This window comes from Drosophila takahashii, chromosome 2R (assembly GCF_030179915.1).
Source record: "Drosophila takahashii strain IR98-3 E-12201 chromosome 2R, DtakHiC1v2, whole genome shotgun sequence".
NCBI lineage: Eukaryota > Metazoa > Arthropoda > Insecta > Diptera > Drosophilidae > Drosophila > Drosophila takahashii.
The window spans coordinates 4,029,783-4,101,871 of NC_091679.1; the positions used below are offsets into that span (position 1 = coordinate 4,029,783).

A 72,089-nucleotide genomic window follows, 5' to 3' on the forward strand; every position below is an offset into this window, starting at 1 on the left:
AAACTGAGTAGGCGTCTAGCGGGACCGGCTGGGACAGAGCAAGGGACAGGAGACTGCGGCTGGCAGAACGAAGGCCTTGCAAGCGTGGTGCCTGTCTGAGAACGGTGACGCTTTCCTGAGCCTAACAACCCAACTCCACGCCCTCGTCTACGAGTGGCAGCGAAAGTTCAGGGCATCCGAATTAAGCGGGGGAGAAGTTACTGGTGTGTGACAGGTGGCCGTTGCTTAGACTTAGAAAATAGGGTGTAACGAGGGGAGGGTAAAAGGATATGTTAGAGGTTTAAGTGGTTTACAAGAACGTACATGTGATCGAAGGGTGAGAAGTTACTGGGGTGTGACGGGTTTCCGTTAGTAGATTTAGAAAATGGGGTGAAACGAGGGGGAAGAAAGTGTGACGGGTGTCCGTTAATAGATTTAGAAAATGGGGTGAAACGAGGGGGAAGAAAGTGTGGTGTGGTGTCCATTTAATAACCATAACCTCTAAAAAAATAGGGGAATAGGGGATCCCTTTTGCTTGCCACTGAGAAACAACCACCCACCCCGAACAAACGAATACTCAAAACAGCTGAAAACAAACACGCACCGAAAACAAAGAATATGCAAATTTTAATTTAGGTAATGAAGGTAATGAATCAGGCTTATCTTATACACTAAGGACCGGTTTCTCGAGTCCCTGTCAAAGTCCCTGATAGCTATCTGTTCGAAAAACTTAAATACCAGATAAACTGTTCGTAAAAGAAAATCCGCTTTCTCGACTACTTTAATTTATCTGAACGAGAAACAATTACAGAGTACAGTTAACGCACAGAATTGTGCTGTGAAGCGCAAAAAAGGGCTTGCTTCGATTATTTCATCAGCTGTTTGGATATAATTCAAAGGAAAAGTCAGCTCTGATTTCGTTTCTTCTTCATAGTTGGCTTTGGGAAATCAGCTGTCATTCTATCGAGCCGAAAACGCTTAGGGCTAGTACTCAACCCAACAAAAAGTCGTCCAAAACAAAAACTTCATATGAAACAAAATTTTTTGACGTTGTTTTTCATATGAAGTTTTTTGTTTTGGACGACTTTTTGTTGGGTTGAGTACTAAGCCTTAACAGGGACTCCGAGTCCCTGTCAAAGTTAGCTCTCACATTGGTGCTCGAGAAAGCCAAAATGCCTCAACAGGGACTTTATCTGTTCGAGAAATGTTAGCCGGCACTCGAGAAACCGGCCCTAAATATGATGACATTAGTTCTAAGGCTCCGCCTCGATGATTTTTATAGAAAAAGCAGGCACACGAACCTTCCCCGAATCCATTATTATAAAATGTAAAATTATCGCCGTATAATATGGCGATAATAATATCGTCTTCTCCTTTATCCATAAACATATTCCTTGTATCAATGAGATATTTTAAATCTTCTTCAAAAATTTCCTCACCAAATCGGGATGTGAAATTATTGATTTGGCTTATTAATCCACTTTGTCTGTTATCCGTTGTATTATAAGTTAAATATAAAAAAGTAAAAAGGAATGAGAACTTATTATAACTTATATTTATTATTATTACAGTTAGAAACATGAATCACCCCTCCTCCTCTTCGTCTTCAAATAAACTTAAATTGTCGATGGCACTATCCAAATGAGTTAAGTTCAGCCGGGGTGATTCATGTTTCTAAATGCATAAGTTCTCATTCCTTTTTACTTTTTTATATTTAACATTTACTTAATACATTAATTTAAATACTGTTTATTTTAATTTTGAATTTTTATTTAATCTGAATGCTGTGAATGAATATAAGTTTTTAATTTTGATTTTTGGTTTTTGAATAAAATACTATTATTTATTTTTTTAATTCAAACCACTTTATTCTGACAGAAAATATTTTTATTCCCATTCTGGCAAAGCGACAAGTAGAAAAAGAACGGTGCAAAAGAAAGTTGCCGAAAATAAAAAACAAACACAAGCGAGAGCCGTAGCACATGAAAAAACTAGCATGTGCTCTGCTATCATCTCGCTACCAAAATTTTGCTACCGTCACTGCTACACAGAGCACAGGACTTCGTTTTTTTCTACCGCTATTGCTACAGTTTGTCAAGTGACAAAACTGCGAGCGGAGCAGAGCATAAACTTTCTCGTTATTCTGCTATGGCTCTGCTACGGCTCTAGTCAAAAACAGAGCGATAGCAATAGCAAAACGAAATACTACGAGAGTAGCGTAGCTTTTCAAACGCTGTTATAACGGAACTATATTGAAATCTGTTGTTCAACTGGGTAACATACAACCCCGCTCCAAACTTATATTAAAAAAAATTAAAGAATAAATTGGTCAAATCCGTTTCTATATCGTCCCTTATCAACATTGTCATCCTTAATGGACGTTGATGCACTATGGTCAGTACAAACAAGTGGCCCTTACGACACGCGCGGAGCCCTACACCGTTTTGGGCGAGTAAAAAATCGCGGACAAAGAAAAAGACAATTTCACAATAGACAATTAAAAATACATGCAGGTCAAAATACGAATAGTGAAGATACATAAAATAAAACTAATTATTTGCTAAGTAGGATAATATTATTGCTTTAAAGATAGGCAGTGTGTCGGTAGTAGATATTAGGTGGTATAGTCTATTATAGTCATTCCAGTCATACAGTACTCTTAAAGGTTCATGCTTTGCATAATTAGAGATACTGTTCAGATTCACGATCTGGCCACACGGTGCCAATACCGGCAGAGAATTTAGGCAAAGGGAGCTTTCGCTACTGCTGGAGAGTGAGGAAAAGAGGAGTCGGAGTTCGGAACTGCACCGCGACGCTAACGGAGCTGCGTTCTTCTTGTTGATTGCCTGTTATATATAAACCACTTGAAGCCCACAAATAAATAGTGAAATTACATCATATAAATTTCCAAAGTGTTTTTGTACGACTAAAGGAACCCCTTAATTCTATGACCCCGAGCTGCCGGCAGGAGGGGACACAACTAAACATGGTGGCCCATGAGGGGAAAGTCTACAAGCATTTGTGAACAATTTGTGAACAATTTAAAATATATATAAAAACATCACTACGAAGGTTATCAGAAGGGCGCGGCGCAAGCTCCGTTAGTGCGTGCAGTGCAACTCCAAGCGGTTCGACGAACCCAGACAAAACACACCGGATTATTGTTAAGCGCCGCTTTACATAATCGCTTATCTGCGCCCAGGCGGGACGTACCGTTTGTTTTCTCCGCTTTGGCTTTGTACTGGAATTTTTGGGTAAGGAAAAGAAAAGAGTTTTGCGTGCGTGATAAGTGTCATAGCTGAGCTGAATTACACTGTTCAACATGGATCGGGAAAAAGAAACTTCGCTGTCCTTAGATCAGTTTATTAACCTCCAAGTTGACAGGCACAACGCCTTGAAGACCATTTTGCAAAATTATAGAAAGGACGCGGCAAGTAGAAAAACGAAGGTATATTTCGAAAGGCGTTTTCATCAAATAAAGGAATTGCGAAGTGCATAGACGGCTATGAGGCATCGGCGTATGTCACCAAGCATCTACATTCCGAGTTTGAGGAGCGGTTCATGGACGCCTACTGTCTTTTCGCCGAGGATCAAGAGAAGTTTGTGCCAGCGGAGTCTCAGACCGCGATTGTGGCCGCAGCGGTCGGACCGACGGCTGAGGTTCGCATGACGATGCCACAAATGACAGTTCCCAAATTCTCAGGTGCGGCCGTGGACTGGCCAGGTTATTTTGATGCATTCAACAGCCTTGTATACAACAATCCGTCGCTCACCGAGATGCAAAAGCTGCATTTCCTTAAGGAATCGCTCCCGGTCGGACGCGATAACGACGTGCGCCAAATGCAGCTTACCGACTCAAACTTCCCAGTAGCTTGGTCCCTGATGCTAAAACGCTACAACAACCCGCGCCTGGTTTTCGCTCATCACATGAGCGCTGTTTTTTTGCTGCCGAAATTGCAGAAGGAGTCGTCGGAAGCGCTTCGGACTATGCTCAGCACCGTCAACGTGTGTCTCGCCGCCTTCAAGCGCGTCAAGGCCTTAGAAGGGGAGGCACATCATTGGCTGGCGTATCACGCTGCTTCCAGGCTCCCAAAGGAAACACTCAGCGCATGGGAGCATCATCAAGGTAGTACGACGACCGTCCCGTCCTATGCTGATCTGGAGTCGTTTTTGAATGATCGGCTGGTGGTCATGGATGCGATCGAAAACCGAAGCTCGTCGACCGACCTCAGTCCTGGGCTCGGGTCTTCAGATGCCATGCGCCGGGTTCGAGTGCACAACGCACGCGATGAGTCCGGACGCCCCGGCTTAAGGTGCCATCATTGCGACGGCGGTCACGTTCTGCGCCGTTGTCCGGCGTTTCTAGCTATGGAAGCGTGGAGGCGCAAGGAGGTTGTAGGCAGGGCGAAGCTGTGCAGCAACTGCCTCAGCAAGGCTCATGCGCTTCCCCGCTGCACCAGCAACAAAGGGTGTCAGGTTTGCGGTCAGCGTCATCATACGCTGTTGCACTTGCCGAGTGCATCTCAGCCCGCCATCGCTCCGCAGGCCCCCCCTGCCCAGACGTCGACGCTGCAGTCGCGATCTTCGATGGCTAATAATGGTGACCAGCCTCATCAGGAAGCCGGCTCCGAATATCGATGCTATACGTCCTCATCGCCCTATAATCGAGTGGGCAATATTCTTTTGGCTACAGCACGCATCATGGTGCAGAATCCAGACAACGGGCTCCAAGCAGTCATCACGGCGCTCATCGATCAGGGCTCCGAGGCGACCATCGTATCCGAGCATGTGGTACAGTCCCTTCATCTCAGGCGGGCAATGGCGAGGGCGTCCATTGTCGGAGTAGGCCAAGGGGTTGGGTCCAGGAGCAAACACATGGTTAACTTCAAGGTTCTAAGCACTAATAATTGTTTTTCCTTAGACGTCTCTTCGGCATACGTGTTGGACACGGTCACCTCGTTGCTGCCCTGCACAAGCTTCTCGCCGCAACGATGGACCCACATTCATGGACTTCCGCTGGCGGATCCAGAGTACTACCGTTCGAAGAGGATTGACCTTATCTTGGGAGCAGACCTTATCGCGCAGATCATGCTGTCCGGAATGCGAATAGGAAGATCTACGGAGCCAATTGCTCAACAGACTCAGCTGGGATGGATTCTCTCAGGACAAGCCGCCGACGCGACCAACTCCACCAGGATCCGTTGCCATCACGTAGCCTCCGAGGCGGAGTCGCTTCTGAAGGGCTTTCTCGAGATCGAGACCGTACCAGAGCGGACGGCTCGTACGGAGGAGGATCGGTGGTGCGAATCGTTCTTCCAAAGAACGCATTGCGAACGTAGTGCGCCTCCCGTTTAAAAGGTATCTGGATCACGACATCGGGTTGGGACGATCTCACCAAGGAGCCCTTAACCGGTTTCTCCAGCTCGAGCGGCGACTTTCGGCACGCCCAGTGCAAGGGAGACAGAACGCTGAGGAGATTGAGGAGTATTTAACCTTGGGACAAATCACAGCCGCGGAAGGATCCGAGAGCAGCTTATGTGTACGCACTCCAGCCGGATTGCATCATGCGTCTTGTGTGTTACCCCACCATGCCGTCTACAAGGCAGAAGGTTCTGTCACGAAGCAGAGGATAGTGTTTGACGCCTCCGCGAAAACCAGCAACGGAAGATCCCTGAATGATGTTCTAGTCACCGGTCCACCTCTCCAAAACGACATGTCAGCAGTGCTCCTCAATTGGCGAAAGTATCGCTATGTTTTTGCAGCCGACATTCAAAAAATGTATCGCTGCATTGACGTTCACCCAGAGGACACGCAATATCAGCGGATTTTATGGCGGGCGGCGGATGGAAACATCAAGACATACGCGTTGTCGACTCTGACGTTCGGGACGGCATCCGCACCATACACAGCCATTAGAGTCATACACCAGTTGGCGCAGGACGAGAAGGATTCTTTCCCCAGGGCCGCCGAGGTCTTAATTGGGGAGATATATGTGGACGACATATTATCCGGAGGTCACACTATGGAGGATGCGGAGGAGAAGCGGGTGCAGGTCGTGGGAGCTATAAAATCCGCTCGGATGGAATTGCGCAAATGGTCGAGTAACGACCCACGACTACTAGGCTCTGTTCCGCAGGAGCATCGATGTTGCCAGACGCCTTTAAATTGGGATACAAGGGATCCCGTAAAGGCGTTGGGGATGTATTGGCTCCCAGACTCCGACTGCTTCAAGTTTAAAATTAATTTTAACTTTCCCGATTGCACGACGAAAAGGACCTTGCTGGCCGCTATCGCGCGTCTCTTCGATCCGTTAGGTCTGATAGCTCCAGTGATCATAACTGGAAAGCTCATTTTAAAGGAGGTCACTTCGGTCAAGGTGGCGAACAGCGAGGGAGTGCAGGTCTCGTTGGAATGGGACTCACCGCTGCCAGCAGCGATTCTGGAGCGTTGGCGAGCGTTTCGCTCCGACCTCCCAGGAATCGAGGACATCGCCGTCAGTCGGTGGACTGAGTACGATCCGGCCTCCGTGTCCAGTGTGCAGCTGCATGCGTTCTGTGACGGGTCGTCGTCGTCGTATGCTGCCGCTGTTTACCTGCGAGTCGAGCACGTTAACGGGACCGTCGGCACGACCTTGCTTGCGGCCAAGACAAAGGTCACGCCAGTCAAGCCGTTAACCATACCCAGGACGGAATTAAGCGGAGCGGTACTGGCAGTCAAGCTTGTCACGTGGTTATCCACATCGCACAGTGGTGGAAATGACTGATTTAGCAGCGATTAATTCAAATTTCAACTTAATTATTGGCGCCAAAAATGTTTTGTAATCGATAACTAATGTATCCGATAGGCCAAAAAAACTTTTCATTTCGCTTTCCTCTCGATATTCGCACAGCTGTAAAGCTTCAAACACAACATTTGTGTTTCATCAGCTGTCGCTAACCGCTCTCCCGCCAATTTTGTCCACTGGCTAAAATTGGCAAATAATTCGATTTTATCCATTGCAATTCAACTTTTTGCAATTAATATGGAAAAAGGTATGTAATTAACTACAAAATAAGTGTTTGTGACCTGTGATTGTGTTCGTCCCAAAATTGTATGAGGTGTAGTGCACGTGGGAGATATAATGTTTACTAACAAACTAAACTTTCGTAGACCAGAACTTTTGAGGATCGACTGGGATCGATTTCAATGTTTTTTATAAAAATTAGTCAATGTTTTGCGCTGTGAAAATGTCCAACATTAGCTGCATATTTCCGCATATTACCTTTAAATATTTTTTTTTAGCCTCATTGTCAGTGTCTAAGCGCGAGCTATTCTCAGTATGGCACATGGAAAATGATGCTTCCAACAAATGTTTGGCTGTACAGACATACGTGTACAACAATATAATAGACAGAAATTTATATAATGATAGTGACTGCGCCAAAATAAATGAGAAAATAAAAAGTTTTACCAAAAAATTGGCATTGAAATGGCAAAAGAACCATCGTATACGTAAAAATTTTGAGGTAAGCAACAAAGAATGGTTAAATGATGACCTTATATTAGTGGACCTAAGATCAAGTGCTGGACGACCCGAACTTACTTTTACTAACAGCCAGGAGAAAACAAAAAAAAAAAAAGTTTCGGACATCGTCAAAGAAATTCCGTGCGAAGAGCTCGTATCTGCGGCTAGTACAAGTTTGTATAATTCTGGCAAGCGAAGTGCAGCTAAGATGATTACGTTATTAATCTCTGATGAAAGCTTACCCAAAAAAATGATATTAGCTACTCAATCAGCTGATAACCAACCGATTAAGTACACAGCAGCGGAAGCCTTAGCTTTATATATTGACGGTGGTTACACAAAGAAGGCATATGTAGACCTGCAGAGTGGTACCAAAAAGCGGAATGCAAATATATTTCCGACGTACGATGTTCTACTGTCTGAAAAAAAAATGTGCTATCCTAGTGGTCTAAGCGTCACTGATCATTCATTCGAGGTACCCTTACAAAGCTTGGTTGATCACACAGTTGCCAGATTATATACCGCACATGCCAAAGATTTTCCAGGTGCAGAGAATAACAATATTCCTACGATAACTGCAATATACAAATGGGGCTGTGATGGGAGTAGTGGCCATGCAACATATCGTCAAAATTTTAACGACACAAATGCTTGTATGATCGATCAACATATGTTTTCGGTGTGCTTGGTACCACTACAAATAATTTCTGGATCAACAATACTCTGGAAAAATATGAAACCTTCATCCACACGTTATTGCAGGCCAGTAAAATTGCTTTGTCTTAAGGAAACATCAGATTTGATACGTGATGAAGTGGACAAATTTAAAAGTCAAATAGCCGAAATACAGCCAACGAGACTGGAAAAATATGAAGTACATCATAAGTTTCATATGACCATGATAGATGGAAAAGTTTTCAGTGTTCTGGCAGAATCATCATCCCTAGTGTGTGGAATATGTGAAACAACCCCAAAAAAAATGAACGATATTATTGATATACAACATTTGCCAAGCAAAGAAAATTTGTATGACTATGGTTTATCAAGTCTACACGCTTGGATTCGTTTTCTTGATTGCATTCTACATATTAGCTATAGAATTATTCTTAAAAAATGGCAAGTTCGCAGTGCGGAAAAAGCAGCTGTTGATGTTAGAAAAAAGGAGATACAAGATAATTTGCGAAAGGAAATGGGCATATTGGTTGATGTTCCTAAGCCTGGTTCTGGTAATACTAATAATGGCAACACAGCTAGAAGATTTTTCCAAGAACCAAAAAAGGCTGCCAAAATTACAGGAGTAAGCTCTGTATTAATTTATCGATTCAGCGTAATCTTACGCACCTTAGCATGTGGATATGAAATTGATACGGAAGCCTTTCGACATTATGCATTGCAAACCGCAATAATATTTGTGGACTTGTATCCATGGTTTTACATGCCTACATCTGTCCATAAAATTTTAATGCATGGTGCAGAAATAATACAACATTTTGCCCTTCCGATAGGTATGATGTCAGAAGAAACTCTCGAGGCCAGAAATAAAGATTTGCGAAAATATCGTTTACATCATACTCGAAAAAATTCGCGAAAAATCACTATGGAAGACTTGGCCAATACACTTTTTATTTCATCGGATCCATTTATTACCATGCTATCAAAAGGCTCAGTTTCACCTTCCAAACGCAATGAAATAGTAGACAATAATGTTATCAGTCTTCTTTTAAATAAAGATGTAGAGGAAGACTTATCTTATGATTCCTTATCAGATACCGATTAGAGCAGTTAAATATTAAAAACAAAAAAAAATTAAAAAATAAAAAAAATTATTAAAAATTTTTTGTATATTAATTTTGATTTGTGGATCCAATCTCTACCAAAAAAAATTTTCCGTACAAAAATATCATCATTTTTGCAGAAGATATTAATAAATCGCTGCTAAATCAGTCATTTCCACCACTGTGCATCGGTTCAAATTGGCAGAGTTCCGGTAGAGACCTTCTTTTGGACGGACGCCACTATCGTCTTGCACTGGCTGACTGGAGATGTACAAAGATGGAAGACCTTTGTGGCCAATCGAGTCGGATTCATCCTGGACCATTCTGACCCAAGTCAATGGCGGCACGTGGGTACCGAAGAAAACCCAGCGGACTGCGCGACCAGAGGATTGACACCTAAGGAATTGCAGAACTTTACCCTGTGGTGGAGAGGGCCACGCTGGTTGTCGCTCGAGCGAGAGTCTTGGCCGAAGCAGTTTCCCAGCGTGATTTTGCCGACCGAGCCAGCGTTGGAAGCGAAAACGGATAAGCTCCGGATGCACCACGCCTCTCCAGTCTCTTCATTTATCGTCCGTTTTTCCACGTATAGTCGAGCCGTTCGAGTGGTCGCCTACCTAAAGCGTTTTGTGTTCAACGCTTCGCACAAACCGAGCCGACGCGCAGGATCCTTGAGCATATCCGAGCTCGACGACGCCATGTTTTGCATCGTACGGATGGTTCAGAAGGAATCGTTCGCGGCGGACCTTCGATCTGTCAAATGCTCAAAGCCGCTCCCTTCCCAGAGCAAACTGTTGCGTCTGTCCCCTATTCTGGTGGAGGATATTTTACGGGTAAGAGGTCGTCTTAGGTTCTCTGCGTTGCCGCCGGACAGGCGCCACCCTATTATTTTACCCAGTACCCATCATTTCACCGATCTGGTTATTAACCATTCTCATCGAGCAACGCTTCACGGAGGTGCGCAGCTGACCTTAGCTCATACGCGCCAGCGATTCTGGATTATCACCGGAAAACGATCCGTACAGCGAGTGATACGGAAATGCGTCCGGTGTTTTCGCGCCAACCCAACCATCTCGTCGCAGCTCATGGGAGACCTGCCTCTCCACCGGGTGAACCCGCCGCAGAGGCCTTTCGTCGCTACAGGAGTCGATTATACCGGAGCCATTGAGCTCAGAGCGGCGCGGATTCGGGGATCGAGCACCTACAAAGGCTACATTGCGGTGTTCATCTGTCTCGCAACGAAAGCAGTTCATTTGGAGCTGGTAACCGGGCTCACCACGGAGCACTTCTTGCTGGCATTCGACCGGTTTACGGGGCGTCGAGGGATGGTCCAGCATCTTTATAGCGATAACGGCACCAACTTTGTGGGAGCAGACCGTCAACTTAAAAGTTTGGTGAAGCAATTCCGCGAGGACTATGAGACACTTATCGCTCCGAAATGGTCCCAGCTACGAGTCACTTGGCATTTTAGTCCGCCTCAATCGCCTAACTTTGGTGGACTTTGGGAGGCCAACGTCAAGTCAGTCAAGCACCATCTCAAGCGCGTGATCGCGGATCGAAGGCTTACCTACGAGGAGATGACCACGGTGTTAGTCAGCATAGAAGCGTGCCTTAATTCAAGGCCGCTGTGCCCGCTCACAGCGGACGCGGATGATTTGGATGTACTCACTCCGGCCCATTTCTTAATCGGCGACTCTATGTTTGCGCCCCCAGAATACCGACCAGCCTCTTCCAAGTTTAGAGAACAGTTCCTGCTTCAGCAATCAATGCTGCGTCATTTTTGGGACGGCTGGAGTAGGGACTGGCTTAGCCATTTGCAGCAGCGTCCAAAATGGTCCCAAAGCTCGGAAAACTTAAAGTTGGACGAGCTTGTACTCGTCAAGGACGATAGATTCCCCCCCGCGCAGTGGCTGCTCGGAAGGATTATCGAGCTTCAGCCGGGACAGGATGGCTTGGTTCGCGTGGTGACGCTAAAAACCCAAGAAAACCCACAGCTGAAGCGTTCGGTATCGAAAATCTGTCGTTTGCCGATACAAGAATAGCTTCTCTCAAATCAGTTCTAGTCGTTCGCGCTTACGCACACAAATCTCTTGTTCTTTTCCTCCCAGATTCTAGGTACAGCTCAGGACACTCAGGATACTTTTAATGCTATGGTCTAGCATTGGCGGGCGGCATGTTCAGATTCACGATCTGGCCACACGGTGCCAATACCGGCAGAGAATTTAGGCAAAGGGAGCTTTCGCTACTGCTGGAGAGTGAGGAAAAGAGGAGTCGGAGTTCGGAACTGCACCGCGACGCTAACGGAGCTGCGTTCTTCTTGTTGATTGCCTGTTATATATAAACCACTTGAAGCCCACAAATAAATAGTGAAATTACATCATATAAATTTCCAAAGTGTTTTTGTACGACTAAAGGAACCCCTTAATTCTATGACCCCGAGCTGCCGGCAGGAGGGGACACAACTAAACAGATACAATGATTTAAAACAGCGGTCGGCAGCGCCCTATTAAGTGAGCATAGGGGTTTGTTCTGCCGACGCGCTGCTCGCACATGTATAACGTAGAACAGCGGTCTGCACACACACATCGATGAGCTGCCCAGTGAAAATTACTCACACAAATATAAAACAAAATTGTTTAATCCGCTGCCGAGTTAGAGGCAGCCAAAGGTGATATTTGCCCTTGCGCAAATGTCAGTGGTTGTTGTGTGTTGTTGTTGCGCCGCCGCTGCCCCTGTGCAGATGGCGGAGCTCGATCCAAAATTAAAAACAACGGAGTAGACGATATTTCCTTCACGAAGTTCTGTCTGAGACTATATTTTTCTTTGCTTATACATTCGGTTGGGCTATGCTTACAGGAAAGCTTATGATGTACCGTTTTCATTGTGGATCATAATGCTTTACAGTAGAGCGTAATATTCTAGCATACAATTTTAACTAAAATAAAGAGGCAAGCGTGAACAAAAATGTCAACGTATGTGTGTGCCGACCGCTGATTTAAAACTAGAGGAATATAGTTTGTTGTGAATTTATTAGGCACATTGAAATGTAGGCGACCCAGTAACTCGGGGCTCTTCTCATCTCCTCATCATTCCTGATAAACTTAATACCAAGCATAGTTCATAGTTCACTTATGATGGTAAATTAATTAAAAAGTAGTCTACTTGAGTGGGATGGCAGTATTAGGCTTGTATCCCAGTTAAGTCCCCGTAAGGCAAATATTAAAAAGTTTTTTTGCACAGACTCAATGCGGTCTATGTTCACCCCATATTAGGGACTCCAAACTGGAGCGCAGTACTCAAGAATTGGTCGGACTAATGAAATAAACAAGGTCTTTGTGACATAGCGTTAATCGAATTCCTTCGACCACCTTTTGATAAATGCAAGCACGCCCCTGGCTTTATTTACCGTGATAGTAATGTGATCAGAAAATGTAAGTTTAGGATCCATATAGACTCCAAGGTCGTCAGCATGCGTTATTCTATCTAACACAACCGCTCAAAGTATAAGTTGAGTAGTGAGGTCTGATTCAAAAAAAGGTCATTAGTTTGAAAACTAATAAATAGTTTGCTGATCAGTTTTTTGCATTATAAAAATAAAATGAATTTCAAGGAAAATTTCGACTGTAAAATTCAGCTTAATGGGATTTCTGTAAGGTCTACCGATATTTTAAAATTTAACATTTACTTAAGAAAAAGACGCAAAAGAAAAGATTTGCGATATAATCGATTTTTTAACCGCGCACTTAAAGTGCGACAGCAGGACATACATACAGCATCACATACATACAAACATATGGGGAGGCCGTGACGTCACATCAGGTTAGCCAAATTTGAAAATATTGGGGACTTGGTTAAGGATGCTGAATCTCCAAAAAATTTAAATGCAGTTATTTGCGGGTATGCCATAAGATTATGAACATCACATTTGTAAACCATTTTAGCAACATTTATAACAGAGAAATGGCAAAAGAAAGAATTAAAAAAAATCTAACTTTGGGGCACTTTGAGGTTGTTTTTATACCCGTTACTCGTAGAAAAAAAGAGTATATTAGATTCGTGCAAAAGTATGTAACAGGTAGAAGGAAGCGTTTCCGACCCTCTAAACTATATATATTCTTGATCAGATCACTAGCCGAGTCGATCTAGGCATGTCCGTCTGTCCGTCTGTCTGTCCGCCTGTCTGTCTGTATGAACGCTGAGATCTCGGAAACTACAAAAGCAAGAAGGTTGAGATTTCGCACACATATTCTTGGGCTTCCTACGCAGCGCAAGTTTTTTTAAGCCGAGTGCCACGCCCCTCTTACGCCCACAATCGTCCACTAACGATTTTAAAATGTGTCTGGCGCCCACACCTTTAAAGATTTCCGAGAAGTATAAATGCAATTTTGCTGTGCATATTTATACCTATCAAAATGTAGAAGACATTTTTCAAATCGGACCATTCATTAAAAATTTATACGCAATCAAAAAAAAGTCTTCTCCCTCGCACTCCCTTTAGCCAAGTGACGGGTATTAGATAGTCGAGACACGAACCCGACTATAGCGTTCCCTCTTGTTTGTTCTACAAAGAACCCCTTACGCGGCTCCTAATTATTTTAGTAATTACTGTGATTTTTTTAGATTTTTATGTCAATCCGTTCTGGGTGGAATTTGCTACTGACCGTATTTTAGGGGTAGACTTATATAATAGCTTAGATTAGAGAGGTGATAAGGAGGGCAGGTGGAAGGGGATTCCGTGAATCAAATTGTTTATACATTTCCATTTGTTTAAACAATATGAGGCACGTGTAAAAAAGGGTAAGAGAATCAATTGATTTAAATATTTAATGTTCTTTTAATATTATCAATGCGATTTGAATTTTAGTTCACAAAAATCGGTAACAAAATGTCTTATGTAAGTATGTTGTGGAAATGTAAATGAAATATTCTTTTAGCAAAAGGATATCAGTATTATCTTGAATTTGAATTTGATCGAATCTCAATTCCTTAGTCAGCTGCAATGCACACACACAAACGTACACACGCATATATGTATATAATGGCTGTGTGTGTAAAATACGAATTTTTTTAATATATTTATTTTGTGCGTGTAAATAGCAGAGCAAATCATTGTTTGTATTTGTTTTTTACAAATCCAAAGTTTGTCGATAACTCAACATTTGAAAACTAATAAATAGTTTGCTGATCGGGCTTTTGCATTTTAAAAAACAAAAGCAATTTTAAGGAAAATTTCGACTGTAAAATTCAGCTTAATGGGATTTCTGTAAGGTCTACCGATATTTTAAAATTTAAGGTTTACTTAAAAAAAGATTTGCGATGTAATCGATTTTTTAACAGCGAATTTTAAACGTATTATTAGTGTGTTAGTTGCGTTTTAAAACTGTTGGCTGTGGTATTTTCATTTTCTCCTTGCGCGGTCACACTTAAAGTTTGACAGCAGGACATACATACAAACATATGGGGAGCCCGTGACGTCACATCAGGTTAGCCAAATTTGAAAATATTGGGGACTTGATTAAGGATGCTGAATCTCCAAAATGAATTTAAATGCAGTTATTTGCGGGTATGCCATAAGATTATGAACATCACATTTTTAAACCATTTTAGGGGCTGTCCATATATTACGTTTATTTATTTGTTTATTGAATGATTACGTTTGATCACCGTGATTACGTAATATATGGACAGCCCCTTAACAACATTTATAACAGAGAAATGGCAAAAGAAAGAATTAAAAAAAAAACAAATCGAATTTTAGGACACTTTGAGATTGTTTTTTGGGGTGCGTGTCATAACGCCCGCAACTTCAAAAAAAATTTTAAAATGCATTTTGAGTTAATGAGAATACCGATAAAAGAATTACTTTTTGTTGTATAGCGCATTCGAATCAATGAGATTACCGAGAAGAGAGTACCTTTTGTTATGATACCTCTCATGCTTTTTTATATTTTAGTCAGTTAAACATTTCAGGAGTTATGTTCCGGTTCTGATTCAGAAGATGAAGATGTGGAAAATACTTTCCAGTTCAGCCAAATGGCTGATGTGCTAAAATGTATTATTTGCATTGATAGGCCGCGGGACGTAGTTTTTCTACCATGTAGGCATTTCAAAATATGCTTTGAGTGCTTCAAAAATCTGGAACAGCGTTCAAAAAACTCTCTATTGCTCTGCCCGTACTGCAGACAGATAGCTGAAAATAAAAATCTAAATATTCACATAATTTACTAAAGTAATAGTTAAATATATTTTCCCGGAGGGCGTTATGACACATTCCTGTGTTTCATAAGGCCCTCAAAACAAGTGACATAGCGCCTGCGGGCGTTATGACTCTTTTGAGTGTGTCATAAGGCCCACGGGCCCTATGACACTTTTGAGTGTGTCATAACTCCCGAGGGCGTTATGACACCGGGCGTTATGACATGCAAGAAGTGAAAAGAAGTGTAAGGAAGTGAAACTTCTTTAGGCGAGTTATGCATTTTCGTGGACGGAGTAAAACCAATTCATGACTGTTACGAAAATCTTCTTCTTCCCTATCACAGCTGATAAACGTTATCTTTGTACTCTTCTTTCTTCTCTTCGCTCTGAGCGCGCAGAGCGCTCATATTTTATGTGTAACTGAGTATATTCCGCCTTAGCCGAACTATATTTAGCAAAGTCTGTCTGCAAGCCAGATATTTTAAACCGTTTAAACAGTCTAGTTTTTTTATTATTCAGATAAGATAGTTGCCGGGTTTATGGAGAACTGTAAGAATTCTTCTTGGAGGCAAAAGTGACATGTACATCAAATAGACGGCAAAAGACTTCATAAAAGTACCCAACCGCATCGTCCACCGGAAGGTCAACTAGATAGGACCAGCTTACTGTTGATAAAGATTCAACTAGTTTGACGTAATCAGTCCTTCTAAAACATAAACTGGGCTGTACATTTATAACAGTTTTAGGGCTGTTCAAAAATCCATTAATACAGAGCTGAAGGGTAGGATGATAACAATCTTCAGGTAAAGATAGTGGCGGAATACGACTAACCTCAGCATCGCTACTATCAAAAACAAAGATTAAGTCAAGAAGACGGAAAATATGATTGGGAATCCTGTTAAATTGCTGCAAAGATAGTTCAACAAGACAATCAATAAAGTCATGTTGCATCCTAGGAATCATTGCCAATGAGTAGTTACTTTCCAGCCAAGATATATTGGGAAGATTAAAGTCACCAAGCACAATAAGTTGGTCAGTTTCAGCAAGCAACAAGGAGATAGAATATATGGCGGACAGGTGCAATAGATACACGTTAAATTCAGAACCAGGGGGATAGGAGGAAGTTAGAAAAATATTAGTTTTTGGGAAAGATATTTTTACGGAAATAAATTCAATACAAGATGATTCAGAAATATTAACAAGCTCAGAAGTTAAATTGGATGTGACTCCAATAAGAACGCCTCCATCTCTACGGGTCAGACGATCCTTCCGATAAACAAAAAAGTTATTAGAGAAAATCTCACTGTCGTGTACGGATTGGTTAAGCCAGGTCTTGTAAATACGACAACATTTGCTTCGAAAATTGAACTATTTCTTACTAAGAAGTCCCTGAACATTGTGTTAGTGAATTAGGAAATATAGTTTTTAGAATTTAAAGCAGAGCATATCGTCAACGAAGAAGCCATGGAAATGTAACTATTTTTGAAGTGAAACTTCTTAAGGCGCGTTATGGATTTTCGGGGACGGAGTAAAACCGATTCATGATTTCACAAAAATCGTACACCTCCCGTTATTTTCTTCACCGCTGACGAACGTTCTTTTTGTCCACTTCTTTCCTCTCTTTGGGACTAGGGGTACAAACTATTGCGAACAGGCCCGGAATACTCGCAGATGGCACTGTCGCAACTGATCTTGCTGAGGAAAACCTCTACGAAAATGCCCCGAGTACTCACAGACGACATAATCGGAGGTAACCCTTGCTGCAAAAAGTATTTTAGTGTTTTGATTTTGATTTACTCTCGTTTTATTTCAAAGGATTTCCTTTTCTTAGCCCTGTCTGTCCCTGTCGCACTCATTATGCTCACCCTGATTGCCGAGGCCAGTGTCCTGGTGTTTTCCGTTCTGCCTCTTTAACTCCTTCGCCACGTGGACTTGCGTTTTCTTTCGTTCGGATTTATCCGTTGGGTTTTTTTCACAGTTGCTCTTTACGCGCGTAGTTCCCGCTTCAAGTTTCCGAGTACAGTGTGGCCGTTGCTTTCTTGTCTAGAAAATCTGTTTGTGGGATTTCGTCGTGGTGGTTCCTTTTTAGTATTTTCTGTGGCGTGATCGTGGTTTGTGTCCTGACTTCGGCGGGGAAACCTAACTATTCTCCTAGCTTATTCGATAGTTTTGGTGGTGACTTAATTCACTAATTCAAATTATATTCTTCAAATTATATACTTAAACTATTTACATAAATCTAACCAAAAATCTTAAGACTATATTTAGCTCCAAATGTGATTCTTCACCAACTGGGAGAAAACCCAGTCTAAATTTAAGAACGAAATTTTATTTAAGAAATTTTGGTTCTTACATTTTTTTTTTACAATAAGAACAAATTTTCTTAAAATAAGAGCAAACATTCTTAAAATAAAACAATTTTATTCTTAAATTAAGAAAATTTTGTTTTAAAACTAAAAAGTATATATTGTACTTATGAACTACAAAACAATCAATTTTTTGTCCAATAATCTACGAGAGAAAATTAATTAAAAAACCAATTTATTTAGACAAAAAATCATGGTTTCTAAAATACGATTTAAAATACGATTATATTTTAGTTTTTAAAATTTTAAATGGTTGATACAGTCATAATACATTGAAAATATTACAATGTTAGAATTTTTTTGTGCAAAAAATTAAATTTTATTCTCATCCTTTTACTTGGTAATTTAAAGTAAACGTAAAATGTAAGTGAATATAATCATTTTTTTTTCGTGATTTAAACCTTGCGAAACGTCCTCAAAGTTTGCTTAAAAAATACTCATACGACACGTGTAACAGTTCGAATTTGGTCGAAAAAAATCGTTCTCCCATTTCTTGTCATGTCAAATTACTAATTTCGTTGGAATAATTGGTAAAAAAAGAAGGAAAACTTTTTGATCGAAGACAACAGTGCGTATGGGTGATAAACTTTGAAGCCATTTTGCAGACCCTAAAACAAGGTTTTTTCAAAAATTTTCTTTTGGTCTACCCTAAGTACCACAATGCGCACCGTATAGGCGGGTAAGAGTAGGACCTTAAAAATTTCCATACAAAGGTGGACCGCCCTAGTGTACATGTAAAGGAGGGCTGAGAAATTTATCAATGTTTAGAATTTCAAATTTATCTGTTGCCGCGCCAACTTCATAGGATTGGAAATGACAATTAAATTTATTAAAATTACCAACTCTGCTTACAACATAAATACATTCATTTTCCGAGACAAAAAAAATATTTTAAATATTTGGTCAGGGTTTTCGTTTTTAACTAAGTAATTTTTGCTTTTATAATCCATACCATTATATATTTTTGATATATTACGCCACTGGGCCCTCGTTTAATTTTCAGAGAAAAACTGTTTGAATGGAGAAAAACTTTTGAAAGTATCTTAATTTACAAAACAAAAAAATTGGCATACATTTTTAATTTGTATTTCTTTTAAGTATGAAGCCAAGAGAATCTCTGTTTTACTGAAAAAATCTGCTTTCACGTTATTAAAAACAAAACCTTAAAGTGTAATGTAACCTAATTAATCTCAGAAGCAACTTGTGTGAATATTGTTGTAGAAATTTATTTCTTTTTGTTGAGAATGTAATGAAATAAATTTATATTCTTAAATAAAGCATTTTTAATCTTAATAGAAGATCACTTCTTCGTTTACCATACTCTTAAATTCAGAATATTAAGTTGTTCATACACAATGTTGCTAAACATTACCAACAAATTAAGCAGTCTCCAAATTGGTAACAGTACCAGGCGCCCAGTTGCACCATTGGCTGGTAATACGTACTGATCAGCATATTCCACAAAGTCAAGACCCGCCAAGCAGTCAGCACTTTCTGCAGTGTCAGCCGAACAACAACGCAATCTGTTACCGTAATCAACTTCACTGACCTACTCTAGAACACACCTAACTTTGCTATTCTGTCCATCCAACTTCCGCATCTCCAATTTGTATATAAGCTTGTACAAAATTCACAATAAATCAGTTATCAACCCATCTTATAACTCCGCGGTCTTCCTTTCTGACCTCCGGGAAGAGGCCTTCCAAAGCGTCTCCGTGCCGACAGTGCGAATTATCACTGTTCCTCGGCAGACCCGTCTGTGTGTTTACATTCGCGTAGGCACAAACATTGGTGACCCCGACGTGATCCTTTACCAACAAAAGATCACACCCAGCAACCCTCTTCAACCACCAGGCTGAACCTCTAACTGGTGAGAAGGACGGTTAAGTTCACACTCAGCTTTATCCAGCTTCACAGGATAGACAGCTTCACAGGACAGCATAGCTCATCCAGCTTCACAGGATAGACAGCTTATCCAGATTCACAGGATACACAGCTCATCCAGCTCCACAGGATACGCAGCTTACTCCAGCTTCACAGGATCGACACCCAGTTTGGGAACTGCGGCTTATCCAGCTTCACAGGACAGCATAGCTCATCCAGCTTTTATGGATACACAGCTTCATCCAGTTTCACAGGATCAATCACCACATCCGGCCTATCCAACAGCTTCACAGGATTCGTTATTTCCAAAACACGAGTAGTTTCTGCAAACATTATGTCGACCTCATTCATAGAGGAAACAAGGCAAACCAGAGTCATAAAGAATTATAACAAGGCTTCGGCCGAACGACGCAAAAGTGACGGCTATTATGTCGGTCGGCTAAGCCAGTTGAACGATCTCTGGCAGCAGTTTTCTGTCCTAGACGAAGAGATCGAGAAAGCGGCACTACCTACCGGAGAGGAGTATGCCTCAAGATTAGCGGCATTGAAGGAGCTGGTTAAAAAATATCAGCCAATATTTAAAGACAACATCCCGTCAAGAAGTGGCCTTCAGAAAGCTCCGCGGCAAACACAGAACAACACAAAGGACCCGGTAGTAAAACACAAAACCACTGACTCATCGATGGATTTTGTTCTCCGACATCTACAGAGACGACGCAACGAATATGAAACATCTCTAATTCTGGCGCAAACAATCAGCCCAGCGCTACAAAGTCATCTGGAGCTCAAATGGGAAATATTGAGAGAGGCCCATGACGAAATCGACAATCGACCTGGAGCAGTGGCCGCCGCCGAGGCAGAAATAGGTCGATTCCGGGCATTATACGAAGAATATGAAATGACCTTACTTCGAGAAAACGAAGCTCAAATGAGCCTTAACCTATCGCTCCCACCAATCAAGATTCCTGAATTTGATGGCGAATACCTAAATTGGCCCGGACTCCACGAAGCAAGGTGAAGCAAAGAACATTTTGACGGATACAGCCTTCTCACAAGCTGGATATGAGGACACCTGGGAAGACAAAAACTAAGGTACCAAAACGGCAAAATAATAGTGTTTGCTGCAATAGGGAAAATAGTCGATCACATGCCCATCAACGAGACTGCACAACAGTTCGAGCACTGCACGATACAGTGCAGAAGACTTTTAGCACACTCAAAAACCTCGATATCAGCACGAAATCCTGGGATCTGTTTGCGCACTTTGTGCGAAATATGTTGAGGCTCGTTCAGATTTTAATGCTCTCAACAGTCATTGCTATTCCATGTATTTAAATCGATGTAAATTCGAGTTTTCAAATGATCGTAAGCAGTTTTATAACTTCGTTAATGCCAAGCGTAAGTCTTCGGCATTGCCTTCATCGGTACGTTTAAACTCAAAAGAGGCATCATCGGATTCTGAAATTGCGGATTTATTTGCCGAGTTTTTCCAAACTACTTATAGTTCGGCTGCTTGGTCAAACCCTACCTACCCTAACCACTTAAATAGGGCTAATTGTATTTTTACCCCTGTAATTACCGAAAGTTCTCTTTTAAAGGATTTAGCAACAACAACGCCAACGTATTCTCCCGGTCCTGATGGACTCCCTGGGAGTGTGCTTAAGTTTTGTGCTTCAACCATTTGTAAACCGATTCTTAAACTTTTTCATTTGTCTATTTCATCATCAGTTTTTCCAACTATCTGGAAGGACTCTTTCATTATTCCACTCCACAAAAAGGGTGCGAAGGCGGATGCCCAGAATTATAGAGGCATTTCTAAATTGTCGGCAATTCCTAAAGCATTTGAATGTATTATTACTTCTCATTTGCAGCATTTATGTTCCTCGCTAATATCACCGTGTCAGCATGGTTTTGTTAAGCGAAGATCGACCACCACCAACCTTCTTGAACTATCATCTATTGTAATAAATGGATATAAGAATAACATGCAGACTGACGTTATATATACAGATTTTAGTAAGGCCTTTGACTCTGTTAACCACTCTCTCCTTTTATTCAAATTAGATCAGCTTGGGTTCCCATGTAATCTATTAACTTGGATTTCAAGTTACTTGAATGGTAGGACTCAGAGGGTTATATTTAAGAGCGCTGTTTCTAAAATGATCAACGTGACATCTGGAGTTCCTCAAGGTAGTCATTTAGGCCCTTTGCTGTTTACTTTGTTTATTAACGATCTTCCCTCTATCGTAGCTCATTCTCGTGTACTAATGTACGCTGACGATGTTAAGCTTTGTTTATCATATAAAGATGTAGGGTCCGGTTTCAACTTACAGTCAGATATTGATTGTTTTCAGGGATGGTGTGAGTACAACCTTTTAAATCTGAACTGCCTTAAATGCAACGTTATGACTTTTTATAGGGGCACTCCTACGTTTGTTAGTTATTCTCTTCAAAATACACCACTCGACCGTATATATTCAATTAACGATTTAGGTGTTTCCTCGACCCAAAACTTAAATTTGATTGCCACATAATGGCCACTGTCAATAAAGCTATGAGTGTTTTTGGGTTTATAAAGCGTTGGTCAAAGGAATTTGATGACCCTTATACAACCAGATTATTATTTACCTCCCTTGTCCGTCCTATTTTGGAATATTGTTCTTCAGTTTGGAGTCCACAATATCAAGTGCACATCGACCGTATTGAGTCGGTGCAAAAAAAATTTCTCCTTTTTGCCCTTCGTAGTTTGAACTGGGATCAAAACGTAAGGCTACCTTCCTACCAGAGTAGATTACTATTGCTTAATTTACCTACACTTGAAAACCGTAGAATAATGCTTGGTACTATTTTTATGCAAAATCTTATAAGAGGTGATATTGATTCCGTAGAACTGGTAAACCGTTTAACTTTTAATGTTCCCGTTAGACTAACACGAAATTATTACCCTCCTAATTTGCCTCGATGTACATCAAATTTTACTCTGCATGAGCCTTTTCGTGTTCTATGTAAAAATTATAACAATCTTTATCATTTAATTTGCACTTCAACATCTATCCCCGTATTAAAAACTAAAATTTTATCTCATTTGCTTCAATCTTAGTTGTAGTATTTGTAGTATTTGGTTTTATGTCTTTTCCTCGCGAACTCGCATTTTTGCCCTAATTGATAAAGGGTCCCGCGCGTAACAAGCACGTGCTTGGTATCGTTGGGCCACTTGTTTGTACTGCTCGTAGTGCATCAACGTCCATCATATATGTGCTTTGCAATCAAGTTGGTACTGTGCACTTCAAAAACTTAAAAAAAAACTGGGGTGGCCGGGTTTTAGAAAACGTCCCACAAAAGTACTTGAAATCTAGTTTTTCCTTTCTTTGACACTGTTGCACCACCTATAAAATTATGATTTTTATACCCTTGTAGAGGGTATTATAATTTCAGTCAGATGTTTGCAACGCAGTGAAGGAGACGTTTCCGACCACATAAAGTATATATATTCTTGATCAGCACCAACAGCCGAGTCTGTCTAGCCATGTCCGTCTGTCCGTCTGTCTGTCTGTCCGTCTGTCCGTCTGTCCGTCTGTCCGTTTCTATGCGAACTAGTCTCTCAGTTTTAAAGCTATCGCGATGAAACTTTTCCGATAGTTTTCTTTCTATTGCAGGTAGTACATATGTCGAAGCGAGCGTGATCGGACCACTATATCTTAAGGCTTCCATAGGAATATTCAAACAAATATAAGAAAATTCATTGTAACTTTGTAGGAAGTAGGCGTTTTGATTCTTGACTACTTAAAAACAAAATTGAAATAGAAACGCTGAATCTGGAATCCCTGGAACTGCACCGAGTGAGCATTACTTTATCTGCAAGGGTATATAAGCTTCGGCTGGCCGAAGGTAGCTTCCTTTCTTGTTTTTTATTAATTCAATGGTTAAAAGACACAGGAGCTGTAAAAAATTGGTGAGGTTGCCAAAACTTGAAAGTGGTCAACATTTTTTTTTTTAAATTTTAATCGCGGTTTTCTGCACTTTTAAAAAGTCTTAAAAATGCCAAGCTTCTTTAGCGAGGACCTATTTCTTATCCCTTTGATTTCTCATCACTAATTTTCAGTTAAGCGTTTCCGTTGGTCAGATATAAGCCTTAATACATTTTTGGATTGCAGACGATTACTCCTCAGCGAAATGTCCAATAGCTTTGAAAATTGGTTTCCATACTGTCCTTCTAATTATCTACCATCGCTGATTCAAAATTTTTAAAAATCGCTGGGGGCCGTTTTCCCTAGGTAAGTCTGCTATGCCCTTTGTTGAATAGTATTAGTGAATCTCATTGCGCAAACTCCCTTTCGTCGTCGTCAAAAATAAAATCGAATTTTCCCTGCAATTACAAGTTTCCACTTTCTTAATACCAAATAGTATTAAATTTTCATGTTGACCCCGACGTGATTTGCAGTGGAACTCGAGTTGTTATTTTTTTTTGGTGAAACAAACAAATCAAGAACAAATAAATCGCTCCGGCTTTTTAAAACATTGAAGTGGTTGTTGCAATTTTTGCCGCTGCTTGTGAATTTGTTGCTGCCAATTTAATTCGCTGTTCCTGCCTACTTTAAGTCGCCAGTTGCTGCCGCTGGAAAATTTTGACCGCTACAATTCTTTAATCGCCGTTAACTGGACCAGTGAAGTTGTTGTTGCCGCTGCTTGTCGCAATGCACCTCAGGAAAATTAGCACTTTGCTTTCCAAGAAGCTGAACCAGGTTTTCACTAATTTTTTCGGCGAAAGCTGCGAAAAACCGGGAAAAGGCAGAAAAACGCCGGCGTGGGAAGAAGTAAACAATACTAGAGGTGGTAATCGTTAGCTGGCCGCAGCCGCAGTTTGTTGCCAAACACTCTACGAAAATTTTAAAACCTATCTAGTAGCGGCAACCGTTGCACAGTGGTTGGTGTTGTATGGAGATGGTGGTCAAAAATACTTCCATGGAGATATCGACTTGAAATTTTTTTTGTAACTTAATAATAATATAATTAGATTATACTGATAAAAATTGGCCCAATTGACTAAGTCTATCCGGCCTGTTCCAGTTTTCACTCGGAAGTGAATTTGATTTCATGCTAGCGGATTTATGTAAGTCCGCTTGTCAAATGCTTGGCGGAAAGTTTCCATGTGAATTTTTCGGAAGTTAACAGAGTAACAACGAGGGATATTTAAATCCTTGCAATTCTTTCGGAAGTAAGTTCTGGAACAGGTCTGAGAAATTCGATTTCATGTGAACCTTCCGGAAGTGAAAACTAGAACAGGGCCGTATATGCCTGAAATTTTATGTGAAACTAGCAGGGTCTGTAGCCCGCAGCTTCGCCTGCGGAAATTAAAACTGAAAATCATGCATACCTTTATATTTGCTAATTATTTTAAATTTACAATTTCCTTATTTTTAGCCTATAGCCGAGAAAAGATTTTGTCATAACTTTTTTCTTATTTTCCGCAAAAACAACAACAACTATGCAGGCTACTTAAAATATATAAAAAAAAACTTGCGAAAAAGTTTCGAAAATTCTTATTGATTGCGTAAGTTATCAGCTGCACAGAACAGAAACAAATTAATTTTTCGACACAAATCCTTACACTAATTTTCTTCACAACATTAGTACTTTGTCCAAAACATATTGTTGAAATATGGAATGTCATACTGGATTGAACATGTAATTAAATTTCAAATCGATTAGCGTGTAAATCTAGAAAAAAACTTGTTTTCTTAAAAAAAACACCAAAACATTGCTTAAACATACCTCTTTCTCTAAAAGATAGCTCTCCAAAAACCTATATGATTATTTTGTTTAAGATTTATGAAGTTAGAGGAAATATTTTTGTTTAGGTAACGAAAAGGTAAATAAAAACCAAATAGGGGAGAGTGGGGGAATTTCGTCAGCATTTTTTCAAAGCTATTTTTTGTCCATCTTGAGACACGTTATCATATTTCTATTTTTATTGTTGAATGCGGTTAGCACTAAGCTTTAAAATGTGACATTCCCCCATTTTTTTAATTACCTTGGTGATTTATGAAAAATTAAAAAGTAAAACCAATGTACTGGGGCAATCTCACCACATACAGGGGTAAAATCGCCACACAACTGGGGAAATTTCGTCACCTGAAAAATGTAGGGAACTTTACGCCTGTAAGTATGCTACACTGATCAAGCGTACCATTTTTGTTGACGTCCTATATTTGTTGCTGCTGCCGGTAGTCTGTTCGTTAGCCAGCTCGTCAAATATAAAAATATGTATTTAAAATAGGTGTGAATTTACCCTTAGCGTAGGGTGGCGAAATTTCCCCAGACCGTACTTTTTTAGAAATAATTATTTTTCTTCCGAAATTAGGCGCGAAGTTAAAAATCACTAACGCAGAAATGCACATTATAGCACTGTGTATTATATAAAAAATCGTGTATCTTATTCCTTTTGAATTGTGGCATACAGAAAAAATTTCGTCGAGAGCTAAATGTAGCTTTTGAACTGTTAAAACACATTTAATATTATAGCTTAATTATCTTGGCCTTCTGTGCAAAACAAATGCATTGGTTGTGTCTGGCCGTCTTGAAGGACTAAAACAAAAAAATTATATATTTTTACGACTTATGGATTCCGAGATATTGCAGGTGACGAAATTGCCCCTGTGACGAAATTCCCCCACTCTCCCCTACTCTTTGCGATTTAGCTAATATGGGAGTTTCTAGAATGTATCCACTAATTCCGGTTTGCCATTAAGAAGCTTGGTTATTTTTTAGACAATTTGTATACTTATCGATAATTTTTGGTAATTTCGATTTTTTGATTTTTGGCCAACTCTTATAAGGGAAACCAATATTTATGCAAAGCAATGTTTTGCTTTATATATTCGACTAATTTAAGAAAAGACATCAAGAAAGGCAATTCATATTACTGCATTTTACCATTGATATTTTCTTTCAGTATTTTTGTTTTCACATTAATTTTTCACCCTGATTAGAATTATACTATTAATAATGAAGAAAGGTGGGCGGGGAAGCCGTGAGTCAAATTGTTTAAACATTTGAATTTGTTTAAACAATATGAGGCACGTGTAATAAAGAGCAAGAGAATCAATTGGTTTGAATATTTAATGTTCTTTTAATATTATCAATGCGATTTGAATTTTAGTTCAAAAAAATCGGTTACAAAATGTCTTATGTAAGTATGTTATGGAAATGTAAATGAAATATTCTTTTAGCAAAAGGATATCAGTATTGTCTTGAATTTGAATATGATCGAATCTCAATATCTTAGTCAGCTGCAGTGCACACACACAAACGTACACACGCATATATATAGCCCAACTGGCGGGCCGAGAACGACCTCTGCAAAGAGGGCCAAAGCGGACCTGGAGCTCACGGGACTGGAACAGCTCGCGGAGATTGGAGTGCTTCTCGACGAAGTCATCCATCTCAAGAGTGTCATGCAGGTGCGTCACATCAATGTGCCCATGAAAGCAATGTTCTCGAGGATGAAGTCCCTCAAAGAAAATGTATTGAGCTCCCTCAGCCAAGCTGGGGACTCCCATATGCAAAAAGAGCCCATGGAGTGCATGAAATGCAAAGGTCCACTCCGAAACAGCGAGAGCAAGGAGCAACAGACGACGGTATGTCTAAAACAGGACAACGCAGCGCAAACAGAGTTCTGGCGAAACGCGACACAAGGCCCGACGGCCACCAGCGCGGTGCAGACAGACCCGTGGCGAAGGCTCAGCCAACCCAACACGGCTCTCGATGTGGGAGAGCTCCCGACTCCATCAGCGCAACCGTCTTCGCTTAGAGCGCCCCCGGGTTCCCAGCAGGTAAAAATAAGAAATCCACGAGATGATGCCAAATCCAGAGGCCCCGCTGGGAAAGACGCGACCACTGCCTGGAGAAAGGCTGCTCCGAAAAAGCGGCCCCGAAAGCCTAACCGCCCGGACGCCCTTATAGTGGAAGCCAATGGCAAGACCTACAGCGAAGTCCTAGCTATGGTTACCCGTAGGGACGACGGGAAGCTGCAAAGCCTCAGCTCCCGAGTTAACAAGGTTAGGCGTACAGCGACCGGGAACCTTCTTCTGGAGCTCAACAGAAGCGAGGACAACAGCACGGAAGAAATAAAAGAGAGCCTTGAGGCGGTACTTGGAGAAGCGACTGCGGTGCGAGCGCTATCCGAAAGCACGAGGACGAAGACGGTGGTGATAAGCGACCTGGATCCACTAGTGGAGGCCGAAGATGTCATCAAAGCTCTGGTGGACCAATTTGCCGTGAACGCTGCATCCGTTAAACTGAGGAGTCTCCGTCCATCATACAGGGACACTCAGACGGCAGTAGTTGGATTGGCAAGCAAAGAGGCAGAAGAGGTTCTTGGGAAGGGCAAGATCAAGATAGGATGGTCCATCTGCAAAGTGAAGGAGAGGGACTCGCAGCCTAGGTGCTACAAGTGACTGGAGATTGGGCACTTTGCTGCAAAGTGCCATAGCAAAGTGGACAAAAGCGGGTGCTGCTTCAAGTGTGGCAAAACTGGGCACAAAATTGCTCAATGCCCTAACGAGAGCGTATGCTTTTTATGCACCGAAGGAAGTCCGAAGGCAAGGAACCACCAAGCAGGAAGTAGGCGGTGTCCTCACGCCGCAAAAAGAGCCGGTGCCAAACCTCGAGAATGGAAGTGATCCAGATAAACCTGATTCACTGCCGGGCTGCGCAGGACCTACTCCTGCAGTCTGTGAGGGAATGTAAGGCGGATCTGGCTATCATCAGCGAACCTTACAAAGTCGAGGATAACGGCGACTGGGTAACGGACACATCAGGCAAGGCCGCGATATGGCTGTGCAGGAGAAACGGCAAATCATTCCTGGACGTGCGTAAGGGATCGGGCTTCGTCCGAGCTCGAATAGGCGAAATATGGGGGTACAGCTGCTATCTAGCACCTAGTCTCTCCGAGGTGGACTTTAGACGTGCACTGGACACGATCGCCTTCGATGCAAGGGGCCGCCACCCTACCATCATCGCAGGCGACTTCAACTCGTGGGCCAAAGAATGGGGGTGCCCCAGCACCAACAGCAGGGGGCGAGCCTTACTCAGAGCCTTTACAACGCTGGACGTTGTGCTGCTTAATGAAGGGACGCAGGAGACTTTTAATCGGGCTGGAGCTTGGTCTATCATAGACCTCACTTTTGTGAGCTCCCAGCTGGCCCGACGTTCTCACTGGAGAATCGGCGACTTCTGCACGGCCAGCGACCACGAGGCCAGCCAGCAGCCAGCATGGAGGATGCGTGCAGGGCAGGTATGCTGCAGCGCAAACACGAAAGGGTGCTGCTGTTCGATACGAGCGACGCACAGTGGCGCCTTTTGACTTTTTTTTGGTAATAAATCATAACTTTTGAACCAGTGAAGATAATTGAATGATGTAAACGGTAAATGATAGATAACACAGTGCCCAAACCTGTCACTATTACGTAACGCATAACTATTTTTGAGCACAAGTTACCCTTGCTTTAAAAATATTTATACATGGGCGTAAGTTAAAAGCTGGAGGGGGATTACACTTCAGGCATTTCAGCCCCCAAAGATTAGTAGGCTACGCTCATGTGCTTATATTCAAAGCAAAACAAGAGAGAACGCTGAACGCACTGTTTGTGAATTGTCACTGTGAAGAAAGTAAGAAAAACAATTTTAAAAATTCCAAAACAATTCACAAAAACCTGATGAGTGTCCTAAAAATTAAGGACATAAGGTGTCTTTGGATCAAAAATGCATTGTAGAAGAAAATATTTTTATTTAATTTTTAAACGCTGTTCACAAATGAAGATTTTTAAACTTTGCTGTGACTTTAAAATTTTGAATGCGCCCACCTCCTCTTGTGGTTGAGTTAGATTGAATTTTCCAAAACGACCGTATAAAAGGGACATGTAACTATTTAATTCGGAAAAGATTACCAAAATTGGTTGACCACTCTTGAAGATATATCCCAAAAGCCGAAGAAATTTTGTGATTTTCTTAAATTAAAGATACCGCAAATACCAGAGCTGATGGACTATAGGCGTAGTGGCAACTTATGCTTAGAAAATCATCATTTATCGAAATAAAATGGTGGCAGGCCTGGACATCGACCCATGTCACATTTTGTCGGCCTGTGTTATAGTTTTCTACATAAATTCAACCATAACAATTAAAATTCTTTAATAAAAAAAAATTTGTCACCATGCTATATTAAATGTTTGTCGAATACCCTACAAGGTACACTTGGAGCAAAAACGGTGTTACTCTCAAACGGCACAAAATAAAAAAAAGGGGTGTGTCCAGCCTACGCACGACAGAAGTAAAACTTCTAGTATTCCTCTCACGTTTATCATTTCATTATCTCTTTTTATACCCTTGCAAAAGGTATTATGATTTGAAGAAGACGTTTTCGACCCTATAAAGTATATATTTTGTTGATCAGCATCACTAGACGAGTCGAACTAGCCATGTCCGTCTGTCCATCCGTCTCATAGTTTTAAAGCTATCGGGCTAAAACGATCCCAAAAATCTTCTTTCTTTTGCAGGTAGTATATAAGTCGGAACGAGGCGGATCGGACAATTATATCATATAGCTCTTAGAGGAATAATCGGGAAAAAAACTTTAAATAAATTATATCTTGGTTGTTTTTGAACATAGAACCTGCTAATTTTGGAAATACCATCTTTAAAATAAAATTTTATCAAAATTGGACGACTATATCATATAGCTGCGATCGGAAATATAATAGGAAACAAATTATTGCTTCGATGGTTTTTATTGTATTCTCTTCTACTCTGGGATATGAGTCATTTTAAATATTTTCGAACTTCGATTTTAATTTTATCAATATCGAACTTCTATATCATATAGCTGCCATAGGAACGATTGGAAAATTAGTGAGAAATAATAGGAAATTTAACATTTTTGAGATTTGTAAATTATTAGGAATTATCTGCAAGGGTATATAAGCTTCGGCTGGCCGAAGCTAGCTTCCTTTCTTGTTTTTTATGAAATTGGAGCTGGTGCTATAGCGTCAGCTGCAGCAGATCGCAGAAGCCCTCTGTATGCTTTACTTCTTTCTTGCATCTTAATTAATGTCACAGAAATGATTTCGGCTTAAAAATCGTATTCTCACCAGGGACCGTAATCATTATAAGTGAAAAAATAAAAATTATAAAAATGATTATTATGTGAGCGATATTATTTCGTTTAAAAATATCACTCAAAGTGCGATTGCAGCCGTTCTGTACGGAATTTTAGAAAGATTTAAATTTGTGCTTGTAGGTAGAACCACGAAGCACATATTGAGTTAATCAAATAAGTTGTTTTCTTTGTATAAACTTTTAAAAACGCGGTTATTAGTTTACAAGAGGTATGCATAAATACAAAATTTGTAGCAACCTTAGGACTTTATGTCATTTATATATTAGCAAAACGACTTAACAAGATGTTATGAACTATTCCACATAGACCCAACCCGACATGTGGGCTGGGTGCTAGTGTGTTGGTCCCCCGTGCTGTAAGCACGAGTTCGATTCCCACAGAAAATTTTTTTTTATACAAAAGTCAACCGTTTTTTAAGCGGTTTATACAAAGAAAATGTATTTTTTTCTTAGCTGGATATGTGCTTTGTGGTTCTACCTACAAGTGGACATTTAAATAATTGTAAAATTCTGCGTGGGACGGCTACAATCACACTTTGAGTGATATTTTAAGCGAAATAATATCGATCACAAAATAATCATTATTTATGAGCGATATTTTTTTCGCTTACAAAATAATCATTAAATGGTGATTTTTATTTTTTTACTCAAAAAAAAAAAAATCATTATTTTCGATCCCTGATTCTCACACAAGCAAGCTTATATTTACTTTTGATTTTACTCTCTCAACTTTATGCCAGCGCATGCTGCAACCAAAGAGTTCAAGTGCATAATTTCGTTTGCTTATACACTTACAAAACCAATGAATCTAATATGGACAAATGAGGTGCTCTCTTTTAAAACGTCATGTGTTCTAGTCTCATTTAGCTATCTCATTCTATCGCTCAAGAAAAACAGACAGGTAAACATATTTAACGTCCGCATGCCCTAGCTAAGCTGAGGTAGCGAGGTATATCAGGATACGTGTATGGTTGCTAAAGAGTAACGTTGAAGGGGACTGAAGGGAAACTCCGCTGGCGATACGCAACATGGAAACGCAGCGCTTCTGCAGCCGCTTGGAAATGTCGAACGGCGGGGCTTCCGCAAGCGCTCGGAACTCCACCGTCAACTGTAGCAAAAGTTCCCTCCTGGTTGGTCACGATAAATTCGCCTGCGAGCTGTCGACCAGGCTTCTTAAAACCACCCCCGAATTGCGATCCTTTCACGGTCTTAGAGCCTGCGTACAGCGTGGGCCGAAAAGATGCACCACGTGTGCGGGCGTACCAACCAATGGCTGGCAGCGAGGGTATGAACACGCCGATGGCGTTGCGCCGGGTGAAAGATCGATCGGGGGTCAAGTTCTGAAAACGTTCGGATATTAATCTATCAGCTCTCAAGAAACACTAACAAAATTCACCTCTGACTTGGATTCGCACTGTTCACTTTCGTTAACACTTTATTGGCTGCCGTTAGGCCTCGCCGCACTCAGGTACAGTTTTGTTAATTAGTTTAACACGTGGACTTTAAAAATGATACTCGTCTTTGAGTTTAAGCGCACGTGCGCACATGTGCTGCGCACAGAAGTTCGCCTACGTGGCTGACTTCGCTTCCAGGAATTTAAGTAGGAAGCGCAGAGACGGAAAATAACGGCGTTGTGGCGTGATACTTTCGTCATCGCATCGTTCACACTGATATTCGCTAGATTTTCGGTCGCCGCGTCGTAGATCGTGCAAGCGAGAGGGCAGATGTGCAGCAGAGAGAGGCTGGAAGGCAAATTCGGGAATTCTACCGCTGTCCGCGTTAAAGAGATGCGAACGAGAAACGACGTAAAATCAATGTCTTAACCCTTATGCGTGCGTCTGCTTATTGTACCCTAAAACCACAGTTAACAGATGGAGAATCATGTACCGAAAAGCTGTTAACTGAAATGACGTTCTGTCTATTTGCCAATTTGAATATCTTTAAGATGGTATATGCCTATTAATTTGCCTTTCTCGTTTGCTAGTTCGTAATATGCCGGGCTAACTTTCTTGATTACCTCTGATTTCATAAAAACTGGCGCTAGTTTGCTACTGAATATCTTAACAGCATTGCTCTGTGCAAAATTCCTAGCAAAAACTGTGTCACCAACTTTCAGCTGTACGGTCCGACTTCGTAAGTCGTACTTTCGGGCATTGGTCTCATGGCTGTCTGCTATTCTTCTTTTGGCCTCTTGCCGAGCTAACTGAAAATATTCAGGGTATTTTATCGCTACATTGTCTTGCAATAAGTCTAGCTTACGAAGAAGGTCGTGATCTTTGCCATTCAGTATCATGTTCTGACCGAAGCAAAGGTAGTAAGGTGAGTAACCGCGTAATCGCTGATTTTATCCGAAGTGAATTTCTTAAGCGGTTGTAAGAAATGGAACTTAGACATGGGGTCAACTATAATCAATAACCCGATATTCCCTTCTTTCGACCTCGGATATGGGCCTAATAGATCCATATACAATTTCTGGAAAGGTCTATCCGATGTCATTGGTCTGCCCATGGGCGGCCTTAGTACTAAGTTCGCACCTTTAGTGGATTTACATGTGGGACAGTTTGATATGTATGAACGGATTTGCGTAATCATCCCCGGCCAAAAGAAAAATTGCTTAAGCTTCTGCGCCATTCGTCCCATGCCAAGGTGAGCCGAGTCGCATGGATCGTGAGCTCGATGTAGAACGCTGTTTCGGAGGTTTGAAGGCACCCAAAGCTTCCATGAATCACTACCTTCCGCGCCTTCGAGTCGCTTATAGATATACCAGATATACCTCCCCGAGAAGTCTTTCTGCTTCATTAGCCACTGCAGTGACGCGTGGTCGGTAACTACTACGAAATCTTGTCCTTCGATATACGCCCTGAACTTGTGGATGCCTCTAATTACAGCCAAGCATTCCAATTCGGTAACCGAATAGTTCTGTTGGGCTTTCGAGAGTTTTTCGGACATATCGATGGAGAGCTCGGTTCCTTCTTCATCTGCTTGCGCTAACACACAACCGATTCCGTGCAGACTGGCGTCGCAGAGAAGAATGAAGAGGTCAAGAGTTCATCTAAATAGACGAACACTCTCGTTCTCAGGCTTGGTCCATTAGTCTGCACAGCGTTTGAGCGGCGTTGCATAGGCCGAAAGGCATTACCTTATACTGGTATAGCGGACGATTGGGTATGGTAAAAGCTGTGCATTGGCGAGACTTCTCCTCAAGAGGTATCTGCCAGAAGGCATGTTTCATGTCTAAGCCGGTAATGTAACGAGCGGGAGGCAGTCTGCTAAGGATACCATCCACCTGTGGGAGAAAGTAATCGTCCTTTAAAGTAAGCTTATTTACCTTTCGAGAATCTAAGCATAGCCGAATTTTCTCTCCTCGCTGGACTAAAACGCAGTTACTGCTCCATGGACTCTTAGACTCTTCGATTACATCCATTGCTAACATGTTTTGGATTTCAGAAAACATAACCTTTTCTTTCGCTGGCGAAACTGGCCAATGCCTCTGTTTTATCGGACGGGAACTACCTACATCAATATTGTGCTCTATAAGATGGGTGCGCCCTAAGCCTTCTTTCTCATAAGACTTGATTTAACCTGTCTTGTTGAGTGGCTGATAATAAATGGTTCTTCGTTGTCTTATCGCTTTCCTCGCGACCTACATCTAATTCGGTTACAGATCCCTTGTCGTCAGTGATTTTGTCGAGCAACCCAAACTTCTGCAATAACGCAATGTAAGAATGGATATCTATTTCAATATCGGTGTATAATCTACTATCCTTGTTGATGAAAATGGCGGAAATAAGTCTTTTGCGGCTGTCACGAACTCCTTTCCAAAAAGTTCTAGCTCGTGTCGTCGATGTTCAACATCTGTCGTCGAGCTCATGACTATTTACCTCTCCAAATATTCTGTTCCGCGTTTCTGTGTACCGAGCTAGCCGCTTCTGATAGGGCATCTGCTCGGTGGTGCTTTCTGATCGGCTGTTGGGAACCGACTCAGTCTGCGTAGAGCGATCTATACCTACTGTTCTGGATGCGGTTGGGCGCTGGCGCATCCTTCTGTCGGTTTTCCGACGGATTACAAGTTTGACATTTTGGCTAAAAAACGTTCTTGGCGCCGCATCCATAACAAAAGATGCGCCGCTGATTTTCGAGACATTCATCGAAACGGTGACCTAGACTATCACAATTCCAGCATTTGAGTGGTTTTCGCTGCATAGCGGCGACTTCGTCAGGATGCATATCCTCTTCATCTAGCTGGGATACGAATGGTCTAGGGACAAAACTACTCTTCATGGGCTGCAAATTGATTTGTTTACAAAATTGCTCATGTGTTCGTAACTCTTCCCTCAATCGAGCGAGAGTATTAATCCCAAAATGCATATTTTCAAATCTGAGCGAGGTCTTGGCAAGGCTTATTAATAAGCGTACCAAGGATTCCTCTGATATAGGGTTTCGCAGTCGGGCAACGAGTCTTTTGACATGGAACTGGAATTCTTCAAAGGGTTCCTTGTCGCCTTGTCTCCTGCTGTTAATGGATTCCCAGATATCCATGTCCGTGTCAATGACTTCGAATTTCTTACGAAACTCTTCGCAAGACCTTGACCAGGTGAAATTGGGATTTGCCTTATGAAACTTACAATACCATTCAGTGGCCTTTCCTCCGAAGAACAGGTGTAAGTGGTCACACAAAATGTTCTGATCCGCATTCAGATTTTGTTGCGCTAATGACCGGATGCGATATGGGAATTCTTCGGTCTAAAGACCATCTCGAGCACCTTCGAATTTGATCCGCCAGCTCTGAATAATAGACGGTACCTTGTCCTGATGAACTGACATATTCGACCTGTGGCTTACACCACTGAATTGCTGGCGCTTATCGTTCCCTGCAGCTTCATACGAATTAGACGGTGGTCTGTTCGCCGGTGCTGACAAATCTCTATTCCCTATGGGTCTAGTCTCGGCATTAGATCTTGTATTGTTTGCTAGCTGTATGGTGGCTAGTTGAGTCTGAATAGCGGAGGTCAATTCCTGCATTAACTGACGCTGGCAAATTTGCATTTCAGAGCGTACTACACTAGTAATTTCTTCTCGTTGACTTGAGATATTCAAATGCGACGTGGTACTATTTGACAAATTCAGGGATGGTTGGTTTTTGATCTCTAACCTTTGTGATCTCGTTAGCATCCCCCTTCGCTGACCGGTTCCGCGACCCCTTCTAGACCTAGTGCCTGCGGGCCTAGTAAACTGTTGATCGTCAGCGATACGAATTTGCTCTGCAGGTGTTCAAATTAAATTCCAGCCTACCTGTAGGAGACTGCAAGCTTATATTTTTCTGTCAATGAATGCTAAATTAGAGGACAGTTATATGTTGTTTTGATTCTACATAATACTATATGTACCTGTACATGTATACCTGCATAATTTCCCTTGCATACTACCTGAAGGTAACGCCTCGGTTTTTCAATATTTTTGATAACTAATTGCCAGGCAAAACATATAAAAATTTTAAAAAAAAATCCCCATTTAACAATCAATAATAACATAAAAAACGTTTCCCATGAATAGAGATGGTCATTTCACAAGGTAGCGCCATATGCAATTTCTTGGACCATGACTTTTTCCCTTTTTTTGGCTCTTAAAACCGCGGACGCAGGCGGACGCAGCTACAACTTTCGTAATATCAAGAAGAAAGTCCAAATAACGTTTTACGGAAGTATAAAAAAATAGTATTAAATAGTTTTTTTTTATTTTCCATCAAAGTTGAAAAATATGGAAAAAATGGACGTTTCGCAAATAACACATAACTAAGAGATGCGGATGGCAAACTGCAATATGTTTTACTTTTTTTTTACTCTTAACTAACACACCAATCCGTGGAAAAAAGAAGCAAAGCGATTCGATGCCTAGTTTTTAAGAAAAACCCCCGGAAGTGCGAAAAATTACCTAAAAACGGTGTGTTTTTTTAAGTGAAAAATTGTTCAACTTTGAAAGGGCATTTTGATTTGAAAAAGGGTTACATATTTGTAATAGTGGATCAATTACCTGTCGATTGGTAAGGGTCACAACTTTCTAGGACAAAGTCGAAAAAGTGATTAATTGCACGTTTTTTGGCCCAAGGCGCCACTGTGCGACGACAGCACGAGGCTCAAAGAAATATGTTGCTAGAACAACAAAAGAAAAAAAACGTAGTGGTTAAAGGCCTAAAAGTAGACAAAAACTGCAAAGTGGCTGTTAAAACTCTAATTGAAGATAAACTGCAATTAAAAAGTTCAAGGGTTTCCGATGTGCGAAAGCTAAATGAGCGGGATTATGGTTTGGCAAATTATGGCAATTATAGCAAAATTATGGTTTTGGTAGAATGCGAATCCCAAGGAGAAGTGGAAAACTTTTTGAAGAATGGGCATAAATTACGTGGAAGCCAGGTGTTTCTTGACAAGGACTTGACAGTAGAAAAACGAGCAAACAAAGTGGCTCTTCTAGAGCTAAAAAAGATTCTTGTGACCATTTGCAGGGAAACAAAAGTTAAAGCACAAAACGACAGCATCAACGCAGACGGAAATTGGATGTCTTTTAATAACAACAAGGGGCTTATGTGGCAAGGAAAACCAGCTGAACCTAAATTAAAAGAAATATACGGAAACAGTTTGGAAATGTCTCACATTACGTATGCGTTCTTAAGCCAGAAGTCCAAGTCAAAAATCTAAATAGAAATAAAAATAAATGTATTAAATGTAGTCCTATGTTACAATATAGTATTGTTGCAGGTGTAAATGCTATTAAAGAGCCCGATACCATAGAGAGACTGGAGGTCAGAATATTGTCCTATAACGTGGCAGGAATAAAAAATAAGCTTATATATAATGATTTCTTCCCATACATTGCGTTGTTTCAAATTTTCATTCTATCTGAAACATTTCTGGAATTTAAATTGGATGCTGTTGAAGTAAAATTTAAAGACTTTGTGCTTAGATGGGTGCGTGCCATCCGAACCAGCGCCAGAGGACAAGCAAGTGATGGAATGAATATAATAGTTTCATAAATGTAGATGAGGCCATTATTATCCAACTGAGGACTGCAGAAAACGAAAATAACGAAAAAACGAAATAGCCCAATTATTTTTTAAGTATTTTATTTATTTCTTTCTTATTTCCTGGTGCTACAAGGATTTCCTTATAAATTAATGAACTAGTCACATAAACAATATTAAGAATAATGAAGCAAGGTGAATTAATTTTTAACAATTATAACTGACGGTTTAAATAATTGTTGAAAATTTAAATTTAATTAGTTTGGTTATTAAATTATACCCGTTACTCGTACAGTAAAAGGATATATTGCAAGAGTGTGTAACAGGAAGAAGGAAGCGTTTCCGACGCTATAAAGTATATATATTCTTTATCAGGGTCACCAGCCAAGTCGATACAGCCATGTCCGTCTGTCCGTCTGTCCGTCTGTCTGTCTGTATGAACGCTGAGATCTCAGAAACTACAAAAGCTAGAAGGTTAAGATTTCCCACACATATTCTTGGGCCTCCTACGCAGCGCAAGTTAATTTCAGCCGAGCGACACACCCCCAATAACGCCCACAATCGCTCACTAACGATTTAAAAAGTGTCCTGCGCCCATATCTTTAAAGATTTCCGAGAAGTATAATTGCAATTTTGTTGTGTATATTTATACCGATCGAAATGTAGAATTCGTTTTTCAAATCGGACCATTTATTAAAAAGTTAAACGTAATCAAAATTGTTTATATATCTATCTCCCTCGCACTCCCTTTAGCCGAGTTACGATTATTAGTTAGTCGGGACACCAACCCGACTATAGCGTTCTCTATTATTTTATTTTAAACTTAGTTTAGTCTGTCCGAGGCAATATATATGTGAAAAATCACTGTTTTTGAATTATGTCACACTAAAATTTATAAACCTTGTTAGGGCATTACAAAATGTGATGCGTGAATGGCTCAATCAGTTAGTGTGTCTACAATTTCAAAGGTCCCAAATTCAAGTCCTACACCGAGAAAAAAAACCTTTCTCATCGGTGTTGATTTTAGTACGTTTCGATGTCTTGGCTAGGATCGAATCGTACTAAAAATACTAAAATCAACATCGATGTCTCTCGGTTTTGAGAATTGTTTTTTAGTATGTGTTATCGATATTGGGATGACGTCTTCTCGAGATGAACCGATGTCAGATTCAAGCATAAACCGTACTTGATTTCAGTTTTTCGATGCCATAATCCATTCTCAAATACTAATTTCAACATCGAATCGATGTCGATTTTAAGATGAAAATTACACATTTTTTGAGCTAGGGGAGAGTGGGGGAATTTCGTCACAGGGGCAATTTCGCCACCTGCAATATCTCGGAATTTATAAGTCGTAAAAAAATATAATTTTTTTGTTTTAGTCCTTCAAGACGGCCAGACACAACCAATGCGTTTTTTTTTTTGCACAGAAGGCCAAGATAATTAAGCTATAATATTAAATGTGTTTTAATAGTTCAAAAGCTACATTTAGTTCTCGACGAAATGTTTTCTGTATGCCACAATTGAAAAGGGATAAGATACAGGTTTTTTTTGTAAAATACACAGTGCTACAATGTGCATTTCTGCGTTAATGATGTTTAATTTCGCGCCTAATTTCGGAAGAAAAATAATTATTTCTAGAAAAGTACTGTGTGGGGAAATTTCGCCACCCTATGCTTAGGGTAAATTCGCACTTATTTTAGATACATCTTTTTTTATTTGACGAGCTGGCTAACGAACAGACTACCAGCAGCAGCAACAAATATAGGACGTCAACAAAAATGGTACGCTTGATCAGTGTAGCATATTTACAGGCTTTAAACTCCCTATATTTTTCAGGTGACGAAATTGCCCCAGTGGTGTGGTGATTTTACCCCTGTATGTGGCGAGATTGCCCCAGTATATTGGTTTTACTTTTTAATTTTATATAAATCACCAAGGTAATTAAAAAAAGGGGAATGTCACATTTTAAAGCTTGGTGCTAACCGCATTCAACAATAAAAATAAAAATATGATAATGCTGACAAAATTACCCCACTCTTCCCTATATATATTTTAGCCTAACGGCTTTTATTTCATTATTTAGTTGATATACATGAAGGGGCGTTGTTACAAATTCGGATAACTTATAAATGTAGTTCCCTGATGAATTTTTTACAATGCATGATCTTAAATGACAATAGTATTCAACTTCTATTTTTTCGCAAAAAACATAAAATTCTGTTAAATCCATATTGGGTATTAAAAATTGCTTAATTTTAATAAAGATTAAAACTATTCTTATTTAAACCTAAACCTACTACCTATGTACCCTTATATTCCAGTTGGTTATAAAACCTAAAGTTTTTACATTTCCATGGTTTGCTGTTATTTCTAGAGCAAGACTATTATTTAATATACTTTGCTCTTTTGATGTTAATCTTAAAATAGGCTCAATAGATTTGGCATGGTTCGCCAGAAATTTTGCAAATTTAATTTGACACTTAATAGCTAAAGTATACGGAGGATTCATTCTAGAATTGATATTGTGAAAATAAATCTTTGAATCCTTTGGCCTCAAACCTCATGCACCACAAATATTTTAGAGATCCATATTTTTCTATGGCAGTTGCATAATGGACCACAAAATGGTGTTTAGGCTTTAATTTGCCGAATAATTTGACGTATATAGTGTGATGTTTTTTCACCAAGTTTCGTAGGGTATCTAATTCGCCTTTCTTACAATTCGACTTAAATAAAAATTCTATTATATCAAGTAAAGTTAATAATAGTTCCCATTCTTCATTACCGTGTGGAACTCTATCACCAATCATGAAGGGCAAAAAGTGTGTAAGGCATTCTGCTTCGCTTGCTGACGTTTTTAGATTACACGTTTTTAGTCGATTCATTTCTATTTTAACGGAAGAATTACCAATTTCGGTTTCTCCGTATGGGAAAAGCGATTTTCTACTATTTATTTCCTTTAAAGTAATTATTCCTTTATTAATTATAGAAATAAGAATTTGACAAATATCATATTTGCAAACACCTTCAAAGATATCGTGCATTATATCGAAACAAAAGTTATTTATAACTTTGAACGATAATAACTCATTGAAAATGCAGTCTTGTTTTAGCCCGGTTTCTTGATAAATATAAACCGCACATTTTCCAAGCCGTTTTTTGTTCTTATTATCAATCCACTTTCTAGAACTTTGAATTCTTCTACTAAGGGCCGGTTTCTCGAGTCCCTGTCAAAGTCCCTGATAGCTATCTGTTCGAAAAACTTAAATATCAGATAAACTGTTCGTAAAAGCAAATCCGCTTTCTCGACTGCTTTAATTTATCTGAACGAGAAACAATTACAGAGTGCTGTTAACGCACAGAATTGTGCTGTGAAGCGCAAAAAATTATTTCATTTATTATTTCATCAGCTGTTTGGGTACAATTCAAAGGAAAAGTCAGCTGTGATTTTGTTTCTTCTTCATAGTTGGCTTTGGGAAATCAGCTGTCATTCTATCGAGTCGAAAACGCTTAACAGGGGCTCCGAGTCCCTGTCAAAGTTAGCTCTCACATTGTTGCTCGAGAAAGCCAAAATGCCTTAGCAGGGACTTTATCTGTTCGAGAAATGTTAGCCGGCACTCGAGAAACCGGCCCTAAATGGAAAAATGAATTTTCATTTCCGCATTTTTTAAGCTGTTCTGTTGCTATAAATGCTGCATGAAAAATGTATTGAACTTTAGAAAGTAAATATTTCGGCATTAACGGAAAATTGATGTAGCATCCGCATATGGAGAATGTATGGCTCCCTAACGCATTGTTAATTTGGAAGTCATCCAAGTATAAAACAAAGGGCACAACAATGTCTGGTTCAAATTGTTTCGCTATCGACTTAAAGATTTCTCCAGACGCTAAATTAGTTAAATCATTACTTTTTTTGTATGTTGTTTAATGTTAACTCCAAAATATTTGGTATCTCGAATATTCTTTTTACTGTAAATGCCAAAGGCACTATAAAGACGTCATTTTATTTCGGACCCAACGTAGGATTTCCTATTAATACTATTTCTGTTATTTAAAATAACTTATTTTATTATCAATAGATTTTTTTTTTGGCTTCTCATACAGATTTGAATTGGTTAATTTTTTAATAAATGTGTGCTCTGTTTTACAACCTTCAAATGGATCTTTGCAAAAACCAAGAATAGGAAAAATTCTATCCATTGTTTCCAGATTTACTTGCTTTTCGATAGCTGTACCAACAGTACTGAGAAATTGAAATATTGTTTTGAATTTGTAACACATTTTTTCTTCGCATAAAAGTAAGTTCATATAAACTTAAAGTAAACTCAAGGTATTTTTGTTTTAGATCGTCGATGATGGATTGTATACTTTCCGCTTGCAAACTAAAATTTGTTTGTTCTTCCTGATCTTTTTCTTCCTTTTCTTTTTTTTTTCTCTTTTTCTTCCACTTCTTCAATGGTTTGAATGTATTCAGAGAATAAGAATTCTTCACCTGAGTTTCTTTGATTTGGTATTGATTGTCTATGTACTCTAATTAAATGCCGTCGAAAACTTGGGAAACGTGTAAAAATTTGTCGGCAGCCATCCTGCTGACAAGGTAACGTGTCTCAAGATGGACAAAAAATAGCTTTGAAATAATGCTCACAAAATTACCCCACTCTTCCCTATATATATTTTAGCCTAACGGCTTTTATTTCATTATTTAGTTGATATTGCCTCGCCGGGCAATGCCTCCGTGTTCGCGGGGTTTGTACCTTTTTTAAGTCTGCTTCTCCGTTAAAGTCCCAAACCAAAAACCGCTCCTTTCGTTTTACTCCGTGTAACTTTATTGCTTCATATATTGACACAGGTTTAACTATTGTGGAAATTGGTTAATTCAGAAACTATAACAAAGAGAAAGAGCTAGACTAAAAAACTTGTACGGCTCTCCGGTTAACTTTCAGCTTCCACGCGCTTTTCTTCTCTTGTTCTTGTTAGCTATTCGCCCCGCGTAACCATTCGCCGGCGACGGCCACCCATCAGCTGTTCGTACGTCGCGTTGCCAACTGATCTGTGCTGCTAATTGGGTTCATGCCGTAACATTCCCCCCTTCGCAAACAATCCTCGCCGATTTGTTTGCAAAACCTATGGTTACGTCATGGCCGCCATCTTCACCAGCAGTTGCTGGTTTGTTGACATCAAGCTTGGCCAACTTGACGATCGGTCGGGTCAGCAATCCAGTCGCGGTGCGTATAACCGCGCTGCGTGCTATCCCGTCTTTGGCCACTCGAAGATCCATGATGATACCTTTCTTCCACTGCACCTTGGGGTTCGATTCATCAAAAATAATGACGACATCTCCTATGCAGATCGGGTTATTTGGCGGGCCATGCCATTTAGCTCTTTGTGTGAGGCACGGTAGGTATTCCCTCAGCCATCGCTTCTTGAAACTGTCTGCAATCTGACCTGCAATACGAAAACTCTTACCAAGCAAAATGCCGTTCGTGTTGCCATCCTTTACTACCATCGCGCTGCTTGCTCCTCGTAGAAAATGGTTTGGCGTAAGTGCATCAGCTTCTGGAGTCTCCAGCGGCACGTACGTCAATGGTCGGGAATTGAGCGTGTTTTCTATCCTGGCTAGAGCTGCTCTAAGCACCGGTTCTTGAACGTGCTTCTCTTCTAGTATTTCAAACAAAATTGATTTTACAGATCTTATCATCCGCTCCCATGCGCCACCCATGTGGGGCGCTCCTGGCGGTATGAAAGACCACTCGATCTCTGGGTACTTATTTTCCAGCTCCTTCGATGAGATCCTCTCGATTTCTTCTTGTAATAGTCGGCTCGCTCCTCGAAAATTGGTTCCGTTGTCCGACATTATTCTTTTCGGCACTCCTCTTCGTGCCACAAACATTTCAAGAATCAGCATAAATGTATCTGTCGACAGAGAGCTAGCTAATTCGATGTGTACCGCTCTTACAGTGAGACACGTGAACAGTACGCCCCACCGTTTCTCTCTTCGTCTTCCAACGTTCACCTCGAATGGGCCGAAGTAGTCGATGCCAGTGTTCGTAAAAGGTAGCTCATTTATAGCAAGCCTTTCTGGCGGAATATCTCCCATCTCCGGTGGCTCCGGAGCCGCTTTCTTATTGCGACACCTCTGACAAGCGTTGGCTAGTGATCGAACTTTGGCTCTTAGTCCCGGGATGTGATATAATTGGCGCATCTCGTTGACTACAATTTCGGTTAGTTGGTGGTGGAACTTACGGTGAAAATAATCGACCAGAAGATTGGTGACTTTGTGTTCTTTGGGTAGAATTACTGGTCTTTTCACGTTCATATCCACTCCGCTCATTCGATTGATCCGGCCGCGTATTCTCAGCACGCCTGCTTCGTCCAAGTAAGGCGTAAGTTTATATATTGGACTCTTCCTTCCTAATACAGTTCCTCGGCGTAGAAGAATTATTGCTTCCGCGTACGCTTCCTCTTGAACTATCCTGTAAATCACGTTGTTTACATCATCCAGGTTGCGAATACGTGTGGCAATCTTTGCCTCCTCCGACGCTAATTCTTTCTTGCATATTTTGCTTAAAAAATGCATAACGCATTTCAGGGCTCCTCGCAGCTTCTCCCACTTACTAAAACGATTAATTTCCGGGACGATGCTTGCCAGCATTGATAATGACGTCTCCTTTAGTTCATGGACGTTTATCCTCTCCAGTATGTGTGGGCTTAGATCCGTAACCGGCCAGTGTTCTTCTGATTCTAATAAAAATGATGGACCTGTAAACCATCTCGAGTCTGCCTGAAAACTCGATTCCTTCGTCCATTTTGTCCCGTCATCAGCCACGTTCAGCGCAGATGGGACCCATTTCCATTCGGCGGTTTCGGAATTCTCCAGGATTTCACCAATTCGTAGGACTACAAACTGGTGATACTTTCGAGCATCTGAGCGTATCCAGTATAAAACGTTTTTGGAATCGGTCCAAAACACACGTCTCTTCACGCCGATGGATAACTCCTGCTCCAAAAATGTTGCCAATCTTAGGCCTAAAATAGCAGCCATTAGTTCCATTCTAGGGATTGAAATGGGTTTCAGCGGCGCCACTCTCGTTTTAGAGGCCAGTAACGCGCATCGGATACCGTCTCGTTCTTCGATCCGTATGTAGGCCACCGCGGCGAAAGCATTGATACTTGCATCTGTAAATATGTGTAATTGAATATTACATGTCTCAGTAGATAAGCCAAGATACCGTGGGATTTGTAAATCTTCGATGTGTTTGAGTTGCCTTATCCATAGAGCCCAACGATCACGCTCTTCTTCTCCGATTGGTTCGTCCCAACCTACGGCAGACCTCCACACATCCTGTAGTATCAGCTTTGCCTGAATTATATAAAATCCCAGCAGACCTAGCGGGTCAAAGATGGTCATAACTATTCGAAGAATTAACCTCTTTGTCACGACTGTAGTTTCGTTATAAATATTTTCTCCAAATTTGTTGACAAAGGTAAAGTGGTCGGCTCTAGGATTCCACCACATTCCTAGCACTCGTTCGTTTGTCGTAGACTCGGCCATCTCAATGCTGCGTTCAGGTGTTTTAGTGTAACCCAAGAGCGCCCGCATTACTGTAGACGAGTTTGATATCCAGCCTCTCATCTCGAAGCCTCCTTCTTTATGTATGTGTCTTACTTCCTGAGCTAGGCGGACCATTTCTTCTTCAGACTCACAACTTTGGAGCCAGTCATCTACAAATGTATTCCGTAATATGGCTCTCGCTGCCTTCGGGTGTTCGTCAAGGAATTGCTTAGCGTTCCTATCTCTCACGTAGTTAGCCGCTGCTGGGGAGCAAGAAGCACCAAAGGTCATTACTCTCATTACATACCTATCTGGCTCTCGACTGTTGTCGCCATATCTCCAGAGAAATTGCTGTGCTCCTTGGTCCTCTTTACGCACCATTATCTGGTGGAACATTTCTTTTACGTCTCCACATATTCCGACCGCTTTCTGTCTGAATCTTAAAATCACTCCAACAAGAGAGGGTAGTTGATCCGGTCCCTTTAATAGCATCGTGTTGAGGGCGATCCCTTCCACCTTGGCTGCAGCGTCCCAAACTAGCCTCGATTTTCCTTTACTCGGATTTTTGACAACGAATATGGGCAAATACCAAGTCCGTTGCTCGTCGATCATTTCGTCGGTTCCTAGTTTGCGGATATATCCTAACTGCTCGTAGCGTCGAATCTGCTGGTTCACGAACTCTCGTAGTTCTTTGTCTTTCGCCATACGGGTTTCCAAACACTGGAGTCGTCGCATGGCCATCTCACGGGAGGACGGGAGCTTTACGTTGTCGTACCGCCACAGAAGTCCAGTCTGCCATCTCTTCAGCTCTCTGTTATACGTCGTGGATTCGTTCAGGATACGATTGGCTCTCTCGTCTTCTTTAGACCTAAGAGTGTTATTAGATATACTCACACCAACCGCATCTAGTGAAAAACTCTCTTTGATAAGAACATCCAGTTGCTGATCGTTATTACATTCGCAGACATGCATTACCCTGGAGCTTGCCGGTTTACCAGTATCACCTTTACGTCCATAAACAGACCATCCGAGCCTGGACTTAGCTGCGATCAATTCTGAGTCTTCGCGCAGCGTAAACTTACGGACTGCGTCGTAGCTTGGGGAGATCGTTAAATTTACGCGCATCGATTCAGCTTCCATTTGAGTTATTTCTCCTGTCCACCGTAGGCACAGTTCGTCTGAAGGTCCGTCGATACCCAACTTTTCCGCTACATGTGTCTCGATCAGAGTGCAGGCTGATCCCTCGTCAATAAGTGCAAACGTTTCCACCTTGCAACTCGGCCCGTACATTGTTATGGGCACGTACCTAAACAACGCTCTTTCGTTCTGCCCTGTATGCAAAACGGGTTCGCTGTCATTTGTCCTGTTTTCAGCTCTGCTTACATTTTGATTTCCGTTGTGAAGGAGAAAATTGTGCTTTCTCGTACATCCATCCACGGAACAGTTTCGTGATGCTCTGCAATGTCGTATGAAGTGTTTTCCAAAGCATCTCCAGCACAATCTGCTCTCCTTTATGAAATTCCATCTATCGTGCACGCTTAAGGCACGAAATTCTCTGCATTCCTCCAACTTATGAATGCCAGTGCACTTTCTACATGAAGGCGTAGAACTAGTGTCGTTATGAATCATTAGCCGGACCCTTGGATTCTTTTCTCGTTGTCTGTCGTCGTTGCCTGAATTTATTGGCATCACTGTGCTTGCGCAGGTTGCTACTCTGAATAGCCAGTCATCAAAAATTGCGATATCTACTCTCTGAAGTCCTGCGCTCTGCCTTGCCCAATCCAGCTTCATGTCGAACGGCAACTTCTCCAAAAGATCTCGTAAAAGCATCGGATCGTTCAGATAGGCAGAAAGTCCTATCGCGTCTACGGTCGCCCTGTAGTTTTGGACCGCCAGCGCTAGGCGTACCAAACTCTCCATGCTGCTCAATTTAACAGCGGGTTCCATACGTAGCTTTGATTGCAGGGTGTGATATATAGCTTCTGGTCGGCCATATAACATACGTAATGTCTCGATCGCTTGCTTTACTGTGGCAGGCATCATTAATTTTCCTCGAACAGCTTCCAAAGCCGCACCTTTCAAGCATTTTTGCAACCTCATTAAATTTTCCTGGTCGCTGAATCCACACCTTTCAGTGGACTGCTCAAAGTTCACAATAAACATTGGCCATTCTTCTGGATTTCCAGAAAAGCAAGGCAAGTCCTTACTAATAACTTGTCTTGTTGCTATTTGTGATGCATTTAAGCATACTTCTGACACTGCCGGCGCGACTGTCTGTGTATTCATATGCGGGCTTGTGCCCCAAGTGCCCTGACTTGTGCTCGCATAATCCGGTATATCTTGAGGATTAATTCCATATACGCTCGTACTCGCGGTCGCTCGTGGCGTCGTGTAGGTCATGTTCGGCATTGATCCTGCGTAAACATGGTTGCGATTTGCCTCCAATTGTCCGGGATGATAACTTGCGGTCCCGTAGGCTAATCGCTCCGTTCCTCCTTTATAGAACGTGGAATTCACCATGGTTCCTCCGAAAGCTGCTCCGGGATGCGTTACGCTAAAACGCGCTCCCTCATCAGCGGTAACATACATCATATTTCCCGATGCACCTGGTTTCCACTGACTAGCCAATCCGGACACCTCTCTGTGACTTGTTATGGGCGAGTGTTGATCGACCCAATCCATTCTGTTCCTGTGTGCTGCTACCTGCTGACATGTGGATGCTACGATTGGCACGTTAGGTGCGGTCGATGTAACCGCCGTGATCACGCCACTGTACGTATCACTAACGCGATCCAAGTCCAAACGTCCTCCTTGTGCTGCAGAACTCGTAACAGACATTGAGCCTGGAATGTTTTCCATTAATTCGCTGAGGTTCCCAGTCTCCACTCCGGTCTGTTGATCACTTGCGTCATCCATTATATATACTCGATGGCTGCCTTCTGACCACGCGGATCCAGGATGTGTGGTTATACACGAACCAAGTGCAAATCGAACCTTCTCGTGTCGTAATAATCTCCGGTGCACGCGTCGATCTGTCTCCAGATCGTGGTCGTAGATGGTTTAATTTGCTGCTGAAGTTTTTTAGACCACCAAAAGTTTTTTAGAATATTGCCTCGCCGGGCAATGCCTCCGTGTTCGCGGGGTTTGTACCTTTTTTAAGTCTGCTTCTCCGTTAAAGTCCCAAACCAAAAACCGCTCCTTTCGTTTTACTCCGTGTAACTTTATTGCTTCATATATTGACACAGGTTTAACTATTGTGGAAATTGGTTACTTCAGAAACTATAACAAAGAGAAAGAGCTAGACTAAAAAACTTGTATGGCTCTCCGGTTAACTTTCAGCTTCCACGCGCTTTTCTTCTCTTGTTCTTGTTAGCTATTCGCCCCGCGTAACCATTCGCCGGCGACGGCCACCCATCAGCTGTTCGTACGTCGCCTTGCCAACTGATCTGTGCTGCTAATTGGGTTCATGCCGTAACAGTTGATATACATGAAGGGGCGTTGTTACAAATTCGGATAACTTATAAATGTAGTTCCCTGATGAATTTTTTACAATGTATGATCTTAAATGACAATAGTATTCAACTTCTATTTTTTCGCAAAAAACATAAAATTCTGTTAAATCCATATTGGGTATTAAAAATTGCTTAATTTTAAAAAATATTAAAACTATTCCTATTTAAACCAAAACCTACTACCTATGTACCCTTATATTCCAGTTGGTTATAAAACTTAAAGTTTTTACATTTCCATGGTTTGCTGTTATTTCTAGAGCAAGACTATTATTTAATATACTTTGCTCTTTTGATGTTAATCTTAAAATAGGCTCAATAGATTTGGCATGGTTCGACAGAAATTTTGCAAATTTAATTTGACACTTAATAGCTAAAGTATACGGAGGATTCATTCTAGAATTGATATTGTGAAAATAAATCTTTGAATCCTTTGGCCTCAAACCTCATGCACCACAAATATTTTAGAGATCCATATTTTTCTATGGCAGTTGCATAATGGACCATAAAATGGTGTTTAGGCTTTAATTTGCCGAATAATTTGACGTATATAGTGTGATGTTTTTTCACCAAGTTTCGTAGGGTATCTAATTCGCCTTTCTTACAATTCGACTTAAATAAAAATTTTATTATATCAAGTAAAGTTAATAATAGTTCCCATTCTTCATTACCGTGTGGAACTCTATCACCAATCATGAAGGGCAAAAAGTGTGTAAGGCATTCTGCTTCGCTTGCTGACGTTTAGTATTATATTATATATAATAATCTTATTTTGGCGCCCAACGTGGGGCTAAACCGGCATAGCCCGATTACAAATATTTTGTAAAGGTAGTCATTTCCATCTGACTAGGTTTCTATTTCTGACTTTGGAGTTTTTATTGTTTTTCATTTTCCCTTTTTTTAGTTTAGCTGTTTAGTTCCGTGGATACAATAATTTATTTATTGCCTAGACTAGCAGTTGAACATAATTTTTTTGTTGGAGTATCTGGATGTGTTATAATTAATTTTATGACTCCGAAATCTAACTTAAAAATCATCGTGTGCAGGCAAATTGGGATTAGGAAGCGTTGTTTATTGGTTTTTACGTGGATTTAATTGCTACGGCCATCCCGTCTACTGACACTTATTTAGCTTGCATACCCTACAGGTTTATTTTATTGTGATCGTGAGTGGCAGAAAGTTGAATTGTTGCCGTTTGCCTTTTTGGCTTTGGCTGTGCTTCGTGTCCATTAAAGTAAATTTTTTTCCTTTCGTTTGAGGATTTTAAAATTTTCATCTACGTTGCGATCGTGAGTTTCAGGAAGATGTTGTCTTTTGCCTTCTTCGGCTGAACTTCGTGTCCGCGTAGGATTGCTTAATTTACTCAACAATCTATACCTTGAAGGCGACATTCGAAGAGTTGATACTGGATACAGGATTGTGGACAAGTGCTACACCTGCCGATCAACTAACTTCGTTCGTTCAAATTCCCTTTACTCTTTCTATTATTCAACAACTATACTATGAATAAGATCGTCGATAATTGAACCTGGATGTAGGCTGTGGACAAGTTCTACGCCTTCCGATCAACGGATTATGATCGAATTCCCTAACCTTTTCTTTTCTACTTTTCAAATCCCTTGTAATACCTGGCTGATGTTTGACTCTAAACTATTTGAATTGCTTGCATGGCTTCCAAACTTTTATGATTGATTACCTTTTTTATATCCACATTTTTATTAAATTTCTTCCATTTATAATACTTAATAATTTTTTTTTATAGGCTTAAATAATTTTTCTATAATTACATTTAGAATTTCGGTGTTGAAATGCCAGTACCGCGCACTGACGATATTCATTGTCACTGTTGCTCTGATATTATTCAGTCGGAGTCTGAACTTTATATAACAAATTGTGGACACAGTTTCCATCAAAAGTGTCTAAACAAACCAGGAAGGACCTTGTGCCCTGTGTGCAAAGAGGCCCTGACTCACTTGACTGGTATTCCATCCGATAGTTCTGGTGCATCTACTTCAAAAGGAGTAGGTAAAACCCCCGTTCCCCCCATATCGGTTTTGACCCGATCACAAACTAAGCGGCTGGAGGATACAAGCCTAAACATGGTAAATCTTGGGGATAACACAGCTCCACTGCCGCAGGCAGAGCAACAAAGCATGGCTGATTCCATTAAGAAAGCTATAGCGGAAGCGATGGCTGCAGCCATGTCAGAGCAGTCAGTCATTTTAGCTAGGTCTATGAAAGATCAAACTGATAAGCTAACACAAGCTATCACAACAGGGCTTAACATCAATTCGAACAGTCCACAACATTCTGTACAGTTGCAGAATAATTTTGATAATTCTGGACTACCACTTGACAATAATTCCGTAGGTCGCGAGTCTGGTGGTTCCGAAAATGGTCAGAGATCGCAAATCATGTTGTCAGAACTAAGACCGGACAAGATATCACAAACAATAGCCAACTGGAAACTAAAGTTTTCTGGAAAGGGTTCATTTTCTATAGACGATTTCCTGTACCGTGTTGAAGCTGTTGCATTGCAAACCTTGAATGGTGACTTAGACTTACTAGCTGGCTTTGCTAGTAATTTATTTGAGGGAACTGCAAGCGAGTGGTATTGGCGTTACCACAAGAAGGTACGGTGCGTTAAGTGGCAACCCCTATGCATGGCTCTCAAGGCTCAGTTTAAAGATTCGAGGACTGATCGGGATATACGATCAGAAATTGAGCAACGCAAACAGCGTTCTAGTGAGTCTTTCGATGACTTTTATGGTGTCATCGCCGCACTAGCAGATAAACTAACAGAACCATTGTCTGAAACATCCTTGGTCGAAATTCTCAGAGCTAACCTTCTTGCAGACATTCAGCATGAAATTCTGTACGAGTCAACAAGTACAGTTGTTCAATTAAGAGCACTGGTTCTCAAGCGTGAAATCTTTATGAAAACTCTCCCTAAGTCCCAACCTTACTTTTCTCGCCCTGCTCCTCGAAAAGTAGTTTGCGCGGTCGATCCCCAGATTGAAGAAGACGATTATGACAATGAGGACTTCGAAGACGAGTTTGAAGTGTCAGCTTTAGATTTCCCTTGTTGGAATTGCGGAGTTAAAGGACATCGCTACCAAGAGTGTATTGCAGAAAGAAAAGTCTTTTGTTATGGGTGTGGAAAAGCCAACACTTACAAGCCAAGTTGCAGTACTTGCCTGACGAAGCCTGCAAAAAACTACTTGGCTCGTGTACAGCCGAAAAGTACACGCCGACCGAGGTCGTCTCAAGAAGACACCTCCAACTAGGATCCACTCCTGATATCCCAAACAATTACACTGTGCAACATTTTTAGGGTTATAAAATGTAACCGCAATTCTGATTTCATTGGCGGAAAGAACTCATCGAAATAAGCTAAAACCCATTTGGGTTTCTTTGGCTTAGCTCGCGATTACCTATTGTAGCGAGTTAAAGTTTTACATACAAAATTTATTTGTAACGGCCATATCTTGTGAACCGATTAAAATTTTACTATCAAGTCTTCAGTGATTATGTAGCTATGAACCCAAGGAACAAAATTGACAAATGACTCTTGCGAAGACGTACACCTAGCGCGTTAAAAATCGAAAAATTAGGCAAATTTGTTTTTTAACGCGCTAGGTGCACTAGGTGCTAAGTGCGCAAGAGTCATTTGTCAATTTAGTTCCTTGGGTTCATAGCTACATAATCACTGAAGACTTGATAGTGAAATTTTAATCGGTTCACAAGATATGGCCGTTACAAATAAATTTTGTATGTAAAACTTTAACTCGCTATAAAAGGTAAACGCGAGCTAAGCCAGAGAAACCCAAATGGGTTTTAGCTTATTTCGATGAGTTCTTTCCGCCCATCAAATCAGAATTGCGGTTACATTTTTCATGTTGCACTGTGTTATAAACCAGACTTGACTTACATACCAGATTTACCAATTAATAAACACAATGAGACCCCGAAACTGGCAGTATTTCGTTCTCAAATTCGTCGAAAAGTGTTTCGGAAACAGATCAGAGAAGAAAAGAAAGCCCTTCTATCAGCTATAGTAGGTAAATTAGGAGACTATCGGCCATATGCTAAAGTATCAGTATTGGGAAAGGACGTGATTGGTTTGCTGGATACTGGTGCTTCAGTCAGCTGTGCAGGCGGATCTTTTGCTTCCGAGATTCTGAAGATGGACCAGCCCATTAAACCAATAGTATCCTCGGTCAGAACAGCAGATGGTCAATCTCAACAGATAGTGGGAAGGATAAAAACCAATGTTTGTTATCAGGGAAACGCAAAACCAGTCTCTTTGTATATTGTTCCTTCTCTTTCCGGAGACTTATACTTAGGCATCGATTTCTGGACAAAATTTAATCTTCTACCAACTAATCTGACACCTCAAGAATTCTCTCTTGCTGAGATTGAAAACTCTCAGATGAGACCTTTGTCCTTGTCACAGCAGCAACTGTTGACAAATGTCATCCAACTGTTTCCATCTTTTGCAAAAATGGGTCTAGGTAGGACTGCATTAATCTCACATTCCATCGATGTTGCTAACGCCAAACCAATAAAGCAGCGTCACTATGCTGTATCGCCAGCAACTGAGAAGTTAATGTATGATGAACTAGATAGAATGTTAGGTCTTGGCGTGATAGAGGAATCGAATAGCCCATGGTCCTCTCCAGTTGTTCTGGTCAAAAAGCCAGGAAAAGTACGTCTCTGCATCGACAGCAGAAAAGTAAACGAGGTGACAGTTAAAGATGCCTATCCCATGCCTTTAATCGATGGCATATTAGGTAGGCTACCGAAAGCAGAGTTCATCACGAGCTTGGATTTGAAGGATGCCTTTTGGCAAATCCCGTTGGATCCAAACTCGCGCGACAAGACAGCGTTTGCTGTTCCTGGTAGACCACTTTACCAGTTCACTGTTATGCCTTTTGGTTTAACCAATTCTCCTCTGACTATGTCAAGGTTAATGGACAAACTAATACCTGCTCAACTAAGGAATGAAATATTCATATACCTCGACGATTTGTTGATCGTTTCGGATACTTTCGAGCGTCATTTGGAGGTGTTGAGAATAGTAGCAACCGAGTTAACCAAAGCTAACTTGACCATAAACGTCGAAAAGAGCAAATTTTGCAGAAAAGAGGTGAAATATCTCGGACATATAATCGGTAATGGCACCATAGCAACAGATCCTGAGAAGATTTCAGCCATCAGTAGTTTTCCTGTGCCTCGTTCAGTCAAGCAAGTTCGTCGATTTCTGGGACTTACAGGGTGGTACCATAAGTTCATCCGAAACTATGCTGGATTAGCTGCTCCAATATCAGACACTCTGAAGCAAAAACGAAAGTTTGATTGGACCAACGAAGCTCAAACTGCTTTTGAAAACTTGAAACTGCAAATGAGCTCAGCACCAGTGTTACACAGTCCGAATTTTAACATTCCCTTTTCCATCCATTGCGATGCGAGCAGCACTGGCGTAGGAGCTGTCCTGATGCAAACAAACTCTGAGGGCGATGAGGTTCCGATTTCATTCATGTCCCGTAAGCTTAATCAGTGCCAGAGGAAGTACACCGTAACTGAACAGGAATGCCTTGCTGCAGTTTTGGCTATAAAAAAGTTTAGAGCATACATTGAGGGACAGGAATTCACAATCATCACCGACCACGCCTCACTCAAGTGGTTAATGAGTCAAACTGATCTGAGTTCCCGACTAGCCAGATGGTCCTTAAAGTTACAGGGATTCGATTTTAAGATAGTTCATCGAAAAGGCTCTCAGAACGTTGTTCCTGATGCATTGTCGCGCACCCATGTAGAGGACCTTTCAGCCCTGTCAGTCGATGGCTTCGTGGATTTAGATTCCGATGCCTTTAAGTCCACTGAGTATACTGCTTTACGTAACAAAGTTCTTTCAAACACACACCAAACACCTGATTTGAAAGTAGAAGGTGATCTCATATTTCGTAGGGCAGAGCACTCAGCAGAGGAAAAGGTCGCTGATGAAAATTGCTGGAAGGTATGGTTACCGAAAGAGTTAACGGCCGTTGCTCTTAAGCTGGCTCATGAGGATCCTCTCGCATCTCACTGTGGCATTAACAAGGCTTTAGAAAAGCTTCGTAGATGGTATTTTTGGCCAAGCTTGGTAGCTGATGTTAAGGCGTATATTAACAGCTGTGAGGTTTGTAAGAGCAGCAAACACCCAAATCATACCCTTAGACCACCCATGGGAAAGACTGTGCCAGCAGATAGGTTCTTTCAAAAGCTATATGTCGACTTTTTAGGTCCATATCCGCGCAGTCGTTCGGGTCATGTTGGTATTTTTGTGGTTTTAGATCATCTGTCTAAGTTTCCTTTTCTTAAACCAGTCAAAAAGTTTACTGCCGAAGCTATAAACCCATTTGTAGAGGAGCTATTTCTTTGTTTTGGCGTACCAGAGACAATAGTCTCAGACAATGGCGTCCAGTTCAAATCGAAGTCATTCAACTCTCTTTTGGATAAGTACAACATCAGTCACAACTATACAGCCTTTTATGCACCCCAAGCTAACGCTTCTGAGAGGGTCAATCGCTCTGTAATCGCGGCCATAAAATCGTACATAGATCCCGATCAAAAGAACTGGGATTCAATGCTAAATCAGATTTGCTGTGCTCTCAGGTCTAGCGTCCACTCGGCTATTCAAACAAGTCCTTATCGTCTTGCCTTCGGCCAAAACATGATCACCAATGGTTCTTCTTACAAGCTCTTGCGTACACTGGAAAGGTTAGAAGATCGCACTGTACAGTTCTCGAAAGACGATTCATTCGACCTCATACGAAGTCGAGCTAAGCAAGCAATGCAAGTACAGCATGATAGGAACGAACGTTTATACAATCTACGCAGTCGAGAAGTCTCTTTTAAGAACGGCCAAGAAATCTATAGACGCAATTTCCAGCAAAGCAACTTCGCTAAAGGTTTTAGTGCAAAACTAGCTCCGGCTTTCATTAAAGCTCGAATACGCAGTAAGCTAGGCAACAGCTATTACAATATAGAGGACTTACAAGGTAGATTTGTTGGAAAATTTCACGCGAAGGATTTAAAACAGTAAACATGTTGCTACTTCTTCTCCAAGCGCGGATCTCCCTTTGTTGATTTCATCCCCAAAGTGTGATTTTGGTGGGGGGGTATTTGTAGGGCGCTTGTCGTTAATATTTTCAATTTTTAAATTTCCCACTTCAATTTAAAATTCCCGCCAGTTTTTGAAGTTGCCGCCAGGAATTAAAATGGCAGAGCTAAATTCAAATAATTTCGGTTTTTACAACACTGAAAAGACGTGTTCGATAAAGACTTTTTGAGCAACTATGGTCCCACACTTTATCGATAAACATGCCTGGCTGCCTGATGCATTTCGATTATTCGGTCTTTCCGTTTTGAACCTTGGCCGTGTGAAGATCGTTCTCTCCTGAGCGTATTTTATTTAAACCCAGAGATCTACCCAAACCAAATCGTGGAAAATATCAGACATCCTCAGCTTTTTATAAGGTTTTCTTTTACCAGTGGGTTCCTGTTGATTAAAGGAAGTAAGTTTTACTATTATTTCGTGGAAAAACCCCACTTATAAAGTAATGCGTTTTATAGGAAAATTCTTGGAAGTCGAGTTTACTCCTTCACGTGGCTGACGGCCCGGGGAAGTTTTCCTCCCAGATTTTCATCTGCATCTTGGAAAATTGAAGTCGAGTTTACTCCTTCACGTGGCTTACGGCCCAGGAAAATTTTCCTCCCAGATTTTCATCTGCATCTTGGAAAATTGAAGTCGAGTTTACTCCTTCTACCACCAACGCCACAGGATTGTCAAGATTTTCATCAGCTCTCCACATTCATCATAGAGCATCAAACAGAAGTCTAATCAAGAAAGTGAACAAATCTAATCAAGAAAACTGTGAAAATTTCAACCAGCGTTGCCACCTAGCGTCCACGCTGAAAATTCTTGTGAATTCTGGTCCAAACAATTCCGTACAAATTCATGCACGTCAGTGCCAACAACATAGTGCACCCTGTGTCTCACATAGTGCAGCCCTCTGCTGAAAGTGCGCAAGTGGGCAGGCCCAAGCCTGCAACACCCACTTTGTGATTCCGTCTATTACACCAACACAATTTAAATTCTAATCAGTTACATTTTTATCAACTAAATTCCTATTCGTAATTTAAATTAAATTTATTTATCGCTAAATTAATTTAAACATAAATATCAAATAAGCCGTTAACGTAAATTACCTTAAATCTTAGTGTAATCAAATAATTCGATATGCAGTAAGCAAATCTCGTCATGAGAGCAAGTGTTTAAGCCCCTGGAAGTGTTGTTCCCTAATTTATCTTTACATTCAGTCATTTATTTCAGTCATTTATTGTTTCCAGATTTACTTGCTTTTCGATAGCTGTACCAACAGTACTGAGAAGGTTTGAAATATTGTTTTGAATTTGTAACACATTTTTTCTTCGCATAAAATTAAGTTCATATAAACTTAAAGTAAACTCAAGGGATTTTTGTTTTAGATCGTCGATGATGGATTGTATACTTTGCTGTTGTCATTTTTATACCCGTTACTCGTAGAGTAAAAGGGTATATTAGATTCGTGCAAAAGTATGTAACAGCTAGAAGGAAGCATTTCCGGCCCCATAAAGTATATATATTCTTGATCAGGGGCACTAGCCGAGTCGATCTAGCCATGTCCGTCTGTCCGTCTGTATGAACGCTGAGATCTCAGAAACTACAAAAGCTAGAAGGTTGAGATTTTCCACACATATTCTTTGGCTTCCTACGCAGCGCAAGTTTATTTTAGCCGAGCGCCACGCCCCCTCTAACGCCCACAATCGCCCACTAACGATTTTAAAATGGGTCCTGCGCCCACATCTTTAAAGATTTCCGAGAAGTATAAATGCAATTTTGTGGTGTATAAATATACCTATCGAAATGTAGAAGACATTTTTCAAATCGGACCATCCATTATAAAGTTATACGCATTCAAAATTTTCAATATATATCTATCTCCCTCGCACTCCCTTTAGCTGAGTTACGATTATTAGTCGGGACACCAACCCGACACAGCGTTCGCACTCCCTTTAGCTGAGTGACGGGTATTAGATAGTCGGGACACCAACCCGACTATAGCGTTCTCTCTTGTTATTCATGAAATCAAAAAGGCTTTGTAAATTCGACGTTTTTATGTCGTAAATGGTGTCAATTTCGAAAATTAACTTTTGAATGGCGTACCAAGCTTGTTCTGAGGCTTTCGGGTAGCTCAGTGAGTAGCACATAAAAGACTTGAAGCACAAGTCTACGCTTTTAATGAAGGACTCACATTTAACGAGAGACTTGTCGAAATAAACAAAAAAATCTATGAAGTCCAACTCTGATGATGCATGTACAACTATAAACGGTTGTATAGTTGAATGGTCTGTCTTTGACTAAGTTGTTTATGCGGCGTTCATAATCGTTCAAGCTGGAGAGCCGCAGTACCATTGATAGTTGAGCATCCGCTATGGTCGGTTTTTGGTTCCTTTTCCCGTTTTGATTTAGAACTCGAGATGTCGGAGGCAAAGCTGCATTAAGCAGTATCAAGATGAGATAGTCTTGAGCATCTATAAAAATATTATAATTATGGAGTTAAGCTAAACAAATTTGCTTATGCAGTAATCTTACCAACGTTTGCTTTATCTACTTCGAGCAGTTGTTGCTTGCAGTCGTCGTTATGTATGTGCCGATTGAAATACAAAATAATCTTTGTCCTGAAATTGACCCACTTCTCATAAAGAAGCTTTGATTTTCCTTCGTACAAGTATTCGAAATCAATCTCGATCTAAGAAAAAACATAAAATACCTCAATAACTTTTATAATTTTAAAATAAACAACAATAGAAACAATAAAAACAAGTACAAGGGTACAGTCACAACTAAATAAGCTAATAACACAGACATTTTAAAATTAAGTAATGTAACGATTACCAATGAAGCTACTTTAGAATGACTTAAATTGGGCCAGTCTTCCATAAATTCCAAGTTGCTGAGGGACTTTAAATCATCTTGGCGAATTATGCAAGTATTTTCCCAATTTGTACAGACTTTGCTCCAATCTGAGGAGTCTCGTTTTAAGGAAAATTTTATTAACAGTGCCTGACCAGGCAACTTCTTTAAAGTTGCTTGGAACATTTTCACCTCCCTCTTTATTAGAGAACGCTGTACGTCGTCTATTTTTATACTTAGAGAATAATTTACCACTAGGATTAGTGTGATTTTTTCCACGCGGTATAAAATAATAATCCTTAAGGTAAAATCAGAAAGATTAAAAATAAAGTACTAATAGTTTCTGATTATGCTTAAATAATTACCCGACTTTGCGCTTCGCATGGGAAAATTGAGACCAGCTCGTCTGTCAATTCACCAAATTCATTTGTGGGAACGAAGATTTTGTTGTTAACTATTTCCTCTACTATGATATTTATTAGAGTATTCTTTTCATTTTCCTTCAACACTTTTCTTTTAAGTAACTCTCTACCAATTTCCGTCTCTTTTCTCTCTGTGAAAAATGTGGAATTCCTTGTTAGCTAATATTAGATAATTTAAGCTCGGACGCATTAAATTTAATAAGATGAGATTTACCTTTTTCAGCACGTTATTGGATGTCTCCTTTGTGGTTATTTCCGTAACTTGAGCTGCGATTGGCTCTTGAAACTGTAATATCCCTGCAGGAAACGGAATCAGTTTTGGACCATTAAAATACTAGTTGGGTCAAGAAGGTTCACTAGTTCAAGTTATGTCCATTTCCTTGTAACGAAGTAGTCCATTTTTCATATGCTTGTCGTCGGAAACAACTAGTCCATTTGCTACTAGTTTTGCACTAGTGACTGTTAACCAATTGACGGTTACAGCTGTTAAACTACACTAAAAAAAATATTTTCACGAAAAAACTAAAAATTTATCTCTAAACCATCAAGTGATTGGATTTCACTAGTACTTGACGATGTCTAACTTGAGCCTTTCCTAATTAGGTATCCAATTAACAGGCGCGGTCCTTAGAGAATTTCTGATAATTATTATGTAATCAAATACAGTAAATGATAATTAAATGAAATTAAAACAAACTTACTTTTTTTGAGGCAAGTCGCCCTCTCTAGGACTTGAACCCGGGACCTTTGGATTTGTAGACACACTAACTGATTGAGCCATACACGCATCACATTTTGCAATGCCCTAACAAGGTTTATGAATTTTAGTGTGACGTAATTCAAAAACAGTAATTTTTCACATATATATTGCCTCGGACAGATTAAACAAAGTTTAAAATAAAACTAAAGCATCACCTAGCAAACAAAAAACAAAAAAAAATGCACAGAGACTGGGGATTGAACCGAGGACCTCGAGTGTTTGATTTGTTTATTGTTAAATTTCCCAAGACATTTTAGAGGGTATATTTTTGGATCATATGTGTTTCATTTGCAACTAGTTAAATTCCAGTTGCCTTTTAACTAGACCCTAACATGTATTTGTTCTACCAGTTAAATATTTTTAAGGTTTATTTTGTCAGAAAGGTACCAGTCCGAGACAAGTTTCTTTTTTACTAGTTTTGTATGAATCATTTTTTCGACTAGCACAAATATTCTAGACCCTGTGTAGTCCAAATGCATTCAGACAAATTCCGGTTGCTTTATATTAGTTGTATAACTACATAGTTGGTTTTCAGACTAGTTCGCATTTTTCCTACAGGAATTATTTTATAGAGAAAATTTTAACATAAAATATTAGTCTGTTCTTACGTGAGCCTTCTTCCACTCGGACAACTTGACCCTGAGCCCAATCGGTGGGATAGCCTCTTTTATCTCGTCATCCCTTATATACCTGAGACACTCGAAAGAAACCCCGGCACATTAAACAATATATTAGTTATATTATTATTATATTATATCTGCGTGTGTGTACATTTGAGGTTATGTATATGTGTTTTTCATTTTGCTCGCAATTTCGATGAAAAACTGCACACACATACATACATGCATAGAATGCTGTGTTTTTCCGATTTATTTAATCATTCGACACATATGTAAGGTTATTATTATTTATGTAATTAATATACACATTTGTGTACAAATGTATGTGCGAAGAGGAGTTTGTTAGTATTTAGAGAATAAAATAACATACATATGGGCACTTCCATACTGTCGCTCGGGACATTTGCACACCTTTAAATTTAAAAAAAATGGAAAAAAATTAATTTTATTTTTAATAATGGGCTTCCTTTTCACTCTTTACAAGCTCTTTTTTTGTAAAAATCTTGATTTTGTACCACTTTTAGTTCTTAAGATATCGTTAAAATCGTATTCGCTCGGGACAAAAATAGAATTCTGATGGAATATTTGAATGCGATGTTTTTTAGAATGTTGTCTAAAAATGTCGCTGTGAAATGGTTTTGGTTTTACTAAAAAATTGTTAGCCGTTTTTGTTTTATGCAGTTTCAACCACATTCGTAAATTTTGTAAAGTGTATTTCTTTACCTCTATCCCTGAATTACTGGCTGTTTTGCTTTTAACCTAATAGTTTAACATTTAAATGAAGCATTCAGTACAGAAAAATGTCACATATTAGCATTCCTAAAGGATAAATTCACAACTGAAGACGGGTCCAAAAAATAACAAAAAAATAGCCAAAAACTGATTTTTGCGTATATTGGTGGGGTTTGTCATAAAAATAATCAAACTATACTCCAAATTTGTAGTTAAGCTCAGTATCCAACTAATTAGAATCTAATATAGGGGCAAAATCATGTGGAAATATGTTTTATTCAAGTTTCAAGGTTTTTGGCTTGGTGGACATTTTGGTGGAAGTGCCCATATGTACTTATTGTAAAAATGTTTTTACTTACGTTGCAGATAGGGAAGGGCTTTCCTTAAATTGAATGTGTGGAGAAGATCCTCCAATTTCTCATTACTTTCCGAGTCACACATTTGACCGAACCAACACTTTGCTTAACAACGAACAAGTGAGTTGCAGCGCAGCAGAACAGAATCACCACACTTCGATAACTGTACCATGACTGCCCGATAACTACGAGAGAGGAATTCGGCCTCTCTCTCCTTGTCCTCTCATTTTTTACATAATAATCACAAGAATTACTCTGACCTATTAATTGGCTACTAGTTAGGAGAGCGTCAAGTTCAGCATCGTTAAGTTTTACTGAAATCCAAAATCATTTTTAGTTTTTTCCTGAAAATAATTTTTTTTAGTGTGGTTTAACAGCTGTAACAGTAATTGGTTAACAGCAACTAGTGCAAAACTGGTAACAAATGAACTAGTTGTTTCCGATGACAAGCATATGAAAAATTGACCAGTTCGTTCCAAGGAAATGGACATAACTTGAACAAGTTAACCTTCCTGTCCCAACTAAATTTTCTATTTTTAGGCATTTTTTGCGGCTTAATAGCAATAAAACCCTTCGTAGATTGAAAAAAATGACAAAATTGACCTTAGTCTAATGCATTGTAACCAGTGTTGGGAAAGGTACTGTGTTTTTGTACCTAGGTAAGGTAAAAGGTATTGGGCAAAAATAAATACCTAGGTAAGGTAAAGGTACTTCAATTTCCCAGTACCTAGGTAAAGGTAAAAGGTAAATATATTGTTTTTTTATTTTTTATAAAAGCTGAGCTCAAGGAACCGAAAAACGATTTTTAATTTTCCTTACAAAGTTCCATATTTGTCTTAGCTTTCTTAGCTTTCATGGCCTCGTAGTCCGTGTAACTGCTTGGATGAACCCTCTAAAGTTGTTGAAATTAAATTCAATTATTTATAAATATAAGCTTAAATAATTTTGTGTATATATTTTTAAAACACGCGGCATGAATAATTGTATGCACGTATCACTTAATATATTTATGAAACCCTCATGTACATATTTGGCGCGCAAAAATTCCGTATCTAGAAACATTGACTATATGTATATTGTGCATATGTATATGCCGTTTGTTTACGTACATACGGCATTTTTGCGCGCCAAATACACTTTGGTTTCATAAATAAATTGATGTAGTTATGGGAACATACATTCGTGCACAAAATTATATAAAATAAAACCGCGATTAGTTTTCATTCTCAAATATGTACATATGTATGTAATGTGTATATGTACATATCTCACACATAAAAAAAAGGCATAGGCTGTGTGTGCAGATTTCCTGTCGATTTATCATCGAATTTTATTGTTTTATTAACACAACACACACTTGCCGTCCGGGTTAAAAAATTTGCCATTTAATATTGTTGGCAACACTTTCTCGTTTAAATTTTCTTTTTCGGCCATGTCTGTCGCGCAAAGTCAAATTGTTTTGTACATTTGAGAAAATTGCAATGCAAAGGTAACTTTACAAAACAAACATGAGAACGGCTAATTTCCAATGACTTTTAATGCTGCGTTCCGACTATTACAATTTCGAAACGAAATGATACAATGACGTGTAGATGTGGTGGACTTAGCTTATTTCAGTGTCGCAGTCATATGTGGCTAGTTTAAGTCAGAGCAATGTTTAATACCTATGTAAGTACCTTAATAATTTCAAAGGTATATAAAAATTTGTAGCTAGGTAAGGTAAAAGGTACCAAATTATTTTTATACCTAGGTAAGGTAAAAGGTACCACTAAATTGTACCTAGGTACGTACCTAGGTAAAAGTATCTAGGTTTGTCCCAACACTGATTGTAACTGAAAAAGTAGAGGTCACCCAATTTAGTGATTAGACATTGTTGAAGTTAAAGGTTCAATTTACCATTTCCAACAAATAGTGGCTCTGGGCTAGGGGTTTAGTGTAAGGAAAGAACTTTGACCACGGATTTCAAAACTGTGACGTAAGAGAAAGTTTCCAGATATAGGGTTATAATCTAAACCTAAATTCTTTCAGGTTTTTTAGCGTTTAGTCTTGGGTCAAAAAAGTAATGATTTTGTCGACTTGTGTAATCCATATTTTCACAGTCTGTTGCTTTGTTTTGGACAAAGTACTGCTTTGATATGACAATTTTTGTACTCTTAATTCATGGAAAAAAAATCCAAAATCCGTCCTATTAATCTGGGTAAGAGTGAGACAGCAATATCGAAAACTCTTCGAAATTGAAAAAAAGGTTAGTAAGCGATATGGTAAACATGTAAATTTCATCTAATTCGTATCCTATCATTTTTTTTTAAATGTTGTTTAAAATAATGTTTCAAGGCTTGAACAGTGTTGGGACATACCTAGATACTTTTACCTAGGTATGTACCTAGGTACAATTTAGTGGTACCTTTTACCTTACCTAGGTATAAAAATAATTGAGTACCTTTTACCTTACCTAGCTACAGATTTTTATATACCTTTGGAATTATGAAGGTACTTACATAGGTATTAAACATTGCTCTGATTTAAAATAGCCAAATCTGACTGCGACACTGTAGTATCGTTTCATTGTATCGTTTCGTTTCGAAATTGTAATAGTCGGAACGCAGCATTAAAAGTCATTGGAATTCAGGCGTTCTATGGTTTGTTTTGTGAAGTTAAAACTAATCGCAGTTTTATTTTATATCATTTTGTGCACGTATGTATGTTCCCATCACTACATCAATTTATTTATGAAACCAAAGTGTATTTGGCGCGCAAAAATGCCGTATGTACGTAAACAAACGGCATATACATTTACATAGTCAATGTTTCTACTTACGGAATTTTTGCGCGCCAAATATGTACATGAGGGTTTCATAAATACATTAATGAAGTGATACGTGCATACAATTATTCATGCCGCGTGTTTTAAAAATATATGCACAAAATTAAAACATTTAAATTTAAATGAAATGAAAAGATATTGTTTGATTAAGACGACTAAAAACTGAAAACTAGTCTTATTTTAAGTTCAAATGATAACATTGAACAAAACAAAAAAATTATAAAAAAATAAAAGAAACAATATTTACCTTATACCTTTACCTAGGTACTGGGAAATTGAAGTACCTTTACCTTACCTAGGTATTTCTTTTTGCCCAATACCTTTTACCTTACCTAGGTAAATAAACACAGTACCTTTCCCAACACTGGGCTTGAATCGCAATATATTGGGAATTTAATGCTAAACGCAGTATGTCATTTTATATCTAAACAATATATTTTGATAGAAATATTAGAATAAGTATTTGTGTTTGAAAAAAAATTTTGTTTTGTCCATCTGATAACTTAAGCAAACAATCCAGAGGAATTTTAGGAAGATTTAAAAAAATACATAATGGTTTTTAGCAAGTTTTTGTAATTTTATTAAGTAGCTTGCATAGGACAAATTACTGTTGTTTTTACGAAAATTAAGGAAAAGATCTGATAAAATCTTTTCTTGGCTTATAGGCTAAAAATGAGGAATTTGCAACCCCTTGCAGAGGGTATTATAATTTCAGTCAAAAGTTTGCAACGCAATGAAGGATACGTTTCTGACCACAAAAAGTATATATATTCTTGACAAAAAGCTGAGTCTATCTAGCAATGTCCGTCAATCCGTCTGTGTGTCTGTCCGTCCGTATGAACGCTGAGATCTCGGAAACCATAAAAGCTAGAAAGTTGGTATTAATGATGTACATTCTTGGTGTTACCCCCACTAACGCCCACAAACTATTTTAAAATGTGTCTAGCGCGTGTTTTAAAGATTTCGGAGAAGTATAAATGCAATTTTATTACGTTTACTTATACCTATTAAAATGTAAAAGAAATTTTTCAAATTTTTTCAGATCAAAGTTTAATATTTCCATCTCCCTCGCACTTCCTTTAGCTGAGTAACGGGTATCTGATAGTCGGGACACCCGACTATAGCGTTCTCTCTTGTTTTGGATTTTAATTTTCGCAGGCGAAGTTCCGGCCTCCGACCTTGCTAGTTCATCATATAATAATGTAGAGTAAAGTTTCAGCTTACAGTCAGACATTGATAGTTTTGTGGAATGGTGTAAGTACAACCTTTCAAGTTTGAACTGCTTTAAACTCATTAGTTATTTTTTTCAGATTACGCCATTGATTCAGATCTTTGTTTACTTGATTTTGTACCACCTTGCATAATTTAAATTCCGCGAGGAATAATTCATGGGCAGATAATTCTCCTTTCCTTCTTTCTTGAATCCGTTTTCGACAATTGTTTACGAACCTCAAGCACCATCCCATCATGCATTTCAATCGAAGATAATTTGAGAATCGGCAGACATCTATAAACTAGGCAGTTTCAACAGTCATCGTAGTTTTAAGCCTCTCTGTGCCGTCATCTGAAGAAAAACTGAAGTCCATCATAAGCAAGCAAAAACTCTCGACCGCTTATCCCTTCGCTTCTGGTAACGTATTTTGGACACTTGGTGGATTTTGTTGCCTTGTCTGCTGTGTTTAAGTGCGTTGACACCCAGCTCCAATCAGTTTCAGATGTCGCTAATTTTGCTAACCCGATGAATTTTGCTAACCCGATGAGCAGATGACAGTTCGGGAGTCTGACCACAGTGTTGTTCCATTTACTATAACATCATGATTATATAAGATGACTTACAATCAACCACAGATACAAGTGGAACTCACACATATCCAAATTAAAAACCGACCTTTCTAAACCGCTAGGAATAGTTAAACACCTTTCTTCCCTCAAATACAATACGAACACTGATTCTCTCATCCAAGTCATAAAATCGATCATCATTTCTAAAATAGACTACTGTCTCAACAAGGTTAAAACTTCCCTTAATTCCGCAAGAAGAGCCGGCCTCGGAGCATTCCGTTCCACGCCCATAAACAACCTTTTAATGGAAGCCAACATAAGCCCCATAGAACACAAACGAGACTTTTTATCAGGTAAACTAGTTAAAAACCTAATACAATCTAAAGATACACCACTAAAAAACTTTACCAAATCTACGAAAAGAATCCATAGATACCCCAGCACAATCGACCGCGTAATACAAACAGCAAAACTCGACTCCATTCCCTACCTTCCAATCACTAACAATAAATGTAAATCATTCAACATGCTTAACGTCATTAAAGCAACCAACACCACCTTATCAAAGTACAATAAAAACTTCACATTACCATCCACTTTCCATGAACTGTTTCACACCATCAAATCTTCTTATCCAAACCATAACTTCGTTTATACCGACGGATCCAAATCGGGAGACGTAACATCCTACAGCATCACAAGTGAAACAGAAAAAATAAAACTAGGTCTCCTGCCTTACTATTCCTCAGTCCTTTCGAGTGAGATAATAGCAATTCAAGAGGCCATTAAAATATGCATCAAGATCCCAGGCAAACTCGCTATATGCACAGACTCCCTTTCATCCATCTCCTCGATCACTAACCACAACAACCATACACATTATGCCACCTCAGTCAGAAACCTAATCACCAAACACTTCCCAAAAATCTCGCTCATATGGGTTCCTAGCCACATAGGACTTATAGGAAATGAAAACGCAGACGAAGCAGCCAAAAGTGCTGCTAAATTCCCCTTAACGTTTACCCCAAACAACAACACGAAAGACGTAACACACTTCCTCAAAACAAAACTAAAAGATAAACAAACGATCCTTCTCAATTCAACCTCCAATTGGTACCAACAAATAGCAAAGCTATCACCCTCAAACACCCCCCACATAAACTCTCCACTGAACAGGAGACAACAAATAATAATAACTAGACTTAGACTTGAACATACAAACTTAACTAATGCCCACTACCTTGACAATACAAAAAACAACTTGTGCCCACTATGCACCAATGCGCGCATAAACGTAGAACACATAATATGTTCTTGCCCCTACCTCTCCACACAACGCTCCCAATGCTTCCACAACCTCAATCCTCTACCTCCCCAAACAACAACTTCAACAACATCATAAACTTTGTTACAAACTCCGACATTGTAAATAAAATACAAAAATAAATAAATAAATAAACACAAATATATAGAAGTACATACATTACCCAAATAAAATAAGTATCAAAATAAAAAAAAATAGCAATAATACTTTGTAAATTAAAGAAAGAAAAAAAAAATCTAGTAATTAAGCTAGACTCAAAGACATGAAATTAAAACATATACGAACCACAAAGAGCTGAAGGCCTACAGCTGCTAAAGCTCATACCCACTGTTAGCAAGTAGTTTATAATTAGTTGCTAGCATTAAATAAATAAACTCCAATTCAAGGACCCAAAGCCTAAATTTGGAAAACACATTGTCCGGTATCAAGTCGTTATAATGTATTCCAGATTTTCAAACATCTTGTATCAAGATATTGCCATGTATTATTAGATATGCTAACATAACAAAGAAGACATAACCAAACTCAGCAGTTGGCGTTTAGTGGGGCACTTTAGTTCTTTAACAATTTCTTTATCCACTCGGCCTAGCTTGAGATCAAATACGAACTTGTTAGACCGACTATCCATCTGTAATGGGTAACCTTAAAAAAAATACAGGCAAGATGGAACTCTCAGGTATAGCCGGCACGTCAGATATTTCTCCGGCTTTACTGGCTCGTCGGCAACTGGGAGGGATGTTATAAGGTGCTAAACCCGAGGCCTACGATCTTATTTTTAAAATAAAACGTGCAAAACGAACCAAAAAAATGCTAAACCGGACGGAGAGAACAAGTTACACGTATGACAGTAGAAGGACATGCAAAGAAATTTGGGATATCGGATAGGGTCCAGCTGATGTTGCTGCGGCCCAATATGCCCACCCGACCTTGGCCACGAAATTCCTCATTAAACTGGTTCATGGCCCCTTTTGTTTTAAAATAGTTATTTACGCAAACATTATAATAATTTATTACTGACTAAAAATTACAATATTAAATTTCATAGCTTCTCCGGGTCTTTTTTCAATAATGTTAGGATATAAATTAAATATAATTCTTTAATCAATTACGTTTTAAGATGTACTTTTCCCGATTAAATTATTTAAAAAATACAAAACAACATAACCACTTTGTTTACCTTTCGATTTAATTTGCTTTTTTACGTCGCAGTTAATTAACAGTTGTGGTTATGTTGACTAAGGTAAACAAAAGGGTTTTCTGTTCCCATGTTAGTTTTGGGCAAACAGTGGCTTTACATAAGGCGAATGGAAAAAAAACTCACAAGAGAAAATTCAATTTCGCAAAAATTGTTTCAAGTTCCACTCACATTTCATTCGGTTCCAACGTAGAAAGCGCTTTACAGAGATCGTTCCTGTTTTGCTTTTTTTGGGAAATTTGGTTAAAACTTGTATTTTTTCGAACAATGTATGTATTTATTAAAAGTTTTTTTTCCACACTCGCACCGATACGCGCACCGAGGCCCTTGGGACATTTTTTTTTGAAACTAGCCAAAATTAAAATTTAAAACAGACAATTTCTTACAAAACTACCCACTAATCTAATTTCCCATTCCCACTCTCCGCTGTTCGGTCAATGATCTTTTCAGTATGCTTTCGAGCTATGCTTTCCCCCCCTCTAACACATACTCTTATGGGAAGCCACTCTCTCACTGGTTCAAGTCCGGGCTACTTACCTCTCTCGGTTCGCTCACTGGTCTCCTCTTTTCTTATAGGCATGGAATATTTTCCAGCGCCGAAAATTACCGGCTATTTGAATCTTAAATCGGAAATGGACTACTGGCGGAAACGTATGGGCATTTTCCGGGGGCTTTTGGGCTTTTTCCCGGATTTAGAACTCCTTAGGATTACGTAATTTTGAGTAGGGGTCTTAAATCGGGGTAGGGACGATCACTGGCACTGCATTACTTTTCACAGGGTATTCAATTTTCAGCTACGCCTCAAACTCCCTCACTACATCCTCATAGAGCTTTATGGTCCCCCAATATCCCAACGGCCTTTAGCGCACGCGAGGAAACCGAAAAACCGGGCTTAAATTAGCAGCGCTCTAACGTCGTCGTCCCAGCTGCTCGCGATGTCGAAAACTGGGTCTTCTTCTTCTCTCTTCGAGCTCGTAGCACCGCTGCTCTCTCGCTTTGACTTCTGGCTTTTTTCCCGCTTGGTCTTGATTAGCTTCTGGCGTAGATTCTTCGTTCTTTCGTCTCCAGGTCTCTGGACGCCGAAACCTAATCCAAAATTATCTTTCAGACACCTGTGGAATACCTAGCTTTTTGCGTAAACTCACCCAGTGGATTTGGCACAGAAAATTTAATTAATTTAGTTTGTAACTTTTTTTGGTTTGTTTGGTCTTTGGCCGCAGGTTTTTTTTTCGATTTTCCCTGGCTAAGAGAATTGGCCTGGGATGACGTGTTGCCCAACTCCCTAGCTGAAGAGTGGCTATCTTTCCTCCAAAGCTTTCCGGAAATCAATAAAATCCGAATTCCGCGATGGTTGCAAACGTGCCCAAAAGCGAGAGCACAATTCCACGGTTTCTGCGATGCTTCACAACGCGCCTATGGGGCGGCCATATATGTTCGGGTAGAGACGCCTCAAGGCATAGTATGCAATCTCCTGGCGGCCAATGTTTGGGGCCAGGTCTTGGTTGTTAGACGTTCCGCTTTTAATTCTATACACGTTAGCTCAACTTCATTAGGAGTGCTCCTGAAATTAGTGGATGTACTTGGTTTAATGTCTTCAATTGCCTCTAACGTTCTGTGTCGTTCACTAAGGAATTTGTTCATTTCCTCCAAGCTGGGGATCTCAGACTTATCCTGAAGGGATTGTTCCCACAAAGAGAGAGTCGACTTTGGTAATTTACTTGAACACAGGAAAACCAAAACGCAATCCCAATTTTCGGTGGATATAGAGGAATGCTTCAAAGCAACCAAACAGCCCTGGATAGTGCTTTGAAGCTCTTTCAGTGCGACTCCTGATTCTGCCTTCGATTCTCAAATCGTGCCATTGAGTTATCCCATGCTGACTTGAAACCGTCATTAGTTAGCGGAGATTTGGAGACAATCGCATAAGCATCCCCAGTGGTCTTTGCGTATAGATGGAACAGTTTTTCGACCTCGGTTAGCCTTGGATTGTTAACATATATGCCTGTAAACAGGTCTCTAAATGTGGGCCAGCGCAAATAATCTCCGTTAAAGACCTCAGTATCGCACGGAGGAAGACGGCAACCGCTTGAAATTATATTGGAAGGGACAACCGAATTGGTACTTTGGGATTGCAGTTGAGCCTTCTCTATTTGTTCACACAATTGTGCCGCACACTTCTCGTAGACCCCATAGCAGTAATCATATTTTGCCTGCACTACTGGGGTGAGAGTATCGGCGCGCTCTGAAGAGATTGCTTTGCAGCATGTTCCATATTCGCGCTCCACGTTTGCCCATAAGGCCTGAACTTGGTCACGACGGATTCGGTAAGTATACACAGATGGCTCAGCTGTGCAAGGGGTATTAATCCTCGCTTCAAACTGACTTATCCTGTCAGTCACAACAATCAATTTCGATAATGCCGCCTCTGCAGCCATTTTAATGCTGGATCGAGTAAATCTACGACTTGCAGGTGGGACTTCGTCCTTAGACTCGGGAGTAGGTGGGTTTACCGAAATGGTAGGGGTGATCTTTGGAAGGGGTGTGGGTTTCAAGGTAGGTGCCTTCTTGCTGGGTGTGGGCTTTAATGGAGGTGCCTTCTTGCTGGGTGTGGGCTTTAATGTAGGCGCTTTATGAATGGGTGTTGGCTTTTTTCCAAGTTTAGGAGTTGGAGTCTTGAGCAAGTGTTCCTCCCGATTTGTTTTCGGTGTGCGAGGGGAACTTGCTTTTTCGGCGGACAGGTCTGACAACTTCTTATCTTCGTCCCCCCCCCGCTTGCATACTAAGTTGGACTACAGCCGTTTAAGTTGGTCCATCTTAAAGTTATACCTTGCCCCAAAATCCCGAAAAAAACGGAAAGCTGTCGCGATAGTATGTATGAACCCTGTTGAAATTAACGTGTAATGTGTGAAAGGAATATCTGATGAGATGGACTAGGACAAAATGATTACTGGAAAATCGTAATGTTTTTGTATATAAATACCAATAATAAATTTGAAGTAATAGTTGAATAGGAATCGGATCACACAGATGTGCTAGGTGCGATGACAGTGGAGATGCAGTATTAAATCGTGGTATTTTTACTTGTGCATAAATGCCAATAATAAAATTGAAATAATAATT

The 72,089-nt window shown here is 40.1% G+C and overlaps 2 protein-coding genes and 1 long non-coding RNA gene across 3 annotated transcripts; 1 reads left to right on the forward strand and 2 right to left on the reverse strand.

The window, feature by feature from the left end:
* The first annotated feature begins 3,301 nt into the window (after positions 1 to 3,301).
* LOC138912068 (uncharacterized) lies at positions 3,302 to 20,718 on the forward strand. The gene is made up of 5 exons (XM_070211922.1): positions 3,302 to 3,413; positions 3,479 to 5,279; positions 5,338 to 6,705; positions 9,464 to 11,261; positions 19,813 to 20,718. The coding sequence occupies exons 1-5, from the start codon at positions 3,302 to 3,304 to the stop codon at positions 20,716 to 20,718; spliced, it is 5,985 nt and encodes a 1,994-aa protein (XP_070068023.1).
* An 11,131-nt stretch (positions 20,719 to 31,849) lies between these two features.
* LOC123002811 (uncharacterized) lies at positions 31,850 to 46,735 on the reverse strand. Its single transcript, XM_070211923.1, has 5 exons — positions 45,560 to 46,735; positions 45,000 to 45,069; positions 43,028 to 44,919; positions 34,015 to 34,161; positions 31,850 to 32,215 (listed from the first exon to the last, which is right to left on the reverse strand). The coding sequence occupies exons 1-5, from the start codon at positions 46,733 to 46,735 to the stop codon at positions 31,850 to 31,852; spliced, it is 3,651 nt and encodes a 1,216-aa protein (XP_070068024.1).
* An 11,344-nt stretch (positions 46,736 to 58,079) lies between these two features.
* LOC138912066 (uncharacterized) lies at positions 58,080 to 59,499 on the reverse strand. The gene is made up of 3 exons (XR_011417720.1): positions 59,320 to 59,499; positions 58,634 to 58,790; positions 58,080 to 58,572 (listed from the first exon to the last, which is right to left on the reverse strand). It is a non-coding gene; the product is annotated as an uncharacterized lncRNA (long non-coding RNA).
* Between the last annotated feature and the right edge of the window lie 12,590 nt (positions 59,500 to 72,089).

What these genes read in the sequence shown, in the direction of transcription:
- LOC138912068 (XM_070211922.1), top strand. Translation starts at nt 3,302, where the DNA reads ATGGATCGGGAAAAAGAAACTTCGCTGTCCTTAGATCAGTTTATTAAC. An exon ending in CGTACGGAGGAGGATCGGTG is followed by an intron (nt 5,280 to 5,337) that starts GTGCGAATCGTT and finishes CCCGTTTAAAAG; the next exon opens with GTATCTGGATCACGACATCG. An exon ending in CTGGCAGTCAAGCTTGTCAC is followed by an intron (nt 6,706 to 9,463) that starts GTGGTTATCCAC and finishes TCAAATTGGCAG; the next exon opens with AGTTCCGGTAGAGACCTTCT.
- LOC123002811 (XM_070211923.1), bottom strand. Translation starts at nt 46,735, where the DNA reads ATGTACGGGCCGAGTTGCAAGGTGGAAACGTTTGCACTTATTGACGAG. An exon ending in TGGTCCGCCTAGCTCAGGAA is followed by an intron (nt 45,070 to 45,559) that starts GTAAGACACATA and finishes ACATATTTACAG; the next exon opens with ATGCAAGTATCAATGCTTTC. An exon ending in GTCCGCTATACCAGTATAAG is followed by an intron (nt 32,216 to 34,014) that starts GTAATGCCTTTC and finishes GAACGTTTTCAG; the next exon opens with AACTTGACCCCCGATCGATC.